At 40.3% G+C, this 72,089-nt stretch overlaps 2 protein-coding genes across 2 annotated transcripts in view; both read left to right on the top strand.

The window, feature by feature from the left end:
- LOC307157280 (deoxyribonuclease-2-beta-like) overlaps window positions 1–13,427 on the top strand; it is a 24,532-nt gene extending 11,105 nt beyond the window's left edge. Inside the window, exons 4-8 of the mRNA XM_079869158.1 lie at window positions 235–331; window positions 6,439–6,600; window positions 6,689–6,868; window positions 7,166–7,204; window positions 8,856–13,427. Coding sequence (XP_079725284.1) covers window positions 235–331; window positions 6,439–6,600; window positions 6,689–6,868; window positions 7,166–7,204; window positions 8,856–9,310 — 933 coding nt within the window. The 3' untranslated portion in view covers window positions 9,311–13,427. The remainder of the gene's footprint in view (window positions 1–234; window positions 332–6,438; window positions 6,601–6,688; window positions 6,869–7,165; window positions 7,205–8,855) is intronic.
- A 15,331-nt stretch (window positions 13,428–28,758) lies between these two features.
- Window positions 28,759–44,286, top strand: LOC307156958 (deoxyribonuclease-2-beta-like; the record flags this gene model as incomplete). The annotated part of the gene is made up of 7 exons (XM_079868688.1): window positions 28,759–28,853; window positions 30,362–30,518; window positions 35,596–35,674; window positions 35,983–36,141; window positions 36,230–36,403; window positions 43,292–43,321; window positions 43,645–44,286. 7 exons carry the CDS (start codon window positions 28,759–28,761, stop codon window positions 44,034–44,036), a joined length of 1,086 nt encoding a protein of 361 aa, XP_079724814.1. The 3' UTR covers window positions 44,037–44,286.
- Between the last annotated feature and the right edge of the window lie 27,803 nt (window positions 44,287–72,089).

Here is a 72,089-nt window from a genome sequence, read left to right as displayed (position 1 = left end):
ATGGATCCAATCCGTACCGTGAGTTTTGTGATCGATTGCACCTCTCTGTTACAGTTTAACCATAGCCTACAGACCTAAACATGTCTTAACAAGAATGTGTCCAGAAAGCGTGTTTTATTGTTGTATTTGATTGGCAGCGGTAGATTTGGTACTTTTCTGTTCCCCTCTTTAGACATCCCAATAATTTAAAAATAAATCATAATGTTTCTTTTCTTCATTCTGCATCATTTATAGCCGGCAGACTTTGGATTCATCTCTTACAGCGATCAACCACCTCCAGATGAAACGGGTGCTGTCCCTAATGTTGGCTCTACGTATGGTCACAGTAAAGGTGAGTAGAGAAAGCATCACTCTCACAGGAAACATCTCTCTGAGCCTCCATCAGGTTTTCATCCCAGAGGACAGAGTCTGCTCAGTGTGATGTCATACTTCTTGTATGTAATGACATCACATCTCTGTTATCGTATTTATTCAATTCAATTTTATTTATAGTATCAAATCATAACAAGAGTTATCTCGAGACACTTTACAGATAGAGTAGGTCTAGACCACACTGTATAATTTTGCAAGCATTAGCAGTGGCTGTTGCGACAGTGGCGAGGAAAAACTCCCTTTTAGGAAGAAACCTCAGTGACTACAATGGTAGTCGTAGTAGTTCATGTCATAGCACGGCACAGCAAGGCGTTACGGGATGTAGTGGAGCAGAGCATGGGTGGATGCAGTGGACGCAGCAGGACGCAGCCGGACATTTCAGGGAATCGCAGCACGTAGCAGGGTGTAGCAGGTCCACGGCGACCCAGATCTTGGTGCCACCCTAATCCAAGGCAATATTCTACGCGAAGAAGAAACATAAGGACTCAGCAGTGGCGTAGTAACAAGCATTTTTACACTGAGAGAGCTCAGTAGTCCCAGGTTAGTAAACCATTTTTTTTTTTTTTTTTTAACCTTTATTTACTTTGGGGAGGTTCCCTGAGAGGCAGCCTCTCTTTTGCAGGAACGCCCTGATCCCATTCACACAGTTAGACATTCATACCTGGAAGCTGCCCAGTACAACCACAGTCTGACTCTGCTGCCACTGAGCAGCTCCACTGGAGCGGTTGAGGTTAAGGGCCTTGCTCAAGGACACTTCAGTGATGGTAATGAGGGAGGGACAAGCACTTTCACTTTCCCCACCTAGATTTTATCCTGTTGGTCTGGGGATTGAACCGACGACCTCCCGGTCTCCTCTGATGCTGCGTTCTATTATTGTCAACGAACCGACTCGGACCTCGGATTTGACGTCACTTCTACACTTCAAGCGTTCTGGTATGTTTTGTGCGTCCGAGTCGGAGAAAAACATGGACATCACCCGGAAAGCTGTTGCTATGGTAGCACTGGTCGAGTACCAGGCGCTCCAAAATGAGTATGTGCTTATAGTTTACCTTCTGTTAGCAACGCTAGCCACGTTAGTAACACCCGTTTGAAACGAGTCTTCATTAAATATTGCACTCACAACAAGACCGATTCCCATACCCACAGGCAGTGATACGGACGCAGTAAGGTATTGCAGTAATACGACGAGTGATTAAAATTTAAACAACGTCATTTAAACAACCAAAGCGGTACAAAAACAATGAAAACAAGTAACACAGGGCGCAGCCATCTTGGATTCCGTATCGGAATTCTTGCTCGGGGTCCTCACGGTTGTCCAAACTTCCGAGCGGCAAAATCCGAGGAAAGGGGGCGTGTTGGTGCATGTTGCTAGGCAACGTCTGTCTTCCTAGTCGGAACTCCGACACGGATAAATAATAGAACGCAGCATAACCTCTAGGCCACCACTGCCCTGCATTTCTGGGACAAGGATGCACACAAAAAGAAACAAATGAAAAGAGAGATGAGAGAGCAGCTAAGTGTGTCATCTGGCAGTCTAGAATGTATCTAGAATTTATAACAGCATAACTAAGAGGCAGGTTAAGGAGAGAAGCCTGGTTGGGCTAGAACTCTCCCCAACCGGATCGGGCTGTACTGGCCTGCCTCCCTCTACTCTCACTGTATTATAGATTATACGATACATACATCTGATGACTATGAAGAGAAGCAGGTGGGCCGGTTAGGCGGACGCTGCAACTCCTCACTCCCTAACTATAAGCTTTATCAAAGAGGAGAGTTTTAAGTTTATTCTTAAATGTGGTGACACTGTCTGCCCCCCGAACCCGGACTAGGATCTGGTTCCACAGGAGAGGAGCCTGGTAGCTGAAGGCTCTGGCTCCCATTCTACTTTTAGAGACTCTAGGTACCAGAATTAAGTCTGCATTCTGGGAGCATAGTGCTCTAGTGGGACAATAAGGTACAAAGAGCTCTTCTAGATATGATGGTGCTTGACCATTTAGAGCTTTTTAGGTCAGGGGACGGATTTTAAATCCAATCCTGGATTTTACAGGAAGCCAATGCAGAGAAGCTTATACAGGAGAAATATGATCTCTTTTCTTAGTTCTTGTCAGATCACGCGCTGCAGCATTCTGGATCAGCTGGAGAGTCTTAAGGGACTTATTTGCGCATTTTGATAATAGAGAATTACAGTAGTCCAGCCTGGAAGTAACTAATGCATGGACTAGTTTTTCAGCATCGTTTTGAGACAGGATATTCCTAATTTTGGCAATATTATGAAGATGGAAAAAGGCTGTTCTTGAGGTTTGTTTTAGGTGGGCGTTAAAGGATATATCCTGATCAAAAATAACAGTAGTGACAGTAGTGGTGGAGGCCAGGGCAATACCATCCAGGGTAGCTATATCTTTAGATAATGAAGTTCGGAGGTGTTTAGGGCCCAGCACAATAACTTCAGTTTTGTTTGAGTTTATAATAAGAAAATTGTAGGTCATCCAGGATTTTATATCTTTAATGCACGATTGAAGTTTAGCGAAGTATTGGCTGTCTGCGTAACAGTAAAAGTTAATTGAGTGTTTCCTGATGATATTGCGTAGAGGAAGCATATATAAGGAGAATAGAATTGGTCCAAGCAGTGAGCCTTGTGGAAAACCATGGCTAACTTTAGCGTAGCTGGAGGATATACAGTTAACATTAACAAATTGAGATTGGTCAGAGAAATAGGACTTAAACCAGCTTAGTGTGATTCCTTTAATGCCAACTAAATGTTCCAGTCTCTGCAACAGGATGGTATGGTCAATAGTGTTGAATGCAGCACTAAGATCTAATAAGACAAGTATGGAGGCAAGTCCTTCGTCAGCAGCAGTTAGAAGGTCGTTAGTCATTTTCACCAGTGCCGTCTCTGTGCTATGATGCTTTCTAAATCCTGACTGAAAGTCCTCAAATAGACCATTCCTATGTAGAAAGTCACATAATTGATTAGCGACTACCTTCTCAAGGATCTTAGAGAGAAATGGAAGGTTACATATACTGTAGGTCTATAGTTAGCTAGGACCGAGGGTGGTTTTTTTCAGAATAGGTTTAAATGACTGCGGTACATAACCTGTTAATAAAGACATATTGATCATATCTAGTAATGTAGTGTCAACCACGGGTAGTGCTTCTTTAAGTAGCCTCGTTTGGATGGGGTCTAAGAGACCGGTAGATGGCTTAGCTTAAGAGACCTTTAACATTAATTGTTGAAGGTTTATAGGATAAAAGCAGTCTAAGTATATGTCAGGTCTTATCGTTCTTTCTAGCACTCCTGCGTTTAGAGGTGAGCCATTAGAAGTTGAGGGCAAAAGGTGATGAATTTTATCTCTAATTGAATCTGTTATGTGGGCAGCTGTTCTCCCCGTTCTGTGTGCCTCTCTCCCCTTGTTTTGTCCCCACTGTGTCAGTGGTGTGTGTATGTGTGTTTGTCCCCACTGTGTGTTGGGTGTTTGTATGGGTGTTTGACTACTCTCCTGTAGGCTTGGGTATTGAGTATCGAGTATCGATTGGAACCGGGACTAGCTTTGCGATTTTCCCGGAATCGTTCAAAATCTTAAATTTCGATTCCTAGTTTCGATTCACAGTCCGCTGACCGGAAGAAGAAACCGCTGTCTAAGTTACCAATTTGATAATTTCTAGCCCTATTCTGAACTGAAGTAACTACCTAATCGATTTCAAACTGCCAAATGTTAACTCGCTGAACACTGACAGCTGTAGCCTACTTCCCCACATTAGTTTGTAAACTGTAACGTACACACGGCATGGTAAATGCGTATATTACTAGCAGGTGTAAACGTTTATGGATTGTTATGCTTAACTGCGAACCGATACATTTTATGAGACGCTGTGTGAGTTGCCTTATTACTGTAACTCACACAGCGTCTCATAAAATTTATTCAGAGCAAACAACCCTGACGTTAAACCTTAAAAACGTTTTCTTATTGTTCGGTATCTTGCAAGTTGCAACCATATTCTCTCGTCCTCTGCTCGTCCATTTGAAAACTGTGCGCGATGCCGGCGAACGTAAAAAAAAAATCATAAAACACATTTACACATGCAGAGCTGCCAACTCTCACGCATTCACCGTGAGACTCACGCAATTAACACTTTTCACACGCTTTCACGCCACACATCCATTTTCTCATGCACAATAAAATCGCGAAGCAAAGAGAACACGGAGACCGACAGACTAGACAGAGCAGTTACTTTATACAAAAAAAATCTCTCAGATTCTGTCAATTTTATTACGAAAATCAAACAATAAATACCGTTTTGACGTGACAGATCCCTAGCGCACGTGAACCGATCATCTCTAGCTAATAGTAAAAAAAAACACAAACACTGTTGAAAGATACAGTACAACTTACCGAAATGTATATTCCTCATAATATCGATCAGTCAGTGTTTTTTATCAGCGTGAAGAGGTCAATAACATAGCTGGAGAACAATTATGTCATATTTACCTCAGGAAAGTCATTTAATGAACATAATATGGGCTATAGCACATAGTAGGCAAGAAAAAAAGAGCTATAGAGAGTATTTTGCTATATGTGTAGGCCTACTATATTACATATTTATTATATAATGCGTTTATAACGCATTATATTTAATTTGAGTTATTTTTAACCTTAAATAATACTGCCAGCTGATACGGCTCTCTGTATGTTTACAGCATTAGACTTTTTAAATTAACGCCTATCTTGAGTACCTAATATTTATCCAAAGTAGTCAATATTAAATCAAATCACAATAATTGAATTGAAATAATAAAAAAAGAGTAGCTCACCAGAAGTTGTACCATGTAAACATTGTAACGTGTCACTTAACCTAATAAAATTCAGTTTAGTTACTAAAATGCTAGTGACAATCACAATACACTTATTGTGATGCAATTTTTTTTATATTTCAACTGATGGAGAAGGTCAGACTATTCCCTTCAGAAAGACCGTTGGTTAGCTAGCTCATTTAAAATGTCCTAAAAAAATTTATTTAAAATAGATTTGATATTTATATTGTAGTTGAAAACAGCCCTGTGAGAAATTCATAGTAAAGTTCGTAAAAAGTTCATAGAATTAAAATTGATCTAAACTTTTTTGACCCTGCCTCTTAAAAGAATCGGAAACGAGAATCGTTAGGAACCGGAATCGAAAAAAGGAATCGGAATCGGAATCGTTCAAATTCAAACGATACCCAACCCTACTCTCCTGGAAGTAGGTCAAGGGGCGTGGCTGGGAGTCTACCTCTCTGCGCAGCTGCTGGCAATCCCACTGATACTTACCTGCACAGCTGCTTCCAATTCCACTCAGCAAACCTGCAGTATATATTCCTGGGCTTGGCTCTCCTTGGCGCCAGATCGTTGCACCTACCAGTGTGACCTACACCGCGAGACCTGCTGCCGCGGTGTGCCTTGCTGCCAGCTCAATCCACTCCGTCACTCCAACCATCTCGTTTGGATTACTGTATGACAGTTTTGGACATTCCTCTGCCTGCCTGCCTCAGCCTCTATCCAGCCCAGAGCCGACCTACCCTGCGTTTGCTTTCCTTGGACACCCAAAGAACTGAATATTCATTAAAAATACTTTTTGTTAATCATACTCCTTGTCCGTGTTTGTTTCTCTGTTTGCTGGGTCAGAACCATAGCCTAACAGAATGATCTGTGACTCCTATTTGTTCACTTCCTTTTTACTGGAATTGTTGGGTCTTTGTAAATTATAGAGTGTGGTCTAGACCTACTCAATCTGTAAAGTGTCGAGATAATGTTATGATTTGATACTATAAATAAAATTGAATTGAATTCCTTCAGCTTTTTCAGCTGTCTTTGAATCATTTGAATGAGAATCTGTGTTTACAACCGATCATAGTGACGCAAAAGCAGAGTGGCTCATGCTGATAAAAAAAAACAGTAAATAACAGAGCAGCAACAAAGCTCAGTATTTTATCTTTTATTTAAAGTATTAAAACATTCAGGAAATCACATATTATGATATTAAACAATCCTCCTCTATCAGCTAATAGTTGTCTGTCTATCTGTTAATGTTTCAGGAGTTGTGATGATGGATAAAACCACCACAGGAGTCTGGCTCTTACACAGCACACCAAAGTTCCCTTTCAAAAGAGATAATAATTTCTGGCCATCCAGCGGAACTAAAAATGCTCAGACATTTATCTGTGTAACATTCAAGTACGAGGAGTTCAAAAAGATAGGTAATGTTCTCAGTTAAATATTCATATTTATGGTCTTAGTGGTTGATTTGAATAGGATGTTAATGTTGTCTTGTTGTACTATTTGAAGGTCAACACCTGCTGGACATCAGAGCTTTCCCGTTTGATCATCAAATTCCAGAAGGCTTCCTTAAAGAGCTTATAGATGTTACAAAGAAGAAAAGATCACCAGGAGATAAAATCCAGGAGCTGACATCAGCAGGAGGAGAAGCATCGTTCCGTAGCATTGCTAAAGAACTGTATGATAAAAGTAAGATAAGTAAGACTGTATAAAAGTAAGATATCTGCATGATGGTTTGAATCACATTACCTAATTTAGTAAAGACAAAGTTACAAAGAAAAGAGACATTTTTACTGTGGAAATAAAATATTATGTGAACTGGTTGAGAGAAGTTTACTAGTGTAGTTTAACATAATGCCATAATGTCCCTGACATTGTCTGTACATGTCAGGGACATTATGGGCTGTAAACACAAAATACAAATGAACCCTGCCTCAGGTGTGAAGAAGATGACACTAACTGACAATTCTACGGTTTGTTTTTCAGAACCTCGACAGGACACACTTAAGGACTCAAAGAGATTTGGTAACTAAATGTTGTTCTCAGTGACTAAAAGTGTTTTAAACTCAACATTTTCATATATTTCAACAATTAGAGCTTAAATACTCTAAACATTGAGTATGGAAGTGGAACAGATTTATTGATTAGCTTATTGTCACATCAGACTGACCTCATGAAGTGTATGACACGCCAATTTAGACAGTGGCGTGTATGTTATGATGTCATGTTGGTCACATTGCTGAATGTTGAGGGAAAAGTGTGACATAAAGGATGTAGAAAACTGAGGGGCTCACGTTGTTTATCTTCCTCCTCCCTTAACATAATGCAAATAAATTCAATGCTGCATATATAAACATCTGTCTTGACGTTGACCACTGTCTCTTACTTACTGGAGTCGAGCTGACATTAGCTTGTTAGAAGCACGGGACGAGACATTTAGTTTTCTATCCTGACAACTGATTGATTTGGGCCAGAGCTTTCTCACCATGTCTATGGATTTATGGATTTAAAACACGTAAACAGCACCTGGCCCCTGTACTACGAAGCAAGATCAACATGGCCTGGATTACTTTCAGTAATCCGGCTTCACTAACCCTAACAACTGCGGTCCCGGATAACCAGTGTCACGAAGGTGGTTATCAACAAGTTCAATCAACCCAGGTTTGTCCAATCTAGAGACGCACGCGTTCACATAGAAGAGGCGGTGTTTGCGCACCATGACCAATCGCAAACATCTACCAGAGCCTCATATTTTAAACAAGAAGAGCAAACTATAATTCTACATAAATATGAAGAACACAGACACGGTTTTACAGAGAAAACACAATACAGTCGCTGCTTCCTAAAACAGGAAGGAAAGCTGGCAAAAAAAAATTTGCCAACGCTGTAGATGCGTAAATTACTCTTATTAATATCACTTCCCCATCAGTCAGGAAGAAGATCTGACCATAATTACACTGGTGCTTTCCATAAACTGCCGTTGCTTTAGCCTGTTATTTCAGTTGCAACCCTGGCAGTGGAAGCGATCGTGAGAGCAAATAAAAAATATAAAAACATAATTCAAACCGATGTGCGCATGGGCACCACACGGCTCAAGATGCCGACAAATAGCCGAGATGTAATTCCCTCCCATTAAAATATATACATTTCATAAAAATACCTATCAGGGAATGTTAACGGGGTTGTCGGTCTCTAAATGTTTTAACTTTTATATGCGCACCCCTCTCTCCCTCGCTCAGTGCACCGAGCTCCGCCTGGTCTTCAAAGAACGGTGACGCCGTTATCAACCGAGTATTGATTGGTCAGTAGGCGGGGCTTTAACACCGGTTGATCTCTGATCTCCAACTTAACCTGCTCCCGACCAGGTTAGGCATTCAGCATGAGTTACCACGCCGATTGAACCCGATAACTGATCCACCTTCGTAGTACAGAAAATCCTGGATTGAGCCTTAAGTTAGCTCGCTAACGCCAAATCCTGCTTCGTAGTACAGACCTCAGAAGTGTCGTATAACATCCACGTCACACAGAGTAAATTGTAAAGTCACACAGTGTGTGTTTAGTTTGCTTGAGCGTGTTGTGCAGTGTGCTACAGTATTTTGAGTAACATCAGTCAGTATTGAACTGTCAGGATGTGAACAGTTTCTGTACCATGACTCATGTGTTGTTGTTGTTGCAGATGGAGATCTTTACCTCACTATTGCAAAGAGATACAACACTGATGTGAGAGTCCAGACCTGGGGCTGCCAGACTGGCCGTGAAGGTTCCTACTGTGTACAAAATCAACATCAAGTGATCAATATTAAATCTGTAAAAGCTGATCTGGGTAAAGAGAATGATAAATGGGAGGTTAAGTGGAAGGCTGGTAAAGATCATTCCAAGTGGTGTGTAGCTAAAGATAATAATAATCATTTGATCTGTATCGCTGATGTAAACAGAGCACTCAGTCAGTACGAAAGGCCGGGGGGGGCACTGTGCTTTGAACATCAACAGGCAAGTGAACTATTTAAAGGTCTTATTGATCAAATTGAGGATTGCCCAAGTCCAAAGCGTCGCAACTCGTCCCCTGACCCTATTCCCTCTAAGAAAGCTAAACTTGACCCTGGCTCTGACTGTGACGATGACTCTGATTAATGATCGATAGGATAAATACGCCTCTCCTCGCCGTCTACAAGTCCTGTTTTTTTTCTGGTGTTTGGGTCTGAGTCTGTTTCGGTTTTTCACTTTATAATTATTATGAATTGACATATATTTCTAAATCCACAGTGAAATACAAAAGAGGGTGGACAGAAATATAAATAACTTAAAAAAAATTATAATTGCTACCAATTCAAGTCGGTGTTAATGTAATAAGTTAATAGTTTGAACGTTTCTGACTTAAGTCAGAGTTTATGCGTTTAACATTTTAAGGGTTGCCCTAGCTGAAATAGGTCTAACGATGTCATAAGTTAAAACTTCAATCTTACAGCTCACCGTCAGTAGATGGAAAGTCCGGCGTCGTTTTGTCAGGTAAACGGGAGGATGAGGAGGAGCGAGCGGCTGTTTTGAGTTCTCCGGGATAGATTCCACTCATAAGATATCTTTAAAGGTCCCGTTCTTTGTGATCCCATGTTTCAAACTTTAGTTAGTGTGTAATGTTGTTGTTAGAGTATAAATAATATCTGTAAAATTATAAAGCTCAAAGTTCAATGCCAAGTGAGATATTTTATTTAACAGAAGTCGACTACAGTGAACGGCCCGTTTGGACTAAATCCCCTCTACTTCCTTCTTTAGTGATGTCACTAGAACCGTTTTTTGACTAACCTCCGCCCACAGGAATGCTCCCTCAACTCTACTGGCTACTTGCGCACTTCTTATAACTTACTGTGTTTACTCAGCTCTTACGGTGATTTTCTGAAGTAAAACTGACGCTTCATCTTTTGTGTGATGCACAATAAACTTTATTAAACTCATCAGTACATGTTTGATCATCATTCAGACAGCAGACTTGTAGGCTATTAATACATAATGGATACGTACAAGCAGATGACAAATACGTTATAATAACCGTAATTAAACTACTAAACCATACCTGTTTCATCTCTATACAGCACTCTGACTCTGTAGGCATTATTGTCCGACTCGAAATGAACTCCGTTACTGAGAGTTTCTGATATTATCATCATTCTGTGAGATGAAATTGTCCTGAGAGACTGAGCGCGAGCTCGTGAAGCTCCGCCCCCTGTGTCGTCCAGCAGCAGCTCATTTGCATTTAAAGGGCACATACTAAAACAGCGCGTTTTTCTGTGCCCCAAAAAATGACAATTTAAACATGCTGTAAAAAATGATCTGTTGGGTATTTTGAGCTGAAACTTCACATACACACTCTGGGGACATCAGAGACTTATTTTACATCTTGTGAAAAGGGGCATAATACAGGACCTTTAATAATTGTGATTAATACTCTGGCTTCTGTTTTCCAGGAGCTGAGACACATTACTGTCCTGCTGGCAGCAGACTCGTTAGATTACCTTCTGATTTACAGCTACTCATTTGCAACAGTTAGCCAGTGTAGCTATCATAATGATTCTTATAACGTTACAAGTTCATCTGCCCAACAATAATATAGTCACCTTATATTTATATTATAACAGCAGAGGGGGACAGAGTGTCCACATGAAGATGCTCTGAGGACGATGTCCCCCATTAGGCCGTAGGGCTTAGATTCAATTGGTAATAAAAAATAATGGTAACTATTATCAAGCCAATAATGTTGATAATAAGAAACAAACATACGTGTGCCGACATTGTGGGTATCCTGGAAGTAGTTTGACAGACATGATCCACACATACATTGTCTGAAAAGAAGTAATCATGTTTTTCCTAAATACTGTTTTACAGCCTGTTTCCTAACCAGTAAAATACAGACCCTTAGACAGCGTCTCTCACCGTCAGATACCCAACACTAACAGCGTCTGTCTGGAACGCAGCGGGCAGAGCAGCAGCTCAGCGGCGCCGTGAGATGACGTAGTGTTAGGAGAGACAGCGGTAGCAACTCTAGAGAGTGGTAGGAAAGCTCAAATGCTGCATAAGGATGCAGGTTTTGGGGGGGATGGGTCAAACAATACAGGACTTTCCCCCAGGAGACCGGGGTTCAGGTCCCGTTCTTGTCCCGCGTGTCCCTGAAACGTACATTTTGTAACCCCACCAACCATCTTAACCTAAACCTAAGTGTCCTGTTGTTGTCAGTTAAACCTACGTCCAGATCCAAAGCACCAAACAGTGACACCAAAAGTGCCAACCAACCACATCTAAATCTGACTCTAAAGGAGACTTTTAGAGTCAAAAGCCACCTGACCAAGGGTCTGTATTTTACCAGATGGGAGTGAGAACGGGTTGTGTTTTACGGTGTTAAGTTTTTGCTTTAATCATAATGTTGCTTGAATTAAATAACCGATATTACTTTCATAGTACACACTCTTAACGTGTGTTTACTGAATGATTATATAATCCTGATTCCTGAAACCAATCTTTCTTTAATTTATTACACTTTTAAAGTGTTACATTTTATAATTTTCTTGAAGATCGTATTTTTTTTCTTTACACTCTTAAAGTGTTGCATTATTTTATCACTTTGTGATTCTTCTATATATTTTAAAAAGTGTAGAACATTGCTCCCATTCTCCATGCACCATGTACTGAGAGATGATACTATAGTAACCCCTGTATCTGTTCATATGTATCTGAAGCTTGTGTTAAACAAACGAGCCATGTGGTCGGTTCTCTGACCTTTGAACTGTCTCTAGTAACAGCTGGTAAACACCAGTCATACGTTTAGAACACAAGGTACATCATAACCAGGCACTAACGCAATCTGCAGATTTTTGGGCAGTGATGCAAAAGGAAAATTTGCAGGAATTTAGAGGACTGTGTTTCTGCTTGTGATGAAGATATGTTAACATTCTGCATTTAATTAAAAAAATAATCTAAATCTGCAGAAAATCTGTGAAATTCTGCATCTGCAGATTCCGTCTGGCCCTGATGATAACCAAGAGTGCAACAAGTCTGACTGTCTTCTGTTTAGATTCCTTTTTGCTTACTTTATGATGTAAGAACATGTGTAATAGCAAGAGAGGTGGGGAAGCCTTGATTTGTACTCCATTATCCATTATACAATGGCTCTACAATTCCCTTAAAAGAAGTTTGAATGAGGTAATTATAACTTAATCTTTTATAAAGTTGTAAAAGTGCTATTGTGCTTTGCGAGGAATTGGTGAACAGTTGGCTGTGAACTAGGACTCGGTGCCTGATGGGAAAACAGCTTTCTGCCTAAAAAGTCCAACACGCAGCGGAGACTTGGTTCTGGAAGAGGTCAACAGAGACAGGGTCTTACAAATGGTCAACGTCAACCAAGTCATACATTTAGTTTAGATACTTCAAAACGCAAATTCTGACTAAAAATGTAAAAGTCACACTACCAAATTGAGAACCCTTTTCATTGAATAAGTCTACAAATAAAGGCATGTAAAAGCAGTGTTGGGTGTAACGCGATACAAAGTAACAAATTAAGTTTTATGTAACAAAGTTCGGGAGGAGCATGTTCAGGTAATCATCCAATCAGCACAAGAAGAAGCCAGTATAAATAAAGCCTTCCCTTACCACCTGTCTCATGACAAATTTCTCAGCATCCCGCCACCACCCCATCACCTCACATTCAGATGGGTCTGCTCATAGATACCCATGATCTATACATTTATAGGGGGGAGTACTCTGGGGTCGGGCCTAATTCCGAGCTCGGAGCCCTCCCCCCGGACAGCAAGCCAAATACGCATTATAATATTACATCAGATTTCATTAACATGTGAACTCGTGAAACTACTTTTTCGGGTAAAAAGTAGTGTAATGCGCTACTACTGAAAATTTGTTAATGAAATGTAGTTCCTTTTTCATTTCGGCGCAACGTTACTTTTCCCAGGGACAGATTTGACAGCGACACTGCCTTCTCGACTGCATGCTCACAAGCTCCACACAGGACGTGACAGAGGCTGGTAGCAGAGTAATCATGGCAAGTGAGAAGCAGCCAAAGCTAACTTTTGATAGTGTTTTAAGCTTCGTTAAAGGCCAAAAAAAAAAATGCATCACAAAGTTTTTCCAAATGCTAAATTAGGCTTGAACTGTCTGGGACCCTCTATCACTATTTACAAAAGGAGGTTAAAGAACCAGGAGAATTTCATCTGAAATGTCTGTCGGATTAAATGAATAAAAGTGTGATAAACATTTTGACTTCTTTTTTTTTTTTTAAATAATAAAACATAATTTTCAGGTTACCTGCAGGGTTCATTATGGTAAATTTAAGATTTCTAAATACAAAACCTTTTTAATACCATACAACAACATATATTACTACAGTTCAGAATGGATCTCTGTCTGTATCATATGAAACTACAAGATCTGAGGAATCCACTGGTACCAATTGGGTCATGCTAGCTTTTATAGGAAGTTTGGCTACATTTTGGCGAGGGAAAAACTGGCATGGTCATTTTAAAAGGGTCTCTCTGTCTGTCGAGATATCTGAATGAAATGTCACTAAATACTCTCAGACTGTAGAGTCTGGAGAGTTCAACTTTGTTGTGTTATTCTGTTGTAGTGTGTTCATGTTCAGTAAAAAGTACATTAATGTAACTGCTTTGGGGCATTTTTTTATGTAAACATTGAAACTTTTAATAATGCAGCAGGTAAGAGGGAACCTTGTAGAAATATCAGAGATAATTAGTTTTGCAACTGAAATAGGACATTGAATCAGAAATTGAATCTGGAGTTCACTGCACTCTGCTAATTCTCCCATATGTTTATTGTTCTGCTGAAAAAAGAACAGAAATAAACTACTTCAAAGTAGTAGTAGTAGTAGTAGTAGTAGTAGTAGTAGAAGTGTTGTCTCACCAGTCCACTTCTCCATTGTTGTGGTCTCTGCAAGTCACTTGTCCGTCAGCGCTCCAGCAGAGCAGACTGACCATCAGGAAAATCCTCCACATAACTCCCTAAAACACACAATTACAGCAACAGTTACACCTCCACATTCACTGACCATCAGGAAAATCCTCCACATAACTCCCTAAAACACACAATTACAGCAACAGTTACACCTCCACATTCACTGACCATCAGGAAAATCCTCCACATAACTCCCTAAAACACACAATTACAGCAACAGTTACACCTCCACATTCACTGACCATCAGGAAAATCCTCCACATAACTCCCTAAAACACACAATTACAGCAACAGTTACACCTCCACATTCACTGACCATCAGGAAAATCCTCCACATAACTCCCTAAAACACACAATTACAGCAACAGTTACACCTCCACATTCACTGACCATCAGGAAAATCCTCCACATAACTCCCTAAAACACACAATTACAGCAACAGTTACACCGCCACATTCACTGACCATCAGGAGAATCCTCCACATAACTCCCTAAAACACACAATTACAGCAACAGTTACACCTCCACATTCACTGACCATCAGGAAAATCCTCCACATAACTCCCTAAAACACACAATTACAGCAACAGTTACACCTCCACATTCACTGACCATCAGGAAAATCCTCCACATAACTCCCTAAAACACACAATTACAGCAACAGTTACACCTCCACATTCACTGACCATCAGGAAAATCCTCCACATAACTCCCTAAAACACACAATTACAGCAACAGTTACACCACCACATTCACTGACCGTCAGGAAAATCCTCCACATAACTCCCTAAAACACACAATTACAGCAACAGTTACACCTCCACATTCACTGACCGTCAGGAAAATCCTCCACATAACTCCCTAAAACACACAATTACAGCAACAGTTACACCTCCACATTCACTGACCATCAGGAAAATCCTCCACATAACTCCCTAAAACACACAATTACAGCAACAGTTACACCTCCACATTCACTGACCGTCAGGAAAATCCTCCACATAACTCCCTAAAACACACAATTACAGCAACAGTTACACCTCCACATTCACTGACCGTCAGGAAAATCCTCCACATAACTCCCTAAAACACACAATTACAGCAACAGTTACACCTCCACATTCACTGACCATCAGGAAAATCCTCCACATAACTCCCTAAAACACACAATTACAGCAACAGTTACACCTCCACATTCACTGACCATCAGGAAAATCCTCCACATAACTCCCTAAAACACACAATTACAGCAACAGTTACACCGCCACATTCACTGACCGTCAGGAAAATCCTCCACATAACTCCCTAAAACACACAATTACAGCAACAGTTACACCACCACATTCACTGACCGTCAGGAAAATCCTCCACATAACTCCCTAAAACACACAATTACAGCAACAGTTACACCTCCACATTCACTGACCGTCAGGAAAATCCTCCACATAACTCCCTAAAACACACAATTACAGCAACAGTTACACCTCCACATTCACTGACCATCAGGAGAATCCTCCACATAACTCCCTAAAACACACAATTACAGCAACAGTTACACCTCCACATTCACTGACCATCAGGAAAATCCTCCACATAACTCCCTAAAACACACAATTACAGCAACAGTTACACCTCCACATTCACTGACCATCAGGAAAATCCTCCACATAACTCCCTAAAACACACAATTACAGCAACAGTTACACCACCACATTCACTGACCATCAGGAAAATCCTCCACATAACTCCCTAAAACACACAATTACAGCAACAGTTACACCACCACATTCACTGACCGTCAGGAAAATCCTCCACATAACTCCCTAAAACACACAATTACAGCAACAGTTACACCACCACATTCACTGACCGTCAGGAAAATCCTCCACATAACTCCCTAAAACACACAATTACAGCAACAGTTACACCGCCACATTCACTGACCATCAGGAGAATCCTCCACATAACTCCCTAAAACACACAATTACAGCAACAGTTACACCTCCACATTCACTGACCGTCAGGAAAATCCTCCACATAACTCCCTAAAACACACAATTACAGCAACAGTTACACCTCCACATTCACTGACCGTCAGGAAAATCCTCCACATAACTCCCTAAAACACACAATTACAGCAACAGTTACACCGCCACATTCACTGACCATCAGGAAAATCCTCCACATAACTCCCTAAAACACACAATTACAGCAACAGTTACACCTCCACATTCACTGACCGTCAGGAGAATCCTCCACATAACTCCCTAAAACACACAATTACAGCAACAGTTACACCTCCACATTCACTGACCGTCAGGAAAATCCTCCACATAACTCCCTAAAACACACAATTACAGCAACAGTTACACCTCCACATTCACTGACCGTCAGGAGAATCCTCCACATAACTCCCTAAAACACACAATTACAGCAACAGTTACACCACCACATTCACTGACCGTCAGGAGAATCCTCCACATAACTCCCTAAAACACACAATTACAGCAACAGTTACACCACCACATTCACTGACCGTCAGGAGAATCCTCCACATAACTCCCTAAAACACACAATTACAGCAACAGTTACACCACCACATTCACTGACCATCAGGAAAATCCTCCACATAACTCCCTAAAACACACAATTACATTAAACAGTTACACCTCCACATTCACTGACCATCAGGAAAATCCTCCACATAACTCCCTAAAACACACAATTACAGCAACAGTTACACCTCCACATTCACTGACCGTCAGGAAAATCCTCCACATAACTCCCTAAAACACACAATTACAGCAACAGTTACACCTCCACATTCACTGACCATCAGGAAAATCCTCCACATAACTCCCTAAAACACACAATTACAGCAACAGTTACACCTCCACATTCACTGACCGTCAGGAGAATCCTCCACATAACTCCCTAAAACACACAATTACAGCAACAGTTACACCTCCACATTCACTGACCATCAGGAAAATCCTCCACATAACTCCCTAAAACACACAATTACAGCAACAGTTACACCTCCACATTCACTGACCATCAGGAAAATCCTCCACATAACTCCCTAAAACACACAATTACAGCAACAGTTACACCTCCACATTCACTGACCGTCAGGAAAATCCTCCACATAACTCCCTAAAACACACAATTACAGCAACAGTTACACCACCACATTCACTGACCGTCAGGAAAATCCTCCACATAACTCCCTAAAACACACAATTACAGCAACAGTTACACCACCACATTCACTGACCGTCAGGAAAATCCTCCACATAACTCCCTAAAACACACAATTACAGCAACAGTTACACCGCCACATTCACTGACCATCAGGAAAATCCTCCACATAACTCCCTAAAACACACAATTACAGCAACAGTTACACCTCCACATTCACTGACCGTCAGGAAAATCCTCCACATAACTCCCTAAAACACACAATTACAGCAACAGTTACACCACCACATTCACTGACCATCAGGAAAATCCTCCACATAACTCCCTAAAACACACAATTACAGCAACAGTTACACCACCACATTCACTGACCGTCAGGAAAATCCTCCACATAACTCCCTAAAACACACAATTACAGCAACAGTTACACCTCCACATTCACTGACCGTCAGGAAAATCCTCCACATAACTCCCTAAAACACACAATTACAGCAACAGTTACACCGCCACATTCACTGACCATCAGGAAAATCCTCCACATAACTCCCTAAAACACACAATTACAGCAACAGTTACACCTCCACATTCACTGACCGTCAGGAAAATCCTCCACATAACTCCCTAAAACACACAATTACAGCAACAGTTACACCACCACATTCACTGACCATCAGGAAAATCCTCCACATAACTCCCTAAAACACACAATTACAGCAACAGTTACACCTCCACATTCACTGACCGTCAGGAGAATCCTCCACATAACTCCCTAAAACACACAATTACAGCAACAGTTACACCTCCACATTCACTGACCATCAGGAAAATCCTCCACATAACTCCCTAAAACACACAATTACAGCAACAGTTACACCTCCACATTCACTGACCATCAGGAAAATCCTCCACATAACTCCCTAAAACACACAATTACAGCAACAGTTACACCTCCACATTCACTGACCGTCAGGAAAATCCTCCACATAACTCCCTAAAACACACAATTACAGCAACAGTTACACCACCACATTCACTGACCGTCAGGAAAATCCTCCACATAACTCCCTAAAACACACAATTACAGCAACAGTTACACCACCACATTCACTGACCGTCAGGAAAATCCTCCACATAACTCCCTAAAACACACAATTACAGCAACAGTTACACCGCCACATTCACTGACCATCAGGAAAATCCTCCACATAACTCCCTAAAACACACAATTACAGCAACAGTTACACCGCCACATTCACTGACCATCAGGAAAATCCTCCACATAACTCCCTAAAACACACAATTACAGCAACAGTTACACCACCACATTCACTGACCATCAGGAAAATCCTCCACATAACTCCCTAAAACACACAATTACAGCAACAGTTACACCACCACATTCACTGACCGTCAGGAGAATCCTCCACATAACTCCCTAAAACACACAATTACAGCAACAGTTACACCTCCACATTCACTGACCATCAGGAAAATCCTCCACATAACTCCCTAAAACACACAATTACAGCAACAGTTACACCACCACATTCACTGACCATCAGGAAAATCCTCCACATAACTCCCTAAAACACACAATTACAGCAACAGTTACACCTCCACATTCACTGACCATCAGGAAAATCCTCCACATAACTCCCTAAAACACACAATTACAGCAACAGTTACACCACCACATTCACTGACCATCAGGAAAATCCTCCACATAACTCCCTAAAACACACAATTACAGCAACAGTTACACCACCACATTCACTGACCGTCAGGAAAATCCTCCACATAACTCCCTAAAACACACAATTACAGCAACAGTTACACCTCCACATTCACTGACCATCAGGAAAATCCTCCACATAACTCCCTAAAACACACAATTACAGCAACAGTTACACCTCCACATTCACTGACCATCAGGAAAATCCTCCACATAACTCCCTAAAACACACAATTACAGCAACAGTTACACCACCACATTCACTGACCATCAGGAAAATCCTCCACATAACTCCCTAAAACACACAATTACAGCAACAGTTACACCACCACATTCACTGACCGTCAGGAGAATCCTCCACATAACTCCCTAAAACACACAATTACAGCAACAGTTACACCACCACATTCACTGACCATCAGGAAAATCCTCCACATAACTCCCTAAAACACACAATTACAGCAACAGTTACACCACCACATTCACTGACCGTCAGGAAAATCCTCCACATAACTCCCTAAAACACACAATTACAGCAACAGTTACACCACCACATTCACTGACCATCAGGAAAATCCTCCACATAACTCCCTAAAACACACAATTACAGCAACAGTTACACCTCCACATTCACTGACCATCAGGAAAATCCTCCACATAACTCCCTAAAACACACAATTACAGCAACAGTTACACCACCACATTCACTGACCATCAGGAAAATCCTCCACATAACTCCCTAAAACACACAATTACAGCAACAGTTACACCACCACATTCACTGACCGTCAGGAAAATCCTCCACATAACTCCCTAAAACACACAATTACAGCAACAGTTACACCTCCACATTCACTGACCATCAGGAAAATCCTCCACATAACTCCCTAAAACACACAATTACAGCAACAGTTACACCACCACATTCACTGACCGTCAGGAAAATCCTCCACATAACTCCCTAAAACACACAATTACAGCAACAGTTACACCACCACATTCACTGACCATCAGGAAAATCCTCCACATAACTCCCTAAAACACACAATTACAGCAACAGTTACACCACCACATTCACTGACCATCAGGAAAATCCTCCACATAACTCCCTAAAACACACAATTACAGCAACAGTTACACCTCCACATTCACTGACCATCAGGAAAATCCTCCACATAACTCCCTAAAACACACAATTACAGCAACAGTTACACCACCACATTCACTGACCGTCAGGAAAATCCTCCACATAACTCCCTAAAACACACAATTACAGCAACAGTTACACCTCCACATTCACTGACCATCAGGAAAATCCTCCACATAACTCCCTAAAACACACAATTACAGCAACAGTTACACCACCACATTCACTGACCATCAGGAAAATCCTCCACATAACTCCCTAAAACACACAATTACAGCAACAGTTACACCACCACATTCACTGACCATCAGGAAAATCCTCCACATAACTCCCTAAAACACACAATTACAGCAACAGTTACACCACCACATTCACTGACCATCAGGAAAATCCTCCACATAACTCCCTAAAACACACAATTACAGCAACAGTTACACCTCCACATTCACTGACCATCAGGAAAATCCTCCACATAACTCCCTAAAACACACAATTACAGCAACAGTTACACCACCACATTCACTGACCATCAGGAAAATCCTCCACATAACTCCCTAAAACACACAATTACAGCAACAGTTACACCTCCACATTCACTGACCATCAGGAGAATCCTCCACATAACTCCCTAAAACACACAATTACAGCAACAGTTACACCTCCACATTCACTGACCGTCAGGAAAATCCTCCACATAACTCCCTAAAACACACAATTACAGCAACAGTTACACCTCCACATTCACTGACCGTCAGGAAAATCCTCCACATAACTCCCTAAAACACACAATTACAGCAACAGTTACACCGCCACATTCACTGACCATCAGGAAAATCCTCCACATAACTCCCTAAAACACACAATTACAGCAACAGTTACACCACCACATTCACTGACCATCAGGAAAATCCTCCACATAACTCCCTAAAACACACAATTACATTAAACAGTTACACCTCCACATTCACTGACCATCAGGAAAATCCTCCACATAACTCCCTAAAACACACAATTACAGCAACAGTTACACCTCCACATTCACTGACCATCAGGAAAATCCTCCACATAACTCCCTAAAACACACAATTACAGCAACAGTTACACCACCACATTCACTGACCATCAGGAAAATCCTCCACATAACTCCCTAAAACACACAATTACAGCAACAGTTACACCTCCACATTCACTGACCGTCAGGAAAATCCTCCACATAACTCCCTAAAACACACAATTACAGCAACAGTTACACCGCCACATTCACTGACCATCAGGAAAATCCTCCACATAACTCCCTAAAACACACAATTACATTAAACAGTTACACCTCCACATTCACTGACCATCAGGAAAATCCTCCACATAACTCCCTAAAACACACAATTACAGCAACAGTTACACCTCCACATTCACTGACCATCAGGAAAATCCTCCACATAACTCCCTAAAACACACAATTACAGCAACAGTTACACCACCACATTCACTGACCATCAGGAAAATCCTCCACATAACTCCCTAAAACACACAATTACAGCAACAGTTACACCGCCACATTCACTGACCATCAGGAGAATCCTCCACATAACTCCCTAAAACACACAATTACAGCAACAGTTACACCTCCACATTCACTGACCGTCAGGAAAATCCTCCACATAACTCCCTAAAACACACAATTACAGCAACAGTTACACCTCCACATTCACTGACCGTCAGGAAAATCCTCCACATAACTCCCTAAAACACACAATTACAGCAACAGTTACACCTCCACATTCACTGACCATCAGGAAAATCCTCCACATAACTCCCTAAAACACACAATTACAGCAACAGTTACACCTCCACATTCACTGACCATCAGGAAAATCCTCCACATAACTCCCTAAAACACACAATTACAGCAACAGTTACACCGCCACATTCACTGACCATCAGGAAAATCCTCCACATAACTCCCTAAAACACACAATTACAGCAACAGTTACACCTCCACATTCACTGACCGTCAGGAAAATCCTCCACATAACTCCCTAAAACACACAATTACAGCAACAGTTACACCGCCACATTCACTGACCATCAGGAAAATCCTCCACATAACTCCCTAAAACACACAATTACAGCAACAGTTACACCGCCACATTCACTGACCATCAGGAAAATCCTCCACATAACTCCCTAAAACACACAATTACAGCAACAGTTACACCGCCACATTCACTGACCATCAGGAAAATCCTCCACATAACTCCCTAAAACACACAATTACAGCAACAGTTACACCTCCACATTCACTGACCATCAGGAAAATCCTCCACATAACTCCCTAAAACACACAATTACAGCAACAGTTACACCTCCACATTCACTGACCGTCAGGAAAATCCTCCACATAACTCCCTAAAACACACAATTACAGCAACAGTTACACCTCCACATTCACTGACCATCAGGAAAATCCTCCACATAACTCCCTAAAACACACAATTACAGCAACAGTTACACCTCCACATTCACTGACCGTCAGGAAAATCCTCCACATAACTCCCTAAAACACACAATTACAGCAACAGTTACACCGCCACATTCACTGACCGTCAGGAAAATCCTCCACATAACTCCCTAAAACACACAATTACAGCAACAGTTACACCTCCACATTCACTGACCGTCAGGAAAATCCTCCACATAACTCCCTAAAACACACAATTACAGCAACAGTTACACCGCCACATTCACTGACCATCAGGAAAATCCTCCACATAACTCCCTAAAACACACAATTACATTAAACAGTTACACCTCCACATTCACTGACCATCAGGAAAATCCTCCACATAACTCCCTAAAACACACAATTACAGCAACAGTTACACCTCCACATTCACTGACCATCAGGAAAATCCTCCACATAACTCCCTAAAACACACAATTACAGCAACAGTTACACCACCACATTCACTGACCATCAGGAAAATCCTCCACATAACTCCCTAAAACACACAATTACAGCAACAGTTACACCGCCACATTCACTGACCATCAGGAGAATCCTCCACATAACTCCCTAAAACACACAATTACAGCAACAGTTACACCTCCACATTCACTGACCGTCAGGAAAATCCTCCACATAACTCCCTAAAACACACAATTACAGCAACAGTTACACCTCCACATTCACTGACCGTCAGGAAAATCCTCCACATAACTCCCTAAAACACACAATTACAGCAACAGTTACACCTCCACATTCACTGACCATCAGGAAAATCCTCCACATAACTCCCTAAAACACACAATTACAGCAACAGTTACACCTCCACATTCACTGACCGTCAGGAAAATCCTCCACATAACTCCCTAAAACACACAATTACAGCAACAGTTACACCACCACATTCACTGACCATCAGGAAAATCCTCCACATAACTCCCTAAAACACACAATTACAGCAACAGTTACACCGCCACATTCACTGACCGTCAGGAAAATCCTCCACATAACTCCCTAAAACACACAATTACAGCAACAGTTACACCTCCACATTCACTGGGCTTCAAGTTCACATCATCCTGTTTTTATTATTGCTATTACAAAAGGTTTTAAAGTAATTAAGTAGTGAGGAATTTGGCTTGTAGGGGACAAAAGATATAAAGATATAAACATTCACCTGATAGTTGATGCGTTACATTTCAAAATCCTTAAATTTGGTACCAGACATTCATCAGTTTTTGATAAATTCCCAGTTGGTATTTTCACATTAATTAATTTATCATTCATTCACACAGTTACATCTCCATTTGAGTGAAATAGACTGGATATTATGCAATATTATACATATAGCATATCACATTATGCCATACGGCACATATTAAGGAGTGCATCATTAAACGTTTCACATCAATGGTCATCTATTAAACACTTTACTACCTTTTGTTTAGTTTTTTTAAGAACACATTTTGAAAGGTCTGTTGATGTAACAAACGGGAAGACCGACTGATTCAGAAACTGTCACGGGAGTGGCGAGGCATGGACCCAAATGTAGAGAAGAAGGAGCAGTGTAGAGTTCAAAGACATAATTACGCGATGGTACAACAAAAAGCGTCCTGAAGAAACAGGAAAAAACTTTCCAAAAGTACTGAGGACACAAAAGACCAGAGGCCCGTTCCAGGTAGGAGGTTTACCAAACTCTGAGTCTAACCCTGATGTCTGAGTTGATTTACCCTGAGATGGAAACTCTGAGTTTTCGGTTCCAGAACAGCTGATTTGAGTTGGTTCAATCAACTCGGAGTATGTTCACTCAGGGTTACGCGCGTGCACAAAAGGCAGTATGAATGGAGCCATGATTCTACGATTCACCATGGTAACAACCACAAACAAACGGGTCGGCAGAAATACTTATGCGCGCAAACAGTGAGTTTGAACATGTATTTCGTTAAAAAAGCAAGACAGCGGCTGCCGTTTTCAAAAGAGAGAGTACATTAGTACAACAGTACGCATTCACAGTATATTAATTTCATATTTAATCACAGTTAACATAATATTACTGGTGAAAACTGGAATTGTATTACACCTATAATTTCATTTAGGTGCAATCCTGCGGGCGAAAAAGTAAACTAGCTATAGCCTACTAATCCCATTCTGAGGCTGCAGCACCATGATCATTTACAGAACTATAATGTATAATGATGTGATGTATTTCTTTTTAATGGCTCTACTGTCCAGGGAACACTACAAAAACATTTAAAAAACGTTCCAGAGCGAGTCACACTTTTCTGACGGCTCTACAGTGGCTTTACTATTACAGTATGATCGCTACACTGTTGTAAAGAAAACTGCTGTTCGCAAAATACGTAATGCGATACAAAGAATCTGCTTGGATGTTAAAGCCTGTCCACGATGGTTGATGTTAGTGATATGAGGACAGATAAGGTATCTACATATCTAATGTTAGTGATATGAGGACAGATAAGGTATCTACATATCTAATGGACTGTGATAAAAAATACCTCTCAAATCGGTTATGTAGAAATGAAAATACATCTATAGTCGAAACTCAATACCGAGGTAAACTCTCTGTGAATTAATACAGCTTTTTCATCAACGGGATCGTCGACAAAAGGACATGACATGTTTTATAATCTGCCTAATATAAACCAATACGTTTTTTTATTCATGCAGATAAAACTGCATTAAAATGCGCCTGATACAGACTGAATGAATGAATGATGAAATGAGAGACTGAGAGAAACTCGAGGTTTCTTGAAGAAAACCTGCTCCCGACCAGGTTAGGTTCAAAGACTCAGTTACCATAGTAACTGACTCTGAGGTTAAGTTCCCTCTCTTTCTGGAACGGAAAACCCAGAGTTTCCCTCATCTCAGGGTTAACCAACTCAGAGTTTTCACTAAACCTGCTTTCTGGAACGGGCCTCTGGAACAAACTGGAAACACAGACAAACATACCATACCAAAACAGAGAAGCACAGAGCTAAACAAACCACGACACCACAGTCCAAGAGAATGACCCGACAGTAAGGTAGTAAGTAAACGAGGGTTACTGACTTATAAAGCCCTAAACGGCTTAGCTCCAGTCTATTTAACGGATCTTCTATCGCCCTATAATCCATCACGCTCTTTAAGATCACTAAATTCGAGGCTTTTGGTCATACCTAGGATATCCAGATCCACTAAAGGAGGGAGAGCATTTTCACATTTAGCTCCAAAACTCTGGAATAGTCTTCCGGATACTGTTCGCTGCTCAGACTCGCTCTCCCAGTTTAAAACTAGATTAAAGACGCATCTCTTCAGCCAGGCATTCATATAACATTTTAAATCTTACTGTTCAAACTACAATCCGGCCTCTAGTTCATAAATGCCAGAGGAGAACTGGCCCCCGACTGAGCCTGGGTTCTCCCAAGGTTTTTTTTTTTTTTTCTCTCCATTAGGTCACCTGATGGAGTTTTAGGACACCATTAGGTCACTTGATGGAGTTTTCGGTTCCTTGCCACTGTTGCCTTTGGCTTGCTCAGTTGGGGATATTTAATTTTATCAATCAATAAATGTACACTAGAAACAAACCTTGTTGTGTTATTTTGGTTTAATGCTGTGAAGCTGCTTTGATGCAATCTGTATTGTGAAAAGCGCTATATAAATATACTTGACTTGACTTGACTTAACAAAGGGCAGGTGACACAAGGGCTGGTGAACAGGTGAAAGACATCAGGGCGGAGAAGACAATCACAAAGGCGGGAAAGACAAAAGACAGGAAGTAAGACAAGACAACACATGGAAGGACAGAGGAACTATGAAAATAAAACAGGAAATAGAAAACCAACAGAAAACATGAAACCAACTAAACAGAAACTTGACATAAGAGACGTGACAGAATCATCCAACCTGTGATCCATACCTGTGTTTTAAAGTCCGGGTCAACCCAGGAAGAGGTCCAGAGAAATGGATCTGAAGTTCCTGATTAATTTTCATCTGTTGTCCATGGCCAGTTTTAAAATGGAAACCTAAAAAAAAAAAAAAAAAAAAAAAAATGACGTATTAAAGTCAGCACATAAAAGCCCTATATATAGACTAATATTCACACAGGTACAATGCATAACAATAAGTAACAAACACAACATATAACATAAAGACAGCAAGTAAAAATCTAACAGACAAACTGCAAGCCGGCAGTCAGAAGTCTAATCTGTACGTATCTGATTATCAATAAGCCTTTTCTTCAGCTGACCAGTAAAAGAACAATTCTTATTCAGCAAAGTACTTTCTTTTCTTTCAAAGTACCTAAACTTTTGGGTCGGTTTATAGCAACTGGCGATAGATGTGGAAGGACGAAGACGGTTCCCTTTTTGTTACCTGCTCTGTGTCTCTGTGGCGTATATTTGACACCACAAACATTAAAACCACATCAATGGAGACTCTACTGTATGCTTTGTTGTCCTCTCATTGCAGGAGATGACAGATTTAAGGTAGCACATATCAGCTGTTACTAATAATATTAACTATATACAATTACTTTAAAAGGATACCATCACCAGATGAAAAAAAATACTTCACTGCAGTCTATCAAATGACTCAGCAGTCCTCCGATGATTTCCTCGCATCTGGAAGCTGAATTTAAATTAAGACAGTTTTTTCAATTATATCTTTACTCAGAATCTAATAGTTCTGAAACACAAGAGAGAACTGAACATGTTTGTCTTATTTTCCATGTTTAAAAAAGAATCATATCTGTGTTTTTTAGTGATTTAGCAAAGTGACTGTACATCTTTTAAAAAATCATCTTTTAATTTTATAGTTGGATTTTCATATGTATTTGACATAACTAATAACTGAACATACTACCTTACATTCATACGACAGTAGAGGTTGGGGAGAGTTCTATCACGACCAGGCTCCTCTCCTTAACCTGTCTCTCTTAATTATGCTGTTATAGTTTTAGATTACCGGGGGACTTCTTTCCTTTGACACACTGAACTTCTCTCTCCTCTGTCCACAGGCGTAACTATCGGTAAGCAGGGTAAGCGGTTGCTTACGGGCCCGGACCAATCAGGGGCCCGCCCGCGTTACTGGAAGACATTGATTGACAGCCGGGTCCCCCTATCGCATTTTACTACTTTTAGTCTGATCGCATTTAAAAAAATTTGCGAATTGATTTGAATAAATAATGACAACAACATATTCGACTGATCATTAAATAAATGTTTGAAACGAACAATGATGAATTTGGTGTAATTTGTTTCGAATTGGGACTGGGGAATCCCCGGGTGAACATGCGCATTGCGTGCAAAACAGTAAAAAACGTTGAATTTGAGACATATGGAGTCGTCAAATTTTAAACACAAAAGTGGCTTTCAAAAGCGCAAACGAAAAGAGGAATTTGAGAAATGAATTAATAAATTACCAAAAATAGGAAGCTTAAAAAGATGACACAGGGGGAGATCGAGATTGAGATGGAGCAAGAGAGTGAAGCGAGTAAAGCACCTGAAGCGATTGAGAATGCCCGTGCGCGCTATCTGGATCTTAATGATATGATCGACAACTTTGCACAGAGGAAAGCCCTGAAAATGCATCTTTTTTTATATGTATTTGGACCTAGGCCTATGTGTATATAGCAGTGACAGTAACAATGTGTTATTGGCAGTGGTTTTTTTTTTTTTTTTTTTTGGTGCGCGTATCATCATCACGTGTTGTAGTAGGGGGGCCCGCTTTGATAATCCTGCTTAAGGGCCCGGTGTTGGCTCGTTACGCCACTGCCTCTGTCCATCTGTGTGCATCCATGTCCCAGAAATGCTTGTTATTAACTTAGCTCTGGGGAGTCTATTCCCTGGAGTCCTTATGTTTTTTTTTCGACCAGCATATTTCCTTGGATTAGAGTGGTACCTAAATCATGGTTGCATTCAATTCATTATTTTCTTTCTTCCAGACAGTGTCCGTAGTCACCACGTCACCAAGCTTCTGCAACTTGGGCCAGAGAACTTCAGATACATTTCACTGTACCTCTATAGGGAGTTATGTGGAGGATTTTCCTGGCGGTCAGTCTGCTCTGCTGGAGCGCTGATGGACAAGACGTGACCTGCAGAGACCACAACAACGGAAAAGTGGACTGGTGAGACAGCACTACTACTACTACTACTTCTCCTACTTTGAAATAGTTTATTAGGGTCCGAGGACGAAGCTTTGCAATTTGGCATCGTAAAAGTCTTGACATGCTGCTGACCCAATTTCGGAGGAATCTGTTGAATCGGTTTTCAAAAAAGCGTCCATACCTGTAAAGGGCCTAAAATGGCCTGTTGTCACATGACCCATTTGTGAGTATTCAAGTATATTAAGGGTGTCAAAGATGCGGTCAAAGGCAAAAAATAATTAGGGGGCACTATAGAGCAACCATGCCACGCACACGTCAGGCAAAGAAATTTCACCAAAAATGTATATGTTCCTCTAGATGAGCAAAATGTTCCCACCAACAATTGCAATTTTCACCAGGTCTGACCTGTGTGCACATTTTTGGAACTTTTCAATCATGCCAAGCCCAAATATGTAATTGTTCAGCACAAAAATAATCTTTACAATCAAAGCTGCAAGCAGGGCCGGTTCTAGCCCTTTGGTTGCCCTAGGTGAGATTCAGTTATGTATTTTTTTTACCTTTTTCTGAATCAATTTATGCTGGAAATATCTTTATCTAAAGGGAAACAGAGATTACAATCCAAATATAAAAATATAATGGAATATATTGCAGTAAGGCTCTCAGGCATTCTGTATTGCTTTTAACTATTTATTCTCCTTTAGATCGACTTTTCTAATTATATCTGAGTCAGCACACATGTAGCCTAGCATCATTTACTCTTCCCACTTTTGCTTCTTTTGTTGAGGAAGTATCCTCCTTAAATGTGCATATTAAAATTATTCACCTGAATGATACAAGAATTCATTTTATTGAATTAATAAACCCCTCGACTGTAATATTTCAGATGTGTTTGAGCAAGATTTCTGCTCTTGTTCATGTTCATTTGGGACGCTGGTCTCTGAATGAGACAGTTTAGGGAAGTGGCTGTGAAAGGTTGACAAGTAAACGTGTGGCTGAGGGAGGGGGGGATGGGGGGGGGGGGGTTAGAGGTCGGGGGGCCCTAGGATGATCATGTTTAATAAAGACGTTTTTATTTTGCTTGTCATTCATAATTCTATTATTAATGGGAAGTAGACCTAAGGGGGACACGGCACCCCCAACACATCTGACGCCCCAGGCAATCGCCTAGGTCGCCTATAGCAATCGCCGGTCCTGGCTGCAAGCAGCGATGAACAGGCCCTTGCACCCCTCAGCATGTCAGGGGTACTAGCGAGACACCAGTCAATTACAACTACTTTCTGTTTCATGGCAAAAAGCCACCCTGCACTAAACATGCAATATGTGGCTTTATATCAAGTGTGGACCACACAATATAGATTTCATGTAAATCGGATGATGTTTGCGACATGAGGCTAACTTCCTGTTTCCAGATATATTCAGGGTGTAGAGAGAAGTCTGGTCACTCTGAACATGCATGTGATCGATTACATTAGATTCATGTTTAGTGTTCATGAGTCTCTGTCCTCTCCTCTTCTCATCATCATCATCAGGTACATCATCTACAAGGCACCCAAACTGAATAACACGGGTTTGGAATATATTTACATTGATTCAAATGGGAAGACCTCTAAAGATCCCAATAAGCACATCAACGCTGATGATGGTGTCCTGGCAAACACCCTGCGGCCCATTTTTACCACATCAATGGTGAGAATCATGTTTAAACTGCAGATCAGTTTGTATTTTGATGAAAATCAAACCATGACTCAAACTGATGGATAGATATGATGGTCTGTACTAATTATAAAAGCATCAACTATCTAGATTTCCTTAAAAGTAACGTGTTGCTGTGTTGAAACTGTTCAACACACTGAAACTGAAACTTCAGAGTTAAAGCTCCAAGCTCCGATGAACGGGCCCTCGTACTCTGCATCTGTCAGGTGTGCCGGCAGCTCACCAGTCGATGCGGCCGTGTATTTCCATGACCGTTGGACATTGCACGCAGAAGTTAGACTTAATTCCCTCCATGGAGTGCATAGCGTTGGAAATCACTAGGGCTGGGCAAGTTACCGTGTTATTATCGCGTTAACTCATTAATTAATTAATGCCGACAATTATTGAATCGCACAGTAACGCAGGAACAGAAAAGAAAAGAATTGGCGAATGAACAAACCTCAAACATGGAGACGGGTACGGAACTTGTACATGGCCATTTTCATTTTAAAGTTCTTCCGGACGGCACAGTCGACCAATTTTCTTATCACCGGAGTACTTCCAGTCTGAAATATCACCTAAATGCACTAAATACACACAGTTGATACCAGCAAATCATTCTACGAAAAAAACTACTACTACAACTATGTTAGATGCAGTGTGTAGGAGAAGTATAGATAAACAAAGGAAAGAGAAGCTAACAAACGCCATAGCAAAGTGGATAGCTACAGACTGCAGGCCCATTAGTGATATGGAGAATCACAAGAAATTATGGCAGGTATGAGATTCCCTCAAGACGCACCATCACAAAGAAGAAGAAAGAAATTGCCTGTTTTAATGTTATGATTGTGGCTCAGGAGTTTGTGGGCAGTTTTTTTAATATATATTTTTTTAATTAATTTTATATATATATATATATATATATATATATATATATATATATATATATATATATATATATATATATATATATATACATATAACAAACAGGATAACATGAATGCCCTGGCAGTGGCTGTAAATGAAAAATTCATTGTTCTTGTGTTTTGTTCATTTAAACTTGTTGATTTCATTTAACTATGTGATAGCATCTGACCGTATGCTTCTGTGAGGGTTTTCTAATAGCTGAAGCAGGGACAGGAAGACAGGGTAATAAAATACTTATACCTGAGCATGAGAAAGAGTTTGGTTAGAAGAATACAGGGTTATTTAACTAATAAACGAAGCACCAGGCCCTCTCCTGAGGGAAGAGGAGGCAATTTAGGTCATAAGTGAAGGCCTTTTGGTGTCTCAGGGACAAAGAACAGGGTGATCTGCACCAGGGGGTAGAAAACCAGTCCAAACCAGCTCAAGATAGAGGATATCATTCTGGAAATTTACAAGGAGCCGGGGAAGGAGGAGTTTTTGCCAAGAAACTGTATAAAATGTTTGTATTTTATGGAGTCTACGGGATTGTGACTTACAAGCCGGGTGGCTGCGGCTCAGTAACTCATCCTCAGTGAATAAACCTTTTTCTTCTTTATTACAATTTTGCCTTTTGAGTGTTTCTTACACCTGTTGATGCTGTTTTTCCCAGTGAGATAAAAATTGCTATTACAGTGGCAATAAGCTTTCATTTTGTATTTGCTTTTATTACATTGTTTAAGTTGAGATTTACACTAAATATTTTATTTAACTGCTGCTGTATAAACAAAATGTTGATGTTAAGTGTTTGCAGAACAAATGTTATGGCACTTTAGTTCATACGGAAGAACATTTAAAATACAATTGCGCTATACACTACTTTTGAATTCATTATTGGCCTGGCCTTCTTGGCCAGGGCTCCTTCGTAAAAGAGACTTGTTCTCAAAGGATTTCCCTGGTTAAATAAGGGTTAAATAAAAAAAAATTGGATTTTGCGTGTAACAATGCGATTAATCATGATTAATCGTGATTAAAACTTTTAATCGTTGCCCAGCCCTAGAAATTACATATTTAAAATTGTGCACCACTTCCTGTTTCCATTATGTGGCATCAGGGCTAACTTCCTGTTTCTAGTAGGGGGAGCTATGACTATAACTATTATTGACTTGTAGATGTCCTCAGGCCATGTCTCTAAAAGCATTAATAATTTGGGGCAGATTGGACCATGTATAGTCTAGTTACAAACCCCTACCTATCCTGCAGCGTCTCACAGAAATTTGACACATTGACACGCCCACACCTTACTGTTCCCCTCTTTGGATTGGCTACATACTAGGGATGTAAATCCCACGTTTTATCACAATACATTGGCCCTCATTTATCAAAAGTGCGTACACCAAATTTCCAGCGTACACCTGGCGTACACCCAAAACCACGGTGACTTTGAGATTTATCAATATGGACGTTGGCGTACGGCACGCTCAAATCCTACGCCAGCTCAGGAGGTGGTGTACGCACGTTTTGAGTGCAGGAATGCGCAGAAAAACAATTCCTAACACCACAAAACGCACTGACAAACTAAAAGATATGATATATTATGACCCACTGTAAAAAAACAACAACATAGTAATTATAAACTTCAGTGGGTTTTTTTGTGCAACATGGACTTCAATGTTTAATTTGTGTGATTTCACCAAAGCATTTGATTTGTAGGCATATGTATTCCTTAAGTTGCGAGTCTGTGCGCTTCACCTGATGTTTCAAGCCTTGTTTATACTTTCACTTGGCTCCGCAGCGCGAGTCTCCGCAGACTGCACGCGCACCTCCCCAAACGGACGAGGCGTTTATACTCAACGCGCTCGCCGTTGTACTATTCTTTGAAACGATGGTTAGGCCAGGGTTAGGCCCGGCAGATGTGCACGGACTGGGTTTAGTAATGAAAGGCTTTCAATGACCAAAAAAATTATTCAGACTGACAAAATAATAAAAATGACATTCTTCTTCTTTTAAATAATAATAATAATACGACATTCTTCTTCTAAATAGGCTAACAATAAGCCTCATTAATAATAAAAATCTAGAAATCAATTTAGCATCTTTCCACTTCCCTGGTTTCGCTTTCTCTTTCTCAAAGAAGTTTCTCTTCTTTGCCGTCTTCCGTGTGTCCATGGCGTAAAATGAGGGCGTGGGGGGAGCGGAGACTTGAATATATAGGGGCGTGTTATTCTAATGACGATCGTTTTCAGCCGCGGCATTTATCAAGGGCAGGTATTGCGTACACCTGGATTTCAAAGGTACGCACAGCTTCATAAATCAGGCGATGAGAGGAGTGTAAGCATAAACTTACGCCAATATATACGCCCGTTTCTACGCAAGATTGATAAATGAGGGCCAATATATCTATTATTTGGACAACAATACATTTACTGATAGCACAAGTCTATCCAGATTGATGCAGTGAAACGCTGCCGGTGTTGCACCGGACTAAAACAATGCATGCACAAAAAATGCGTTGGCCCACCTATCTACAGCTAGGGGAGACCGTGATAAGCCCTGTTTCACCTATCTACAGCTAGGGGAGACCGTGATAAGCCCTGTTTTACCCATCTAGAGCTAGGGGAGACCATGATAAGCCCTGTTTTACCCATCTAGAGCTAGGGGAGACCGTGATAAGCCCTGTTTCACCTATCTACAGCTAGGGGAGACCGTGATAAGCCCTGTTTCACCTATCTACAGCTAGGGTAGACTGTGATAAGCCCAGTTTCACCTATCGACAGCTAGGGTAGACCGTGATAAGCCCTGTTTTACCCATCTAGAGCTAGGGGAGACCGTGATAAGCCCTGTTTTACCCATCTAGAGCTAGGGGAGACCGTGATAAGCCCTGTTTCACCTATCTACAGCTAGGGTAGACCGTGATAAGCCCTGTTTCACATATCTACAGCTAGGGGAGACCGTGATAAGCCCTGTTTCACCTATCTACAGCTAGGGGAGACCGTGATAAGCCCTGTTTTACCCATCTAGAGCTAGGGGAGACCATGATAAGCCCTGTTTTACCCATCTAGAGCTAGGGGAGACCGTGATAAGCCCTGTTTCACCTATCTACAGCTAGGGGAGACCGTGATAAGCCCTGTTTCACCTATCTACAGCTAGGGTAGACTGTGATAAGCCCAGTTTCACCTATCGACAGCTAGGGTAGACCGTGATAAGCCCTGTTTTACCCATCTAGAGCTAGGGGAGACCGTGATAAGCCCTGTTTTACCCATCTAGAGCTAGGGGAGACCGTGATAAGCCCTGTTTCACCTATCTACAGCTAGGGGAGACCGTGATAAGCCCTGTTTCACCTATCTACAGCTAGAGGAGACCGTGATAAGCCCTGTTTCACCTATCTACAGCTAGGGGAGACCGTGATAAGCCCTGTTTCACCTATCTACAGCTAGGGTAGACTGTGATAAGCCCAGTTTCACCTATCTACAGCTAGGGACCGTGATAAGCCCTGTTTTACCCATCTAGAGCTAGGGGAGACCGTGATAAGCCCTGTTTTACCCATCTAGAGCTAGGGGAGACCGTGATAAGCCCTGTTTCACCTATCTACAGCTAGGGGAGACCGTGATAAGCCCTGTTTCACCTATCTACAGCTAGAGGAGACCGTGATAAGCCCTGTTTCACCTATCTACAGCTAGGGGAGACCGTGATAAGCCCTGTTTCACCTATCTACAGCTAGGGGAGACCGTGAGAAGACCTATTTCACCTATCTACAGCTAGGGTAGACCGTGATAAGCCCTGTTTTACCCATCTAGAGCTAGGGGAGACCATGATAAGCCCTGTTTTACCCATCTAGAGCTAGGGGAGACCGTGATAAGCCCTGTTTTACCCATCTAGAGCTAGGGGAGACCGTGATAAGCCCTGTTTCACCTATCTACAGCTAGGGGAGACCGTGATAAGCCCTGTTTCACCTATCTACAGCTAGGGTAGACTGTGATAAGCCCAGTTTCACCTATCTACAGCTAGAGGAGACCGTGATAAGCCCTGTTTCACCTATCTACAGCCAGGGGAGACCATGATAAGAACTGTTTCAACAAACGGTGGCGTATGCCTTTAACTATGTACATCCTAATCATTAAATCATTGTTTCTGACACTTTCTTCTCTTCATTCTGCATAATTTACAGCCAGCAGACTTTGGATTCATCAGCTACAGCGATCAACCTCCAGGAAAAAATGCTCCGCAAAGGTCTGGCCACAGTAAAGGTGAGTAGAGAAAGCAACTCTCTGAACCTCCGTCATGTTTTCATCACAGAGGACAGAGTCTGCTCAGTGTGAATAGAACTTTAATTCCCAGTTTGTGCATTCTTGATTCCTCTCCTCGCGTCGCCCACAGGAGATTCAAGCTGAGGAAGTAATATCTACTGATGCATTCAAGTGAACTAAATCAATAAGCAGTGCAACTGATCTAGTCTATTATCTGTTAGTTCATAATATTAAAAACAGTCAGGAAATCACATTTTAGGACTTTAAACATCAGTCTATAGTTCTGTGTCTATCTGTTGATGTTTCAGGAGTTGTGATGATGAATAAAGACACAGGAGTCTGGCTCTTACACAGCACACCACAATTCCCTTTCAAAAGAGATAATAACTTCTGGCCATCCACCGGAATGACAAATGCTCAGATGTTTATCTGTGTAACATTCAAGTACAACGAGTTCAAAAAGATAGGTAATATTCTCAGTTAAATCTTCATATTTATAGTCTTAGTGGTTGATTTGAATATGATGTTAATGTTGTCTTTTTGTACTATTCGAAGGTCAACACCTGCTGGACATCTCAGCTTTCCCATTTGATGATCATATTCCAGCTGACTTCCATGAAGAGCTTATCAAAGTTACAAACAATAACCCAACACCAGGAGCGGGAATCCACGACCTGACATCAGCAGGAGGAACACGGTTTCGTAGCATTGCTAAGAAACTGTATAAAGGTGAGATATCTGCATGATGGTTTGAATCAGATTAAGAACCATTTTTACTGTGGAAATCAAATGAAAAGGAGAGATTGGGTTGTCTCCAGGAATTTAACTGGTTTAGAGTGACAAGGTGTGGGGTTGGTGTTCCCGTTAAAGAACACAGATATAGACGTCCTGTTTGGTTGATTTATTTAGCTGTGGTCTGTAATAATACAAAGTAACAATCACTACAGCAAACACCATACGTAACACAAATACATATACACAAACATAATAAGGTAGCGAAGGACTGTATTCGGTACTCAAGTATATCACAGGAATCATATAACATACGCAAATCACCTCACATGATGCATGCAGACAGCGTGAATTCACAGCGGGTATAAGTTAGCAGCAGGTTTGATATTTGCAGGATATTCGTTTTCGACTTACCCCCAATTCAGTTTCTTCAATAAAAGTCCACTACATTATGAGTGTAGTATGTTAAGGACAGTTTAGGACACTATATCAAAAAACAAATCACAATGGTATTTCTCGTTGCAACCGATTTACGAGCGAAAACAGCACTTCAATCAACATTCCGGCTGTTGGCAGAGTTAGGGACCGTCTACAAATTACATTGCTCAGGCTTGTGACATAGACTAGGCCTACTGGGATTCTTTCAGGAAAGAAATCACCAAAATTCTATAAAAAGACATTTTCTCATTCTGATTGCTGTAGTAGTTGCCAATGGCAGGCTACTACTTACTACAGGTCATATTTTTCGAATATCAAACCTTCTGCTAACTTATACCCACTGTGAATTAGCTTATTAGCTTTAACAACGCTAATAACTACAACAGATATAGCATTAACTTATGCACATCTAAACAGTACACGTTAGCATCCAGTCAGACAGTATAATGTCGTTAATCTCACCTTATGTCATTTACACACAGCAATAAACAGGGAGGTAGAGGTGAATGTTGAGAAAGGCAAAGGAGATGTATATCCACTGGAGAACTAGCATAACAGCACAGAGTTTTCACCATAGACAGTAAAAGAAGTGGACCAGCAGAGCCCGTGTCTCTGGACGGAGACCAGTGAAGGATATAATAAGTCTCTTTCCCGGTGCTGGCTGAGCGTTACATAGGCACAGGCTAATTATTGATCACTAACATGCTAGTTAACATTAGTAATTAAACTAAACAGCTAATGTAAGTCCAAACTACCTGTGAGCTTCTCCTGTACTATACGGTAATTCCTCTACTGTGTGACAGTAAGTCTCGTGGTTATGACCCAATCGTTAGCCTATTTTTATAAAAGCGTCTGCTACGGAGCCATAACGTGAGGTACAAGGTAATGGAGCCTTTTATACATTGTCGTGTTTCTTTAGAAATAAACAACGGACAAATGGAGTCTTTAAACGCTTCAGATGTAAAGTTATTCTCTGTCAAAGTGACGCCAAAATGAATGGCAGTCAATGGGATGCTAACGGGAGGAGATGGCTTGCAGGGCCGGTTCTAGCCCTTTGGTTGCCCTAGGCGAGATTGAGTTTTGTGCTATGGTACGTTCAAGAGCGTAGGATGTATAGAAACTTACAGAGAACTGGCTATTACTGAATGGAACTTATCCCAATAAACAATTTAACAATACATTAACAATGTGGGCTTTCTAACATCAAATGTTATGTGAAATGGTTGAGAGAAGCTTCTACTGTAGTTTTAGATCAGCGGTGGGTGGTGAAGTACATTTATCATAATTCATTACAGCATGTGACTTGTTAGAACTGGTTAAATTGAAATGTCTGTAGCTGCTGAAGCTCACTGACTTCATGCTTCAACAGTCTTCAGAAAGGTTCCTGTCAAAGTGTCAGAGACTCTTCGCCTCAAATGAAAAAGAGTTTTTAGTTTAAATAACTGTCGGGTACGGGTAGGGAGGCTAATTTAGAATTTTTCTGGCTGATAGCTGACTCTCGTTAATAGATTATCAACTGACAAGCAGTCTCAGTTCACTCATCCAGGAGGCTCGGACATACTTTCTGTGTTCTATGGAAAGCTGCAGACTTGAACCGGTCGTGCAGCCACGATGTTACGTGCATTGTCGTGGACACACACAGACACTTTTCTGAAACCGCTTGTGCGAAAAGCAGAAAAAAACTGCTAAAACGCAACTTGCTAGTGCAAAGTTAGTATTAGCAAATTGACTAGCAGGTACAAATATTTCTTTCACAATGCAAAAAGAAATGTAATAACCTTTTTATTTTTGTTTTAATAATATTGTTTAAAACATATATATAGAACAATAGATATGACATGTAATTCTGACTTGCCATTCCAGGATGGAACCACTTGGCGGCCATCTTACTGGGGTTAAGTTTTAGAATTGCTTCCAATGCAACCAATGGGGAAAGAGGCTCATGTTGTCTTCATAATCCTTATATTTTCCTACCAATACATCAATAGTGGTTTTAATTCAAAGTAATGACTATAAGACAACTCTGCCTTTCTAGAGCGAAACAAAAAATAGAGATTTGGGTGGAATTTTGATTGATATAGCTCCAAGAGAACAAGCAAGTAATTGAAGATAATCTCATAATTTAGCATTTATATTGCAAGTAAAAAAAGTATTTTTTCAATTTTGCCTGAACTTAAAGGGGGGGGGGGGTGAAATGCTCATTTTCACTCAATCTCCTGTTAATCTTGAGTACCTATAGAGTAGTATTGCATCCTTCATATCTCCAAAAAGTCTTTAGTTTTATTATATTTATAAAAGAAAGATAGGCTGTACCGAGTCTTTCCGGAAAAAAGCGAGCAGCTGGAGGCGGGCCGTGTGGGCGGAGCTAAAGCTGTGTGCTAACGCGCCGAGCTAACAACACACAGAGACAATAGAAGCAGTTTTACTCACCATCCGGTTCCAACCACGACCGCGAACCTTTATCATTGTGACTGCTCGATCCTTAAGCATTAGACGATCTGCAAATCCGTCGATCTGGGCTTTGTTTATAAAACAATCATCGTCGAAATGCAGGGAACAAACAGTCTTACGCAACTCCGTTGATGATGCTCTGGAAAAACAAACTCCATCCACTGGTCCCTTAACGCTGGGTTCTTTGGGAATCTGTGCAGGGTTGTCTTGCCATGGCAACCTTCCCTAAAGCCGAGCAGAGCGCTTTGATGGCGAACTGCTTTCGCTCTCTTGCTCTGGTCTACGAGTGCGCGCGCGCCCGCGTCCTCCCGGAGAAGTGCCCTTAGGACCCGTATAAGGAAATTCCGTTACATCTGACGTCACACATGCCTATACTCGAAAAAAAACTTTCCGAAACTTGTGACAAACCGGAAGGAGCATTTTTGGAACAGAAATACTCCTTCAAACGTACAATTTCATTTTTGAAACTTTGTCCATGTTTAGCATGGGAATCCAACTCTATAACAGTGTAAAAAAACTCAGTATGCATGAAACAGCATTTCACCCCCCCTTTAATATGTAAAAAGTGTCTTTGTTATTCTGAATGGCTAATATACATTAAACAATATTTTTTTAATGTAGAAATCCTAAATAGATTCAGTATTATGGCCTATAGAGGTAGTTACGATAAGACACATGAGAGAAACATCCAACTGTAATTTATTAATACATTTATTTATGTCATAAATTGTGCAAAATATATTTTTATCTCACACAAGCACACTCACATACACAAACTACATACATACACATTTTTGTGAGTTTTTGATCATCCTATTGGCCCTTAAATAGGATGGTCTTGTTCAGTTTGTTCCTCAGACTGTTTTTTAAGAGTAAAATGTTTATATAATCAGAGAATAATCTTTTTTTGGGCTACCTCAGGTTTTTTGTCTACATGTAAATGTGTGTGTGTGCATATTATAGGCCTATAGCCTATTTTTCAATAGCTTATTTTCACATATAAATATTTAAAGACTGGATTCCATTGAATTACTACTTCCTGTTTTGGCGGGTTTTTTTCTTACTGTCAACTGGCATGAAGTTTGTTTTGGCGATGAACGGAGTAGTTGAGGAGCCTTGCTAGCTTCAATGAGTTTTTGTTGATAAAGGCTATAATGACTTCACCAGAACTGCTGACTTGTCGCACTTGTCTTTTTTATTGCGCTAACGTTATGAAAAATTACATTTACGATAGCTAGTAATGCGAAGACTTTGCTGCTGAAGTAGGAATCATTTCTGGATTGACGTTACTTTACCTCATCAAGACATGGATTATTAAGTTTTAATTTGCTTTGCTGAAAGGAGAGTCGTGTAAAGGCATGATGTAAGCTGACAACAATAGCTGTTAATATATGATGACTGACAGCAGGATTCAACATGGCTAATGTTTGGGGAGCTAACGTTAGCTGGTGAAAATGTAAGGTTAAGTGTTACTGGTCGGTCGGTTAGGGCTCCGTGTAGTAGCTTGATGTGGCTAATGTTGATTTGTGTAACGTAACTTTACTCTGTGTGTAACGTTACATTTTAACGTACTGTTAGCTTGCTGGATTTGTCTTGAGGTATTATAAAATGAGATTTAGGAGTAAAGAAGAGTACTTGTCGTTAACTTTAAGTTAACTGAAAACTTAACACAGATTGAGTGAAATCAGCCGCATAGCAGTCAATTTAGGGTAATATTAACAACGTGTTAAAAACAATTGTTATAACGTTAACGTTACTTAACGTCCTATTTGAGGTCAAAAATCAATCAACTAAAATTATGTTTGCTGTTCATAAATGCTGTTAAGAGCTAGCTAGCAATCACCAATAACTGACATCTCAGCCGGTCCATTAACGGTTGCTAGGCAACGTTACTAGCTAGCTAGCTCGTTCACCAACTTTTCTGTACTTATAGTTAAAAAAAGAAGAGAAAATACTCTATCTACTCCTACTGACATGTGGAAAGTGATGCCAGTCTCCTGGGTCTCTTCGGTCGTTCTGGTAAAGCAGTTAGGTGCTGCACAGCTGATAAGCATACTTGCTGCCTATAGGTGCCAATTGTAAACAGTACTAGTAAGATGGCGGCCAGTTAGTCCCATTAGTTATGACGTCATGTCATATCTATTGTTCTATATCTATGGTTTAAAGACCCTGGTCCTACCAGACTCTGGTCCATTAGCCTGGTCCTACCAGACTCTGGTATACTAGCCTGGTCCTACCAGACTCTGGTCCATCAGCCTGGTCCTACCAGACTCTGGTCCATTAGCCTGGTCCTACCAGACTCTGGTATACTAGCCTGGTCCTACCAGACTCTGGTCCATCAGCCTGGTCCTACCAGACTCTGGTATACTAGCCTGGTCCTACCATACTCTGGTCCATTAGCCTGGTCCTACCAGACTCTAGTCCATTAGCCTGGTCCTACCAGACTCTGGTATACTAGCCTGGTCCTACCAGACTCTGGTCCATCAGCCTGGTCCTACCAGACTCTGGTATACTAGCCTGGTCCTACCAGACTCTGGTCCATTAGCCTGGTCCTACCAGACTCTGGTATACTAGCCTGGTCCTACCAGACTCTGGTCCATCAGCCTGGTCCTACCAGACTCTGGTATACTAGCCTGGTCCTACCAGACTCTGGTCCATTAGCCTGGTCCTACCAGACTCTGGTATACTAGCCTGGTCCTACCAGACTCTGGTCCATCAGCCTGGTCCTACCAGACTCTGGTATACTAGCCTGGTCCTACCAGACTCTGGTCCATTAGCCTGGTCCTACCAGACTCTGGTATACTAGCCTGGTCCTACCAGACTCTGGTCCATTAGCCTGGTCCTACCAGACTCTGGTATACTAGCCTGGTCCTACCAGACTCTGGTCCATCAGCCTGGTCCTACCAGACTCTGGTATACTAGCCTGGTCCTACCAGACTCTGGTATACTAGCCTGGTCCTACCAGACTCTGGTCCATTAGCCTGGTCCTACCAGACTCTGGTATACTAGCCTGGTCCTACCAGACTCTGGTCCATTTCATTTGTCCAGAGAGTCTGACCTCTCTCCATTGACAAGTGTTAACTTCCTTGAAGGCGGGTACTCTGCTGATCTTTAAAACTATTGGATCTGCCTAGAGCCACTCTGGATCTGCCGTAACCAATCGCTAACGTTTGGTCGTGACGTCGGCTTAGCATCGCTAGCGTTAGCCTTAACCAACTCCTTCACCACTAACGGAGCGAGCTGGAAAATCAAACTGTTCCCGAACCCCGTGGGGAGGAGGGCCAAGACATCATGGCCACCAACACAACTTGGCAAAGGTTGTTCTTGCTCAAGCTTTAACTTCTGGATATTCACAACAGACCGAATGGCTTCGCTCGCATCTTTCTCCGCCGCCACTACGGAATTACAAACTAGAGCATGATCTCAACGCCATCGCTCTCAGCAACTCCTTCTGTTCGTTGATTGGACAATAAAGATTTGGCCGGAGAAAACAGGCAAATATTTCACAAACCCAGACGGGGTACTGAAAGTGGTGAATGAAAGAAATGAAAATTGAACGGAAGTACGAAGGAGGGCGGAGCCAGGCTAGAGTTTTAATGATTTAACTGACAGAATTAATCGGTCAAAATCCTTTTGTCGGTTAACAGTTTAACGGTTAATCATTAACTACCCGAATCTGTGGCTTTGTCTGTACATGTCAGGGACACTATCGACTGTTAACACAGCTGCCTCAGATATAAAGAGGATTACACCTGCGTGTCTCTACGACGTGTAACGTTTCAATTATTATTAGACTGATAATTATTAGATCTTGGTAGAAGCATGCTGAATGCTCACTGATGCAGATGAGATTCACTCCTTAGGTATTGAAATTTGGTATTGAATGACAAGGTATTTTTCAGTACTCTATGCTAAGGAGGCAATTCATTCGGTGCCTAAAAAAGTATTGAATTTGGTACCCAACCCTAACACAAACTATTTTACTGTTTGTTTCAGAAGAAGAAAGGCCACAACAAGGAATATACGGTAAAAAATATACTAAATGTGTTTTAAACCTATAAACAATTGGAGCTAAATTACACAAATTTAGTTTCCAAATTTGAAATAATCTTTTGGTTTCCATTTCCTCAAACTGAACACTAATCTGCAGAATGTATAAAAAAACGTCACCAATGTAAAGATGAACTTTTAAGTCCAAGTGGAAAAGATTTATTGATTTCTTTATAATCAAAGCATGTAAAAGGTGGAGTATGTTGTGTAATATTGTCTGTATTTTACCAGATGGGAGTGAGAACCTGTTGATCTGTGACAGTTTCTGTACCATGACTCATGTGTTGTTGTTCTTGCAGATGGAGATCTTTACCTCACTATTGCAGAAACATACAACACTGATGTGAGAGTCCAGACCTGGGGCCGCCAGTGTGGCCGTGAAGATTCCTACTGTGTACAAAATCAACATCAAGTGATCAATATTAAATCTGTAAAAGCTGATCTGGGTAACGGGGAGGTTAAGTGGAAGGCTGGTAATGATCATTCCAAGTGGTGTGTAGCTAAAGATAATAATAATCATTTGATCTGTATCGCTGATGTAAACAGAGCAGTCACCCAATACAAAAGGCCGGGGGGCGGACTGTGCTTTGAACATCAACAGGCAAGTGAACTATTTAAAGGTCTTATTGATCAAATTGAGAATTGCTCCAGGAAGCGCCCCCATGATTCGGACCCGGACTGTGACCCCTGATGCTGGATCATTGAGTGGAGGGGATAAATAAGCCTCTCCCTATGAGTCCAGTTTTGTTTGGGCCTTTGTGTGCTTTGATTCATCATTTTCAAATGGTTATAAATTGACATATATTTCTGAATCCATAGTTTAATACAAACGAGGGTGGCAGAAATATCAATGATTTAAAGAATTCTAATCGCTACCAACTGTCACTGTTAAAGCTCCAATATGTAACTATTTTGTAATAAAATTTCCGAAAATAACTTGCACAGTGTGATATATTTCCTCCAGTTGTGTACTTACAATATCTCAAAAGTCTCCAAAGATTTTTTTATTTCAGAGAAATTCCGTTTTTAAAAAACTGGCCGTCCCGGAAAAGAAATGTCGCCTCTTAGTGACGCAATGTCCACTCTTTCCTTTTTTTCCGGTGTGGACCATGTGATCAGAGCCCGTCTACATTCTCTGATGTGATGTTCCACCACACCGGAATATCACATGGTCAAATGCGGAAGTGGTGGTTATAGCGTTATCCATAGACTGTATGGTTATAGCTGTTATGGATCACGATTACTCTTTGGCGAGTATTGAAGTGCCAACAAAACGAAAGCGTCCATATTCGGATACACGCAAGCTGTGTCCCAAAGTGAAGGCTGCATCCTTCGAAGGACGCAGACTTCAAACGATGCAGCCTATGCGTCCTCCGAACGACGCACCATGTAGCCTTCGTGGGATTTCCTAATTGCACAACCAGGTGTTCCCGATCACCGCTCCAGGCGCCAAGCAACGGTGCGAGAGGACAGCTGCCATCCTGATAATTCATTTGATATAATTGAGTAAACAGCTATGGAGCCAGAATTGGCTATTGTAATTTTTATGTTTTATATTTTACTGGAGGACATGGTACGAATGTTTCAGGTCATGTACTTTCAGCTTAGCCGAAGATTCAAATGTTCATTTATTTCTTACCTTGATGCGATTTTGTAGGCTAGTGTATTATTTTTATTATGCACATAAATAAACCGTGGTAAATATATTACACAGGTTTTCAACCCTATTTGAATATAAAACCCAGTTGAATATAAAAAGTCCAGTGCGAATGTTACTCCCGCTCTTCATCGACAGCTGTCAGTCACTGTTGCTAGGCGACAAGAACAGTCCTCTGTAGGCTAGACCGGTTCGAGCGCTTCAGATGCACCCTTTGAAATGGGACGGAGCTGTAGTTAGCAACAATTTGTTAATATTGACAATAGGCCTACATTCTGTTACTTTAATTTTCAAAATAACCAGTGGTGGTATGTAAGGAACTACATACTTCGTTAATACTCGAAGTAATTTCGAGTATTAACGAGTATTAATTTTCCCACACGGGACAGCAACACTACAAAATTGTTATTTTACAATATGATGCATTGTTTTACATTAAACTACACAAAAGTATATAGTTTAAATGTATCAATCTTGAAAATATTCAGAAGTAAAATGAAACATATGCAGTAATATAAAAGCAGAACCATCATAACAACCCTGACAAGGTTTTTTTCCTGCAGAATTCCTTTACTTTTACTCTTGCCTTAAGGACATTAGAGTATGCAAGATAATTTTGCTTAACTAAGGTTTGAAATATATGACTAGTAGTTTTTCCCCAATGTGGTATTAGTGGTTATTAAAAGTATTTTAGTGTAATAAAGTATCTCAATATTTATTGCATGAGTCAGCCCTGCAAACCTGTTGGTAGACAACTTAGTGGATAGTGAAAATATGCAGTCAAACACTCTGGAGAGCATCCCAGATGATGTCCACCAGCAGGAGGCCTTACCAGGGTCTCTATTGTGGAGCCCATCCCAGATGATGTCCCACCAGCAGGAGGCCTTACCAGGGTCTCTATTGTGGAGCCCATCCCAGATGATGTCCCACCAGCAGGAGGCCTTACCAGGGTCTCTATTGTGGAGCCCATCCCAGATGATGTCCCACCAGCAGGAGGCCTTACCAGGGTCTCTATTGTGGAGCCCATCCCAGATGATGTCCCACCAGCAGGAGGCCTTACCAGGGTCTCTATTGTGGAGCCCATCCCAGATGATGTCCCACCAGCAGGAGGCCTTACCAGGGTCTCTATTGTGGAGCCCATCCCAGATGATGTCCCACCAGCAGGAGGCCTTACCAGGGTCTCTATTGTGGAGCCCATCCCAGATGATGTCCCACCAGCAGGAGGCCTTACCAGGGTCTCTATTGTGGAGCCCATCCCAGATGATGTCCACCAGCAGAAGGCCTTACCAGGGTCTCTATTGTGGAGCCCATCCCAGATGATGTCCCACCAGCAGGAGGCCTTACCAGGGTCTCTGGCCCATCCCAGATGTATGACGTATGTTGTAAATAGTTGGGGGGAAAAAGGTATAGAAGAATTTGTTTCATGTAGAAATTATGACTGTCATTACAAAAATAATGTCCAGAGCAATGAATTTTCTTTTATTTACACATTTAAAGTTGCATAAAAATAAATAAATGTACAGAATTTTTTTTCCTTTTAAAAAAATATAAGTGAAAAAAAGTTAAACAAGATTATATACTGTATATATATATATTTCTCAATCATTCTTTCAAGAAGAGAAAACAGCCTGTCCATCCTCTCCATCCTCTCCTGTGCTCTTCTCGCCTCTGCAGTCCCATGTCTTCTCCAATCAAGTCCAAAAACTCGTCCTCTCTGTCTCGCCTTCTTCGTGGTGCTGGTGCTGGTGGTGCTGGTCCTGCCTCTTCCTCTTCTTGGTCACACACTGCTGAACCCGGCCCTGGTGTATCCTCAGGGATTGAGGCAATGTGGACATGGGGCTGGTGCAATGCCTCTGTCCCAACACCTCATCCATGAGGACAAACCAGGGCCGAGTTTCAGCAGTGGGTTTCCACTCACACCCTCTCCTGTCCCAGGACACTTGCAATCTAAGGCAGAGCAAATTAACCATGGCTTGTTAACAACAACAGCACAATACATTTCAGCAAAGATGTGACCTCAACTTTCTTACTTTGTAAGATCATATTCATATTCAGAAATCATATTTATGAATACTCAAATTTGGTTAAAACCTTTGTAGACATAGCTTGCATGACAGCACTACAAAAACACATAAAAGTGAAACCTCATTGCCTTATCTACTGCTTTTCTTAGGTTTTAGGCTTTATAGGGTGAGTGATATTTCTTATTTACACAAGTTAGACAGACTAGTGCAAATATTACAATCAATTTTAATTTAATTTATTTAGTTTATTTTTTAAATTGCAATTTAATAAATTGGTCTGTCTGCTCCTTGCTCCCTATTAGCACAAGTTTTGCCTCAGACCAACTGACAAATGAAGCCACGCAATGATGACGAAGGAGTTAAGATGAAGTTTATAAGAAAGAAAAACTTGTGGCTTTTAACTCAGGTTTCACTAGCTATTTGAGTAAATGAAAACATAATACTTACATTTAAATATAAATGCTGTCGTCACCGGCGCACGATGACTTATGGGGTAGAATAGGGTAAGATAGGCCGCTAAGTGTCCATTTATGTATCCTTCCTTTCACGGGGAAACGAAGGGTGCATTTGGCGTCGCTTTAGCCTTCGTCGCGCAGCGATGACGCAATCGGCCTTCGAATACGGCCTTCGGAGGATGCAGAACTGAATTGGGACAGCCTTCATCGCGCCGCGGTGACGCAATCGGCCTTCAAATGCGACCTCCGAAGTGTGCAGCCTTTGAATTGGGACATCCTTCGTCGCGCCGCTGTGACGCAATCGGCCTTCAAATACGGACTTCGGAGGATGCAGCCTTCACATTGGAGGCTTGTTCGACTTGAACCGGCGCTGCACAGACCGATCGGTGAATGACATCAAAGTACCGCGAGAGCGAATAGAAAGTAGACGGCTCCTTATGCTTTTGAATTGCTCTCGCGGTACTTTGATGTCATAAACCGATCGGTCTGTGCAGCGCCGGTTCAAGTCGAACAAGCCTTGGGACACAGCTGCAGACTGTGTGACAAACGGAGGAATAAAACCGGATAAATCTCGGCCAGGCGTTTTCGAGATGGAGAGAGCTGTGCGACAATAGGCTTGTTTGAGATGCGCCTTGCCTCGCCTGAAATGTAGTCGAGAGTAGGCGGCTGCAGTGAGAGGAGGAGTGAAAAAAGAGCAGATCTCTCTTCTCGTAGTGGATCCATAGACAGTATATAAACTGGACACAGCGACCCCATAGGTTTCAACGGAGAGAAGTTGAAGCACATTAGAAGCAGTCATTTCCTGATTGCCAGGCGTACTGCGCAGACTCAAACTGAGCTTGACAACGTGGATGTGACGTGAGCAGCCTGCCTGACAGTTGTAAGTTTTCTAGTAGCTGTGCCAAACGAAATCGGAACCATTCCCTTCCGAATCTTGCAGAGACGGAGAGTGTGAGAAGGATCTGTCCATGAGCTAGGAGCAGGAGCAACGTAATGACTCTCTATGGGCTTCTCCCTTGACTTTATCGGACTTTATGCCTCCGCGTCCCCCAAATTGTCCGCGAGCTTCTCTTCCTGTCTCTACGGTAATTTCCAGAGAGTCGCGTGGTTTTGACGCAATCGTTAGCCTACTTTTACAAAAACTGCTTCTACGGGGCCATAACGTAAGATACAAGGTAATGGAGCCTTTTATACATTGTCGTGTTTCTTTAGAAATAAATAATGGACAAATGGAGTCTTTAAACGCCTCAGATGTAAAGTTATTCTCTGTCAAAGTGATGCCAAAATGAATGGAAGTCAATGGGATGCTAACAGCAGGTGAAGGCTTGTTAGCCAATGGCGGCTCCCGGGGGTACCTTCAAACTAATATGAAACCCTTACCCACTGAGTGGATCTGACACCTGTGAGATCAAAGATGGATCACAGTGCTGCTAATAAACTGGATGTAATTCAATTTTATGTTGCTTTTATATGAAAATAAATAAAATGAACAAGACACCCAAAGTACTTGTTATTTAATTCCATTCCAAATACATGTTTATCAATATTTTTTTTCTTTAATACAGACATATGTGTTTTTATTTTATTTTTTTTTTATAAAAAATAAATTGCATAACCCAAAGAGATCGCACTGTTAGATAGTTTGGGAATATTCACACATAACGTATACACATAAAACATGATATCAGAGTTTTAAAATCAAACATTTTAAAAGAGAACAATACATCACGGTTGTTTAAACCAATAAACATTAAGCTGTGTCGTCAGCAAGTCGTTTCCCATCGTGCTTCTGATCAGCGCAGTCGGTGGAGAGCAACTGCGCTTGACTGCAGAATCCGACAGGTGCGCCTTGCGCTCGCGAGAGATTTTTGACATACGTCAGCATGACATCAGAGCAAGGCGGACAGCACTCGGACACATTTCTAACCGGCATGCATCTCGCGCTGATCACCGGTGATCGGTTCTGCGCAGATTTTGCTCATCTCAAACAAGCCTAATCTTGGACTTGACAGAGACTCTGCTCTCGCGAGTGTATTGATAGACAGGTAAGCAAATCAATTATTTTTTATTGTACCAGTATCATAATAGTTACAGTTAAAATGATTTTAACCCTCTGAGGTCGGCAAACGCGCAGGCGCCTTTTGCTGGATTTTCTCCACATTGTAGCACTATAAACTTAAATTACTCTGTCATTTATGGTCATGCAGAAAAAAAGAAATATAAAAAAGAATCTGTGATATTTCTACTTTTGTATGTGTCCACTTACAATCAAATCAAAACATTGTGCTTTTGTAAAATAAAGAAAATAAACAGGGTGTGCGTTCTGCCTCTCCGTCGCGGTGAACTTTTTTTTCTTGAGCACGTCTATAAACTGAAACAAAACTCAGCGAATACTTGTCACACATTTATAAGCCATATACCTTTATAAACATTTAAGTGTGTACTTATAATAGATATGAATTACACCACATGCCTGTAATAATATAGCATAATATTTCACGTTCCTTGCAGTTCATTAATTATGATGACATAAAATAATACGATCAGACATACAGGTAATACAAAAACGAAATTACCTCATCCGTGATCATGATTCATTAATTCCATTTAGATACATCGCTAGCTGGTGAAAACGCATTAAAAACGACATCTCCCATCGTCACCTCCTTCATAGCGTCATCAAGCTTCGCCTTTGTTATCGTTGGAAACTGCGCCCTCTTGTGTTCAAAAATTATCACATAGTGGAGCTTTAATTGAATTTGATAAGTTAGTAATGACAAACTGATTACAAAAGTAAACATATACATATTGTCTACACGGAGGAGTTGGAGAACCAGGGTGAATTTGGGTAGAGCTTGGTACAGTTTGAAAATATTCAATAACAAAATGGTGAATCCAGTTCCTTTTTGACACAAATTTAGAAAAAAATCCAATTTACCAAAAAGAAATAAAAATGTAGACCCTCTCAAAACACAACCACACACGTCTGTCTCTGTAACGTAGAGTTTTTTCTCCGTGCCTTCACGCCCTGTAACGTTAGAGAGTCAATCACAGACATTAGATATTGGTAGAAGCATGCTGCATGCTGATTGGCTTAATGACGCTGAGACGATTTACTCCTTAGTTATTGAACTTTTGTATTTACTGACAAGGCATTTTTAAACACTCCACACTAAGGAGGAGGAAGAGAACTTCAGCAAAGTCCAATCTGAGTGACTCTGAGTGGATATTTGGGTTTTATGTAACAGCATTGGGATAGTTGTTTGAGTAGAGTGATAAATATTGATTGAGTGATAAATATTGACAGAGTGATGAAGAAGAACAGGTCTGATCTTCCATGTTTCAGAGTGTTTCTGTTGGTATGTTACGGTCCGGTTAGTTTCACCGCTCAGTTAACCAGAGCATCACTGCTGTTGCTATGGTTACCTGAGGTTTTTAAATACCTTGAGACCAGCCAATCACAGACCAGTGTTTCCTGCGACGACTGTAAAATGATCTCAAATGTCTGTCGGATCAAATTAATAAAATGTGATAAACATTTTGACTCTATTTCTTTTAAAGAATAAAATCATCATTTATAGGTTCCCTGTAGGGTTCTTTAAATTCAATTTAAGATTTCTAAATGTAAAACTTTTAATAGGACACAGAATGCAGCTTATTAATAGGGCTGGATTCTTGGAAATCTGTTTTCATTTAAACAATCCAGTATAGATTCAACATCACACTAAATAGAACTATAATAAAACACATTTGATCACCACACTCTCATACATCTCGACAAACCAATCAGGGGTGCGTTTCCCGAAAGCATCGTTGGCCAACTATGGTCGCAAGTTCATCGCAATGTCCATTGAACTCTATTGGTAACGACGGAACTTGCGACCATAGTTGGCCAACGATGCTTTCGGGAAACGCACCCCAGGTCTGGCAGCTGCCCTGGGCTGCCATCCATCAGGCTTCGGAGGCTGACTTCATTGAAGCTTCTCAATTGGCTCGGAGGTGGTATGCTGCACCAATCAGTGTCCCCATCTCAGGGACCTCCAGTAACTGGGCGGGACTCCCCCAGCCAACCAATCTACCGCGCGGGTTGGCACAGCCTGCTTTGCATCTCAGATAAACACAATCAGTTATTTACACACACGAGGTGGCAGCCGTAGTAACACCTGATGTTTCAGAAATCCTTTGATGCATTTCATAATTAAATAAAATGCATGTCAAATCCTAAGAGAAGTTATCTCAGGGCACTTTACAGATATAGTAGGTCTAGACCAGACTAGATTCTCCCCCAGAGCAAGCATTTGGTGACAGCAGCGAGGAATAACTTTACTTTAAGAAAGAAAAAGAAAGTGAGAGAGAGAAGAAAGGGTGAGAGAATGAGCCCTTTGCCTTTTTATATGATCACACATGTCGGATACTCCCACAAATCAGTGATTAGTTTCTGAGGTTAAGAAGTCAGTATGAAGGTCAATTTTCAAATACATACACAAATATAGCTGCAAATATGACTTAAAATATGTGAGACTAAGTGAAAACATAAGTTCCATCATGAAAACCATTAATGTCCATCGCTCAACAGGAAGTTCCTTTCTTAGGCAAGTCTGTCCTGAAAAACAACAAACCCATCTCTTGTTAATGAGTTTACATCCAAAGTTTAAACTCATCAGAAGGATTGAATGTGTTCCTCATAATGACTCAGTGACACTAACAACCAACCTAACCTGGGGCCTGTTTCAGAAAGGAGGTTAAGTGAAAACTCTGAGTATGTTAACCCTGAAATGAGGGAAACTCTGAGTTTTCTGTTTCAGAATGGGAGGTATGTTAAACCTGAGAAAGCAGAGTAAGTCAAGCCTGTTTCAGAAAGAGAGGTAACTTATACTCAGAGTTAGTTACCATGGTAACTTACTCTGTGAACCTAACCTGGTCGGGAGCAGGTTTTCTTCAGTAAACCCAGAGTTTATATTGGTCTCCTCCCCTTTTTTAAAGGGGAAGCGGTGTTTAAACACCTCATTCATTCTTTCAGTAAATTTGTATTGATAAAATTAATATTTTATTAATAAATAAAATATTGCTATTTTTACTGCAGTTTTTTCTTTTTAATAAGATGAAGTCTATATAACTCCTTAACTGGCAACTGAAAATACAGTAGTAGATTAGAGTTATATAATGTAGTTCTAAACAAATTCTACAGAATTAAACTGTGGCATTTACTGGAAATCACTGAACTGTGTTCATCTGTGCAACAGAAGTTGATGGACCGTCCTCCTGCTGTTCTTCCACACTCGGGCGGAGGGAGAGATAAGAATACCCGTTTATACTTAGATTTAAACGTAGATTATCCACATAAAAATTCGAAAAAATCTGAGTAGGTAGATTGTTTGTGTAGACACATACTATTAACATTACTTCTGTAGGCCTCTCTGTGGCAGCAGAAACTATTTATCCTCATCGTCCTGTGAAGATGAGCATTTGGTCGAGTGCACTTTATAACACTATTTAATTTCTGGTGTATTGAGTAGGCGACTTACAACTGCCTGGGGTTCTGTTGGGACAGGAGGCTCCAAAATACAGATATTACTATCAGAATCTGTTAGGACCAACAAAAAACCCAACCTCAAAGTAAAATAAATGGAAATATCAAAAATAGCCTATTTAAAAAATTACACATATGTAAACCTCTTACATTTTATGAAGGCCCTTGAATCTTTGGGAGTGACTGGCTCTGAAGTCCCTCCTGGAATTCCCTCAGCCAAAAATGCTGCTACACTGCTAGACACTGGATGCTATTTAGTTATTTAATATGTCAAATGTTTGTAAAGTCAGGTAGCCTACACCCATGATATGCTCAAGCCTTACCTTATTGAATTATGTTTTTATATTTAATTTTCAGCTGCTGCCATGGTCTTTCAATGCCTGCAGGATTGCTCCACATGAAAATTAAAATTAGGTTGAATAACATACTGTTCTTCCAGTTTCACCTCTGATATTATAACAGTTGGGTAAGTTACTCTAAAATAGTAATCAATGTTATCTTCAACACTGTAATTAGATTAATGTAATAATTACTATCTTTAGAAAGTTTTGGTCTACCTATTACTAAATCCCATATCAACCTCAACCACTTGAACAATACAAGGAGAGACAAGAAACTGCACTTTTAATGCTTTCAAATAAACAATATACAATTGCATGAACTATTCTTGAATTGACCAAAGTGTGTAGAGGGAGAAGGTACATAAGAAATATACCTTTTAAAAATGTATGTTAAATCCACAATTGTTTTATACAGAATTGTTCTCTATAGCCTATTTAATGTAATTACATCAGATTTTATTTTAAATTACAGAAGAATTAAGAGTAATCCCTTTACAATATAGATTACTTGGTAATTAATTACACCCAACACTGTATAACAGTAATTCCTCTTTTTGTTTGGCGCTGTTGCCATGGTGACTCGTAATATCTGCGCTCCATTGATAATGGCTTTTTATAGTTGTGGTGCACGCGCTTAACTCAGAGTGGGTCAACTCAGAGTTGATTGAACTAACTCATTTCAGCTGTTCTGAAACCGAAAACTCAGAGTTTCCCATCTCAGGGTAAGTCAACTCAGAGTTCAAGTTTTAACTCAGAGTTGGTTGAACCTCCTTATTGAAACAGGCCCCTGGTTGTTAACCGGACGTTTTCTTTTGTTTGATTAGAGTTGTGAATTTGAATTTTTTTCTTGCATCCACCGTTTCAGTTTACTGGTTTATTAGTGGGTGGCAACCATAAGTGTGTGTAATTGCTCTTAAGTCATTGAGTACTCAGTTTTATAAGAATGTATTTGTGTGTGTTTGTGTGTATTTTGATTCGTATATTTAAATACATTTATTAATGCTTTAAAGTTAATCTTATCAGGCGATTCCCCGATAAATCTCTTCCAATATTTACTGATATTTATTTCAATGCTTTACAGGCTTTAGTGTGTTGCTTCTTTGACGGAATTGCTCAAATAAACACTTTTTTGCTCAAATAAACACTACATTTTTATTTAAATTTTCAAAACAACCCCCCAACCACCGCAGGTAGTTGGTCCATTACCACCGCAGTGGTAAAAAACTGCCACCGTCACAGCCCTATAACCCGAAAGCAAAACAGATCATTTTATAATTCGCCTAATAGATCCATTGCCGCTGAGTAGCTGATGGATGTATTCCGTCAAAATGGCTGACACGCGGCTAGGGGTCACGTGACTGGGATATCCCTATAGTAAACGTTTTCCAGATAGTTCCACATGTAATGCGAGATATTTAATATGCAAGCATGTCAGCCAATCACAGCAGTGGGCGTTTACACTGAAGTCTCACACAGACACGCCCCTTCAAACAGAGTGTTCAAATCAGAAGATGAAATCAGGCTAGGAAATATGCCTTTATTTCTAAATTATAACAACTTTTGATCTAAAAAACATACTAACATTATAAGGGCACCCCAGGAAACATTCTAAAATAATAAAATAATCCATGCAATGGGACCTTTAAGTGAGCCGTCCCATGCAGTGGAGAAGCGGCATCAGCGGCCCAATGTAGTGACGAGGTGTGTGTGTGCACGAGGGGGGGAGCGACCCGATAACACAAGCGTGCACGCATTAAGATACACAAGCACTACACATATATGATGGGCATTATGCAAGACACACTATTTGTTAACATGTCGTGTTAAACACGATTACCTTCATGATGATGACACTCATCAACGGCCTCCGTCGACTCGTCTCGAACTCCTCTCCTGACCCGGAGGCGCGCGCGCACACATGAGAGAGTGACATTTATTTATTTATTTATTTATTTAATTTATTTAATAGGGACATGTGTGAACAATAAACCTGTACCACACTACAACATTTATAGCCAAGGCTAATTTGCAATGTCCGTCCCTAGAAGGGCTTTTCACATACATACAGAAAGTACAAAAAATTAATTTACATTTACAGTAACATTACTTAATTCTGACATTACATCAAGAATGTGCATTTGAGCGCAAACTAAAAATTATTGCACACTTGATCTCGTTTTAAAATACGCTTTAGTTCATTTTTAAAAGCCCCCAGATCTAAGTCCTGTTTCAGCTCGGTAGACAAGGAGTTCCAGAGTTTAGCACCCTGGACAGTAAAGGCCGACTGTCCGAAGGTCTTTTTTCTAACGGGCACTTTCACATTTCCATTAGCAGCTCCTCGTGTGATGGAGCCCACTGATCGAAGTGGGACTATGAGTCGTCTGAGAACATCAGGTGCTTGATTGTACAGACATTTATACATCAATTTCAAGTTACAAAATTTAATAAAATTTTCAAAATTTAAAAAGTTTAACCTCTGCAATACTCCACAATGGTGTGTTCTGACAGATGTTTTATCTAATATTTTTAGTGCTCTGTTATAAATCAGTCTTAAAGGCCTGATTGTTGTGGCTGTTGCCTGTGACCAGGAGGTTATACAATAACTGAGGTGGGAGAAAATCATTGCATGCATAAATGTATTTGCTGCATGAAATGGTAAACAATCCCGTATGATTCTGAAGCTGTGCAAGTTTGCCCTGGCTGTTCTAGTGATCTTTTTGACATGACTTTCAAATGATAAATGGGAGCAGCAGCGAACAGCCAATCGCATGCCCTGAAACAAGAGAAGCGTAATTCACTTCTCGCGAGAGACTAAGCGCTATTCAATACTCTCATCTGAAGATTCGACTGAAGAATATTAAATACATAAATGCATTTAGACAGCTAGAAGAAAATATCTTGCTAAATCACTATAATATGATTAAATGCCCAAGTAACATTTATTATTATAAAAGGATTATCACCATCATCCCTGGAATAAATAACATTTTTACATATTATATTTTTGCATAAGATACTTATCTCTAACGCTATATATATATCCTTCTCACCAGTCTTAAACTTGTGTGCCTGTGTAGACTTTATATGCAAAAGCCTCTGAGGGCCGTCTGACAAACTCTTATAAAAGAGCATTTTTATCAGACATGTCTTAGGTTCAGTAATGTCTCTTTAGTGTAAAGGTACAGGTCCTGTTCATCTCCAGTAAACACACAGGAGCCTGCTAAAGAAACTCTCCTTCAGAAGATCTCAGACGGAGATTAGAGGATTCTGCATCTGAAGTCTTCATCCTCTGAGTGCAGCTGATGATGATGTTCTGAAGGTTATGTACATCAGTTGTGTTAATGCAGTTTAGTTAGTCTAGTCTTGGTAGGCCAGTACACAAACAACTAAAAAAGGTTTGTTTCTGTTAAGGTCTTAAACTCTGGCTTGCAGTGAACCATCCTTTTGGACACTGAGAAGAAGAGCAAAGGACAAGGTGGATCAGCAACTGCAGACGACACAAACTACAGCTTGGGGAGAGGAGTTGGGCTTCATGCACAGTGGCAATACCTGTCAACCGTGTTCCTCGGGAGCCTCCGCACTGCACATCTCTCTTCACTTCAGGCTATTGGACTGTGGACTTCACAGGATCCCCATGATTCCAGCTCAAAGGGAGCATATCTTTTACATTCAGAGGGCATTAAAGTGCATGAGACATGCTCTTAAACTGTATTTATTTATAGAGGTATATTACATCTCACTTCAAGGCAAGTTTATTTATATAGCACATTTCATACACAATGGCAATTCAAAGTGCTTTACATAGAAGAAATTAAAATAATAAAAGGAAATAAGAATAAAAACAGTTTAGAATAAAAACAGTTTAGAATAAAAACGAGTCGAGGAGGCCAGCGGGGAGAAGGAGGACATCGAACATCGGCTCACTCTTAATAGGCAAGCTCAGATGTTGTACAGATATGCATTAGATTTGATGGCGGGAAGTTAGTCAGGTACGTTACAAGTACTAAGATAACATGTTCATATGAGGTAATAATCAAACGTGCGGTAATACCAACAGCAACGTGCCGTTTTCAAAAGCAGTTAGCAGATATAATAGCTTGTTAAGAACTTAAATGAGGTTTAAACATTCAGTTAAATAAGTCTTGGCCAACCACAGAAACGTGCACGAAACAACGTGCGCACTATAGTTAACTAACAGGTGATTTCAGTCAACATTACGTAATTTCAAAGTTATTACATAACCGATCACAAACGCTATTAGTATAAAAAAATATTTGATTTATACATAGGCCAATCTTTCCTCACATCTGGTCAGGACACATTCTCCAGCAGCATCACAGCATGTTCCTGTAAATATATTTCCTTCCAAATATGAAATTTATTTCCCAACTAACCTGTCACAGTCCTCATTAAAAGTGTTTTTTTCTCTTACTGAGCATATTTCACACCTGTTGAATTTACATTTTGTAATTAATTCGACTGATAAACACCTTTACGAAAACTAAACATGGTTTCATTATAGTAAAAATTTAGTAACCATGTTTTTTTTCACGGATTGATTACCATTTGTATTAGTTGTACTAAAAATACCATGGTTAAACTATGGTTAGCAAAACCATGGTTGATTAGTGGTTACCATGTTTTAACTACAATAACCATGTTTTTTTTTTTTTGTTTTATTTGTAGTAAAACCATGGTTCATTTTCGTAAGAGCAGTATTAAAATTGATGGATGAATGTGCAGTTGCAGCTGCCTTAAAGAAATGTAATGCTGTTAAACATTTAAACATTCAATTAATCTTAAACTAATGCGTTGACAGCGCAACTGATTTGAATAGTAAGAATTTTGCCATAATTGTGTGAATTACACACAGTGAAATGACTGTCAATGAAAACTGACACAGAAAAATATTTAATACAAATAAATGTTCATTCTGATCTTATTCACACACACACACACACTGCAGCGTCGTGGTCATCAGTTCAGTCGAGCACTGACAACGTGTGGTAAAATAGTCACGTTTACGAGCCTCGGCTTATGTTGGATTAAACAACGACAAGTTGCTTTGAGTTTGGAGAATCCTGTGTACCGTAATCATCAGAATATCTCTTCTCCTGTCTCTGAAATTGTCCAGATTTAGAAATCACTCTGCGGATGCTCATTTTAAGAGGTGTTTAGTCAGCTGTGTGTTAACAGCACACTGAAAATATACATAACCAGAGGAAAATACACTGCTTTGGCGAGCACTTCCGCTAATCTGCTCCGCTGGGATAATAAAGGTCTGTTGTAGGGTGTGGTTTCCTGTCATATGATCAAAACTTTGCTTCATGCCAACTTTAAGCCTGAGAGACTTGACTATTTATTTTTTATTTTTTATAAACTATATTTTTTTATTGTAGGTATGTTGGTGTTGACGTGAAGATGAAGTGGACTTGTAAGGACTGCATTTTTTATCATTCAGCATTACAGATTAAACCATGGACATCATGGGAGGACGTGTCCTTTGTCATGTGTTGACCAAGAATGTGTCTGCTCCTTCACAACTCAGGCAACACTGATGAGACACTTGCATTCGCATCATGCTAAACCTGTAGATCATGTGAAGACCCGGCTGAAGTGTAACCTCTGCAGTTTCTCAGAGGCCTGCGAACAGTACTTCTCCCATCTGGGTATTCCCCTGAAAAACAATGACAATGTCCAGTGCCCATTTGAAGACGGCAGTGTTCAAGCTTGTGTGTTCTCAGAGTTAATTTCATGCCAATCGAAGAGGTTGAGGAGAGGTTTGAAAATACAGATGATCAGCCTGCGGACCGCCTACCAGCCGAAGGGTGTTTGCACCCAGTCCAGTCCAGTCCAGATCTTCCTGTTGAGGGCTTGACTCTACATAAGTTGGCTTCACTGTTTTTACGCATGGAAGCCATTTTACATGTCTCGAAGACAGCCATTCAAGAAATAGCTGAAGAACTTGGAAGCATCGGGAGTAATGTTGGAGAGCTTGCTGGGATGTCAGTTAAACAGGTCTTAGACTAACACAACTGTTCATTGGATTCCTCCGTTGTCTTGGAAACAAATCCTCTAGCTTTTTTGTCCAAAAGGAACAGATGGCCTGCACTTTTCACTTTTCAATGGCAAGTGAGGCTCATCAGCGATTCAGCATCTCCAGACCAACAGTCTGTGGTGAAAGCTAAATGGGATCCAGCATTCTCAGGTGCAATCAAAGTTCTGATCTTATCTGTTGCTTTTTTGTGCACACCGTCAAGCATGTCTGTGCGATAGTGTTTTTCACTTTTTAAGGTGTACCATGGCTCAGCCACAGCCAACAACCGTTGAAAGCCAACATCTGAAACTACTGTAAAGGCTGATTGTCAGTGGCAATCATCTCTGTTATTAATGTGTCAGTAACTTTTGACCTAGAGTGTTGTCTGGACTTTGCTCACTGAGGCAGAGCTTGAAGCAGCATCTCTTTTCTTCTGTGCTTCTTCATACACAGATGCATGGCGACTACTTTAGGTGACTCCGCATGTTTGTGGTATTTTTTTTTTTCTTATTTTCCAATTTTCACCACATCACTGCAAATATTGCACTTTGCATTCCTTGGTGTTGGCTCTGAAAGTATTCCCACAGGGGATTTGTTTTCTGTCCAGCCATCTAGCAGAATGAAAAAACAAAAAAACATTTTATATTAAACTGTTATGTGTACTTTGATTTCAGTCACATAAATAATTACTGCTGCTTATAGCAGGTTACAAATAACATTTATCATTAATGAACCAATCTAAACAATATTCATAAATGAATGACAAAATAGTATGTGCAATTACATACATTTTATGTACAAAACATATGTCAGGTCACAAAAACACTGGATCCAATTGCGAATGAGAATAAGGTTTATTTAGAACAGCAAGAGAACAAGGCAAGGCAGGTGGAAAGTCTCTGGTCGGCAGTTAGGTCCTTGGCAGCGCAGAGACTGCTGTGGGCTGAATAATTCCTAGAAGACAGGAACCGTAGAAGACAACGGCAGCGGCAAAACTCGGGCAAAGTCCAATGCAAACGGCACTGAAGGCAGGATAGTCCGCGGTGACCAGGAACTGGAATGAACTGCACAGAGTGGCACACAAAGAAGCAGTAATCAACGATCTGACAGTGGACCTGACAAACACAAGACTACATATAGGATCCATAAACGAGACACACCTGCCGCTGATCTGATAGCTCGTCAGCACAGCTGACGCAGATAGACAATCAGACCAGAACAGTACACACAGAATGAACAGACAGACCCGTGAACCGTGACAACATAGTTAAATATAAATCTCACATAGTTTATTTACACTATTTGCTTTAATCAGGTTGTTTACTTTTAAGTATATTTAAATAAGAATGATTTGTATGACATACATGAATATATGAAAATGTATTCTATACACAATATTACGCCAATCATGGATAAATAAATACAGTAGATAGTGAATAACTTTTTTCAAGGATTTATTTTTCAAACTTATTATTATTATTATTATTATTACTTAACATAGTGTTCTCCTCTCATCCACCTCTCGCGACCTCTGATCTGTAGTGCACGCGAGTCCGTGGGAAAACAGCGTCTAGTTTAAATGTAACCCGAGAGCAATGCGCGTATCTGAGGAACAGCCAGTCACAGGATTTTGACTGTTTGTGAGGTAAAATATTTAGTTTGAATTGGTTTACATCACATCTGTGACCCCCACTGGAGCTGCCGCTGGGCTGCAGATCTGGCATATCATGGTACTGTTTGAATAGACTCTGCTGCACGCCGGAGTGTTTTTGTGTGTAACGCAATGTAGCGGAGGTCGCTCGCCAACAGGCCGTTCACATATCGCGTCTTTTGCTCGCCCAAGTTAGTTCAAATGCTCATAATTGAAGCGACACAAAAAAATCTCAACTCTTCAGAATGCCACAAACGCACTGCAGGTCATGTGACAAGAACCAACCAATCAGCTTCGCCCTTTCCGTAACAACATTGAAAGCTCAGTCAGCAGAAGGACGGGGGTGCACCCAAACACTACGGGTGATTGGAGGGGATTTTAACGCCGTTCCAGATGAATGGCAGGATTGGTGTCCCACTCCTTTTAACACTTTTTCTTATAAGCCCCTAATCTATAACATATCCCAGTTTCTTGATCTAATTGATGTTTGGCGTGTAAGGAACCCACTTAAGAAACAATTTACACGGGGGTATTTTTCAGGGCGCATTCAACATTCTAGATTGGATTTTTGGTTGATAACTAGTAATCTTCTTTCTTCCTCAGTTGACTGTGATATTTCTCCTTCAGTTTTATCTGATCACAGTGCTATTTCACTTTCTCTTAGGAGCAATGGCAGTTCACCATTTACCAGAACTCATTGGAAGTTTAACAACAATCTGTTAAAGTGTGAATCATTTTGTAACTCTGTTTTGTTAATGATTAGCAATGTTAAAACTATGCCTGAATTAACTTCAATAGGAAAATGGGAATGGGTTAAATTTAACATAAAAAAAATTGGCAATTACAAATTAGAAAAAACAAATTGTAAATGCTAGAAAATCAAGGCAGATAACAATTTTATCAAGCCTAAATTATTTTGGTAATAAATATATTCTTAGCGAGAGAGAGCAGAAAGAACTTCACTCTCTGCATTTAGAGCTGGATGATTTTTATACTGAAAAGGCTAAAGGAGCATTCATACGCTCAAGAGCCAGGTGGATTGAGGAGGGGGAAAATTCTTCATATTTCTTTCATTTAGAAAAACATAAACAAGCTATAAAAACTATTAATAAACTAAGCATTAATAACTGTATAAGTGAAGAGAAAACAGTGATTGATGATTACATCTATTCCTTCTATAGTGATTTATATAAATCAAAATTTATAAATAGAGATTGTGATTTTTTTCTTTTCCTACTTAAAAGATAAAGTTCTTATAATAGACCCTAATTTTAGAAATATGATGGAAGCTGACATTGAGATTTCAGAATTAGACATTGCGATTAAACAAATGTCTAATGGAAAGTCCCCAGGTATTGATGGCATCATTTTTGGCCCGAAATAAGAATCTTAGTTTTTGAAGCACTAAAAACGTGTATAGGTAAAGGTGATAGGGGTTGAACCGACTAGTCGACCTTAATGCAATGTCGTGACGCTTTAAGCTTGACGTCAACTAGTCGCGTTGATCATGTGACACTATGATTGCGCTAATTTTGATACTATCAACATGCCCGCGTGGCAGTCGACAACAAATGAAGAGCCCAGAGGGTCATTGAAGCAAGAAAGCAGGTCAACGTTACATCAAGTGTGTGGAAATACTTCACTGAAGATGAAGCTTGCAAAAATGTCACCTGTCTGTCCTGAAGTACAACAAAAGAACAAGTGCAATGCACACGCATCTGAAAAGGCATCCGCTAAGTACGTTAAGTGACGAATGTAAACCATCTCAACAACAGTCAATTAGAACCTTCACTAAACAACCTGCTGTGACAGAGAAAAGACGGCAGCAAATTACCAATTTACTGGTGAATTTTATCGTCAAAGACATTCGACCTTTAGCTGCAGTGCACGGAGAAGGTTTTAGAGAAATACTGCACTTTTCTGAACCTGGCTACGATATTCCATCGTACAAGACATTGTGGAACACAATCAAACACCAGTACGACAGCATGCATGAAAAAACTGTCGAGGCCAGACTGTGTCGCTTACAACTGATTTGTGGACATCCTCCACTATGGAGCCGTACATCACAGTAACGGCTCACTATATCACCGACACATGGAAGCTGACGGCCCGAGTGCTGTGTACATCAGTGATGCCAGAGAGACATACTGCAGCCAACATTGCTGACCGTCTTTCTGAAATAATTAAGGAATGGGGCATACAGGTGTTTTGCACAGGTGTTTTTTACACACCCTACAGCTAGCCATAAAAGCTGGCTTAGTCTTACCTGACGTTTCTAAGGCTATTGATGCAGCAAGGAGAGTTGTCAGTCACTTTCGCCACTCAGCGGTAGCCACTTGTGCCCTGAGGAAACGACAGGAACAACTTGGCATAAGACCCAACAAACTCCAGACTGATTGTGCGGCCCGATGGAATTCCACATACGTAATGATCCAGCGGCTGTTGGAGCAAAGAGTCGTGGTGCAATCTGTGCTCGCAGATGAAACCGTCACCAAACCAGCCGTCCAAAAGTCACTCGCCCTGAGAGCATCACATCGGGAGATGCTGGAACAGCTGATTCCAGTGCTGCAACCTTTGGACAAGGCCACAGAAATAATGTGTGCGGAGTTGCATGTGGGGCTGTCTTTCATATTTCCAGTCATTTTCAACGTGATCAGCACCACTCTGCGCATCGAAGCTTCTGACATGACAGCTGTACGTGCCTTTAAGAACACTGTTCGACGGCAGTTGGAAACACGGTTTAAACTGGAGTCCGACGATCTGACAGAATCCATCCCCACTGTGGCCTGTGTGCTCGATCCTCGGTTTAAACATCTTCATTTCATCCCAGAGGGTAAAAGAGAGGCCGCTCACAGCCACCTGAACAGCCTGGTCCAGGATGAGGGAGAGCCGCTTGCAGCAAAAGGTGGGTTAGCTGAATGAAACTGCTAGAATAATTTCTGTTATCTGTCAAGTTATTAGGCAATGCCATGTAGGGTTTTCTTTTCATGTTATATTATGATCACTAAGAGGTGCTCGAAGCATATGTTTTCCATGGTTGATTTTCACTGAAGAGATTGTTTTAAAAACGGAAGTAAAAGCATGTACGCTCTTTGCGTTTTACCAGGAAATGAGATCTCTTTATTAAAATCTTTAAAACATATTTATTTAAACATATTAATGATTTATCTCTAATTCACATTTCACCCGCAAATAATTGGAATTGTATCACGTTTATGCCCTCGTGTTCTTGCATGCAAACCATGATCGAAAATTAAAAGCTGTGAATGAGCAGGACTGTGACAGTGAGTAGGCGTGTTATCGTAGTAAAGTGTTATCTTGAGTAAATAGCATTGTTATGCCGAAATAATGCATCGATTAAAACGGGAGTTATTGTTTCATTTTAACCGTTAAGTTACAACATATGAGCTGTATAATTTTAGCATTGTTATGCCGACATGCATCGCTAAAAAAATAACATTAAAACGGGAGTTATTGTTGCATTGTTAACGTTTGAGCTGTATAATTTATTTTTTATTTAAGTTGCAACATTAGCTGTATAATCAGCATCTGTATAATGTTCTGCTAATAAATTAGGCAAGTTGCAAAGCAGTCCCATCTCTTGTTTTTTGTATGAATGACATCAACGACTAGTCGACGTCGACTGAACTTTGATGTCATAACAGTCGACGTTAAATAATTTGAAGTCGTTCAACCCCTAAAAGGTGAATTGTCGTCATCAATGAAGCATGGTTTAATTATTCTAGTTCCAAAGTCGAACAAGGATAAATTATTTTAGACAACTTGAGACCAATAACTCTTTTGTGTAATGATTTCAAATTGCTTTCTCATGTTTTTGCAAATAGACTTTAAAAAGGCATCGGTGAAATTATCAGTGAAACACAATCGGCTTTTATCAAAGGGAGAAGTATTCACAGTCATATTAGATTAGTCCATGATATGCTTGATTATAATTATTTAATTCCTCAGACAAGCTTACTTATATTTCTAGACTTTTTCAAGGCGTTTGATACCCTTGAACACCCTTTTCTGTTCAAATCTCTAGAAATGTTTGGCTTTGGTCCTATGTTTTGTAGAGTGATCTCCATGTTCTATAATGATATTTTCAGTAGCGTTTCCCTGAACTTAGCTTCATCACCCAGAATTCAAATTAAACGAGGAATCCGTCAGAGATGTCCTCTTTCACCATTACTTTTTAATCTTGCAGTCGAATTGATGTCTTTATTTATAAAAAAAAATGTAGGACAATGTAGATTATGTAATGTAGACCTCTTAGACAGTAAGTGCAATAACAAACTTATTTACAAAGAACTCAAACGTATTATCACTGGTGATTATCAGTGCTATTTTTTGGGAGATGTTGAAACCTCAGTGAAGGATAAAGCTTTTACCTGCTATATGGCATACACAGTTGCTCCGAAGGTCAAGGAGACTCATTACAAAATCATGTTTAAGGTTTACCCAGTTAATGATTTTATACAGAAACGATTTCATTTCGAGGTGGAATCTTGTGGCTTTTGTTCTTCTTGTCCTGAAACACTCGATCACCTATTCTTTTATTGTCAGGTTGTGACACTATATTAGGGCTAAGAGAAATACACAAATATACTTTATTTTACCCATGTGAGGAAGACATTGAACGTTAGACAATGTGTAAAATATGTATAGGGATGATTGAATTGGTTTTTGGCCCTAGTTGAATTTCTCTGTCTTTTTTGTATGTGGGACTTTTATGTTTGGTGGAGAAACATCCTGTAGTAGGCAAAATGGACTTTTATTTTGACAGGAGAGCACCTAGGGGGAGGAGGGCCTTCTTTAAGGGAATGGCCAAGCAAGTTAGCCAGGGAGCATTACAAGTGGAAATTAATGAAATGCCATTGGAGATTAGAAGAAATCAGATAATGGCAACGTATTGGGCAAATTTAAAAGGGCATAAGGAAAGACACCCGACTCAGACGGTGTTACAACCTTGTCAAGAAAGGGAAAGACGACAGATTAAGAGCTTTGGTAGGATAATAAGCGATGCAGTCAATGAGATAGGGATAGGAGATATTACGCTAAGTCCAACTGTGCCATTATCTAATGTTCCACCTTGGTTATTAGGGGAGTTAGGGGTAGATTTGCATTTTTTAGAATGGAAAAAAGAGAATAATATTGACAGGAGTCAGGTTAGTAGATACCTAGAGGAGAATTATTCTATGTTTACTAAGATATATACAGATGCATCAAAAACAAAAGATAATAGAGTAGGAGCTGCGTTCATTATACCAGAAATGAATGTTATGTTTAATAATAGAGTAAATGATAATTTGTCAGTGTTTACAGGAGAAATGATGGCCATTCTCTTAGCCCTTGAGTGGGTTGAAAATAGTAGGTCAAGGGAAGTGTTAATAGGGTCAGATTCAAGCAGTGTGTTAACCAGTATTAAGAACATGAAATCAGAAGCAAGACAGGATATTTTGGTGGAAGTAGCCCAAGTTGTTTATAGAATTAATAGAGTAGGAGTAGTAGTAAAACTCATCTGGATTCCAGCCCATATAGGAGTAGAAGGAAATGAATTGGCTGATAAATATGCCAAAAATGCTACAAAAAAAAAACAGAGATAGATATGGTAATAAGTTATACTAAGGCGGAAGTTAAAAGCATAATCAAAGCAGAAATGAGAAAGAAGTGGCAAAAGGAGTGGATTATAGAAACAAAAGCGAGAATGTACTACATTATCCAGAAGAGGGTAGGAGGTATGAGAGAAAATAATAGGAATAAAAAGGAAGAGGACATAATTTCAAGAATGAGATTTGGGCATACTGGATTAAATAGTACGCTTAAAATAATAGGGAAACATGAGACTGGGATGTGTGAGGTCTGTAATATTAACGAAACAGTAGAACATGTAATTATTAATTGTCATAGGTATAAGGAAGAAAGGATGAGGCTGAAAGACTGGTTTAGAAAAGAAAAAATTAGATTTGAAATGAAGGAAATATTACAAATGAATTCAGGACATGTAGGGTATAGAGCGATATTTGTGTTTTTGAATAAAACAGGGCTTAGTAGAAGGATATGAGTTTAGTTGTCTTAGAAAGTTGTATTTAATAATAATGATAATGTATGAATATTAATAATGTTATTAGATATTTATGAAGTTATTTATTGGTTTATTTATGTATGTATGTATTTATTTATTTATAGTCAGGGGGCCAAAACTGATATTAAAACTTTGTCGGACACTTTTTGGTACAAGTATACAACCTATCCAGTGTTAATATTTAACCCCTCAACATGTGTTCTAGCCAGGTTGTCAGCTTAGAAAATGTTTTTTTGTCCATTTTAACAAAAAGTGGTAAAAGCGGATTTTTTTCCCCAAAGTGCTTCCATTTTCTTCCATGTTACCTATTGTAATTTTGGGCAATATAAAATGTACAATATAATCCAACTTATGTGCAAGCATGATCATTAAAAAATAATAATCAATAAATACCACAAGAGTATCACACCACAAGGGTCACTGTTGTGTCAGCGCAGCTGTGATTTGGCAGCAGATCCAGAGAAGATGATCACAGCAGGTGTCAACAGTACAGTCTGAACAAAACTTTATAAAGGAGTGAATCACACAATCACACAACAGATTAACTTGATCTATTTGTCTACACAAACATTTACCTCAAGATTCTACCATTCTACCATCAAATGTTGCCAGAAACAGGTAAGCTAAACTGTTTTCCAACTAGCTATATACTTACCAGACATACACTCACCTAAAGGATTATTAGGAACACCATACTAATACTGTGTTTGACGCCCTTTCGCCTTCAGAACTGCCTTAATTTTACGTGGCATTGATTCAACAAGGTGCTGAAAGCATTCTTTAGTAAGGGTGCACGATTCTCCAAATCCTCGATTCGATTACATTTTCGATTCTAAAGTCACGGTTCGATTCGATTCTCGATTTTAAAAAAATAAATTGAAAGCACAAGCTATGCCATTTTAAGACTTTTATGCAATATAATAATATCTGACCTTTGTTCGCAATACCACACACTACATTGTCAAATTTAAAACGTTTATTAACAACATAATGTAACAATAACTTATATCTTCAGTCAATTGGAAACTTAAACAATATAACCTATTACCTGGCTATTATAGTCCCGGGGCTCCCTGGACTCCTCAGAGCAGTCACAGGCGAATAGCACGGCGTTTTAAATTGGGTTCCCACAGCGTTTGCAATGCAGTACGAGAGAACGTTCTTGTAAGGGAACGTAGGCTACTTGGTTACTTGCGTAACCTCGGTTCCCTTAGAGATAAGGGAACGAGTACTGCTTTGCCTTGCCGTGCTATTTCGCTCATAACAGGTACTTCGCTTCATTCGATTTAAACCTAAAATCCTTTGGCGAGTTTTTTTGTGAATTTTACTCTCCAGCCACGTCCAAATTGGTGCGCTCGAGGTTGGCAGGGCGCCATGCGCTCCCATTGGACCGTACGCCATTGCTAACTCGCCATAGGTTCGTGCAGTTGCTGCAGCACAGACAATCAGCTCGCTCAGACGAGATATGATGCTCTCGCTGTGCAGCTGCAATGTGTTTTAAAATAAAGGCTTCAATATTCTCGAGAAAAGGAGTTTTACCTATTACAGGCAAGCCGAGCTGCCGTGAAATGGGGGCGTGGCAGCATCGACAATTCCATTTTTTGATTCGATAATCGAGATTGAGCATTAATTTCGTGACACCCTTATTCTTTAGAAATGTTGGCCCATATTGATAGGATAGCATCTTGCAGTTGATGGAGATTTGTGGGATGCACATCCAGGGCACGAAGCTCCAGTTCCACCACATCCCAAAGATGCTCTATTGGGTTGAGATCTGGTGACTGTGGGGGCCATTTTAGTACAGTGAACTCATTGTCATGTTCAAGAAACCAATTTGAAATGATTCGAGCTTTGTGACATGCTGCATTATCCTGCTGGAAGTAGCCATCAGAGGATGGGTACATGGTGGTCATAAAGGGATGGACATGGTCAGAAACAATGCTCAGGTAGGCCATGGCATTTAAACGATGCCCAATTGGCACTAAGGGGCCTAAAGTGTGCCAAGAAAACATCCCCCACACCATTACACCACCACCCTGCACAGTGGTAACAAGGCATGATGGATCCATGTTCTCATTCTGTTTACGCCAAATTCTGACTCTACCATCTGAATGTCTCAACAGAAATCGAGACTCATCAGACCAGGCAACAGCAGTCCAATTTTGGTGAGCTCGTGCAAATTGTAGCCTCTTTTTCCTATTTGTAGTGGAGATGAGTGGTACCCGGTGGGGTCTTCTGCTGTTGTAGCCCATCCGCCTCAAGGTTGTGTGTGTTGTGGCTTCACAAATGCTTTGCTGCATACCTCGGTTGTAACGAGTGGTTATTTCAGTCAAAGTTGCTCTTCTATCAGCTTGAATCAGTCGGCCCATCCTCCTCTGACCTCTAGCATCAACAAGGCATTTTCACCCACAGGACTGCCGCATACTGGATGTTTTTCCCTTTTCACACCATTCTTTGTAAACCCTAGAAATGGTTGTGCATGAAAATCCCAGTAACTGAGCAGATTGTGAAATACTCAGACCGGCCCGTCTGGCACCAACAACCATGCCACGCTCAAAATTGCTTAAATCACCTTTCTTTCCCATTCTGACATTCAGTTTGGAGTTCAGGAGATTGTCTTGACCAGGACCACACCCCTAAATGCATTGAATCAACTGCCATGTGATTGGTTGATTAGATAATTGCATTAATGAGAAATTGAACAGGTGTTCCTAATAATCCTTTAGGTGAGTGTATAGCTAGGCTAATTTACTTTAATAATTACTAGCTTACTTACTAATAGGTAAATTAAGTTTTGTGCAGATGTGTAATGGAAATATTGTTTTTAATTTATTTGCTGCACAGCAGCATTATGTCAGAGGACATTGTAGTGATCCACTCAGAAACCGTAGTGTAGTGAATCAGACTAGTGTAGTGAAAAATAGATTTGCCTTCAGATGAGATAACATGGATCCAGAGGGAGCTGTAAGCCTAGCATCCAAAGAAAAACAAATAGGAAGAGATATTGATTGGGAACAATGTTTCATTTGTCAAGACAAATGTGACCAGTCACGGAAAGTAGGGACACAAGTCGGTTCTGGGGCATTTTGAGTTATTCACAGATTCTGAAAGTGTAGTCTCCAAGCTTTCCAACGATGTGTAACACAATGAAATCTGATAATATTTGGAGAAGTTATGGCCATTTAAAGGTAGGCACTCAAAAACGCATAAAGGGGAGAAAAGAGCGTCTGAAGATTCTCACCTTTCTCCTGCTGGGAATGACATTAGGGCTCATTTACATCTCATTTAGATAAGCCATACCCCCCTGTAAAGCTGTAAGCACGGGGGAGCAGAAAGGCCAGGAAAATGTGCCATCAAAGAAAAAATAAAAAATAAAGTTTGCAGGTAATATATAAATAAATGTCTCTTAGCATCTACCGATAAAACTGTATAGGCAACTCTTGTGTACACTGAATAAAAAATAAGATAAACTCTAGACAATGTTCAAATCAAAAACAGGATGTGCTATGTGATATATAGGCTATAGTATGAGTAGGCTATTAGTAGGCTATAGCATTCATTTCGTTCGTTTTTTAAATAAGATACTAGCTGAAATGTGTTTTTTTAAATCAAGTGATCAAAGTGCTCGTTGCCGCGGCGATCAGTGACGCAATGCATTGTCTTCACTCGACGCACGCTTCAATCCGTTGCGCATACTCTCAATTCGTTCTGTTTAATATCACAATATTGCAAACGTTTGCGTGTCCCTGCTTGATATACAACCACTGCTGAACATAATCGTTTTGATAAGAGAAAAAAACTACACGAAAAAAAAAAAAAACTATACGAGGGTGGGTTTGAACTCAGACCCTCTGACACTACCGGCGAACGCTTTACCTCTGGACCATTAAGGTACACATTAGATAAGTTGTTGGATCTATATATTGGCACTGACAACATGCATTAGGCTACATCTCATTAAACAACAAATTAAACCCCATGTAACCTACTATTTAAATCGATTGCTGGACATCGTAATGTTATTGGCGTCCATGTTAATTTAATTTTGAAATCAGATAGAGCCGGCCAGAGCGCTGCATAATAAGTTGCCACGCCGGCTTATTCATTATGGAAATTCACACCGACAATGACACGCCCCTACTGCGTGCTAGAATCTCCGAAAAACAAGCCGATTTCAAAATCAAAATGTACGCTTTTAAATATACCAATACTGCTATCTCAAACATGCAGAGGCTTCTTCGTGATCTCAGCAAACAGATTCTGCAAAAAAACGAAAATCACAAATTTTGAAAAAAAAAGCTTCTTTCTCATTTTGCTCGAAAGTTGTGCTGCCGACTTGTGTCCCTGGTTTCCGTGACGGGTCACAAATATGGAAAATACAGCCAAGATAAAGCCCTTTGATTGAAGTGATTTTTCAGGAAGTGGTGTCTTTGTGCTCTTTCTGGAGATTATTGTAGTATAATATTGTGCAATATTTTTGCAATATAATCGACACACACCATTATTTGCATTGCGCTTAGCTTGACCTTGCTTATTCAATACATTCAGTCTCAAAGGGATGAGACTGACAACCTGAGAGCCAACCTCTGCCAACCTGAGAGCCAATGATTTGATGGGGAAAAACATACCTTTGCCATACGACTATTACATAGTTATTAATACTAACTAGTTACTAACCACTAACCCTAAAGAAGTGAGAGAGCAGTTTTGTTAGGATGGAATTAATAACTATAGTGATATGTGAATGTAATATAATTTGTGTTACAACCTGGTACACTAAGTCAAATAGCACCATAGACCATTATCTACAGTTCTAAATTTCTGCCTTGACATTAAAGTATTATAACTTGTGCAGCATTGCACTGTCTCTCCCTACAAGCTTTAAACTTGGCTTGACTCATTCCCATAGATATGGGTACTGATTGATAGAGGTTTTGGGATACTAGGTTATGTTTCCAAGC

This window comes from Squalius cephalus (assembly GCF_949319135.1).
Source record: "Squalius cephalus genome assembly, chromosome: 4".
Lineage (NCBI taxonomy): Eukaryota > Metazoa > Chordata > Actinopteri > Cypriniformes > Leuciscidae > Squalius > Squalius cephalus.
The sequence above is the reverse complement of the archived record's forward strand: the minus strand, read 5'-3'. Positions and strand labels throughout refer to the sequence as shown.